The 72,089-nt window shown below is 37.3% G+C and overlaps 1 pseudogene across 1 annotated transcript; it reads right to left on the reverse strand.

Annotated features, from left to right (window-relative positions):
• Positions 1-22,502: 22,502 nt before the first annotated feature.
• On the reverse strand, positions 22,503-39,570 carry LOC308350923 (large ribosomal subunit protein uL16-like; annotated as a pseudogene). Its single transcript has 5 exons — positions 39,433-39,570; positions 38,920-39,003; positions 31,972-32,107; positions 30,921-31,103; positions 22,503-23,147 (listed from the first exon to the last, which is right to left on the reverse strand). The product of its transcript is annotated as a large ribosomal subunit protein uL16-like (transcript).
• Positions 39,571-72,089: the final 32,519 nt, after the last annotated feature.

The raw sequence follows: 72,089 nt of genomic DNA on the forward strand, positions 1-72,089 counted from the left end.
TTTTATTTTGTTTTTGTTTTTGTTTTTTTTTGCTTCTTGAGGTACACCTGTTTTGCTATAAACTCCTTTTAGAACCACTTTTGCTGTAACCCAAAGATTTTGGACCATTGCACTTTCATTTTCATTTGTCTCATTTTTTTATTTTTTATTTGATTTCTTGGTTAACCCATTCATCGTTTAGTAGCATGTTATTTAACTTCCTCGTATTTGTTGTCTTTTCAGATTTTTTCTTGTGATTGATTCCTAGTTTCATGGTGTTGTACTGAGAAAAGATGCATGGTTTGATATTCATCTTTTCAAATTTGCCAAGACTTGTTTGGTTACCTAATATGTGACCCATTCTGGAGAATGTTCCATGTGTACTTGAAAAGATTATGTATTCCATTGTTTGTAGAGAGAGTGTCCTGAATATATCTGTTACATCCATTTCTTCAATGTGTCATTCAAAGCCATTTTTTCCTTGTTGATATTCTGTCCGGATGATCTAGTCATTGATGTAAGTGGGGTCTTGACATCCTCTACAATTATTGTATTACTGTCCGTTTCTTCCTTTATGTCTGTTAATAGTTGCTATATATATTTAGGTGATCTTATGTTGGGTGCATAAATATTTGTCATATCCTTTTGTTTTTTTTTTAATCATTACGTAGTGTCCTTCTTTTTTCTCTTGTTACAGCCTTTGTTTTATAGTCTCTTTTGTTTAAGTATTGCTACTCCAGCTTTCTTTTCACTTACACTTACATGATAAATGTTTTTTCATCCCCTCATTTTCAATCTGCAGGGGTCTTTAAGTCTGAAGTAAATCTTTGCAGCAGATAGATGGATTTTGCTTTTTTATCCATTCAATTAGTCTGTCTTTTCATGGTAACATTTAATCCACCTAAATTCAAAGTTGTTATTGATGGGTATGTACTTGTTACCATTTTGTTATTTGTTTTACAATTGTTTTTGTAGTTCTTATCTGATCCTTTCTTCTTTTTTTGCTCTCTTCTCTGTGGTTTGATGACTTTCTTTAGTGATATGTTTGGATTCCTTTCTTTTTTTTGCATATTTATTACAGGTTTTTGATTTGTGGTTGTTATTATATAATTATGCATATAGCATTCCATATTAAGTTGATGGTCACTTAAGTTTGAACCCATTCTTAAAAGCACTGCATTTTTATTTCCTCCTTATGTTTTATGTATATGATGTCATACTTTATATCCTTTTATTTTTTTGGATTCCTTGACTGATTTTTGTAGATATAATAGATTTTATGGTTTTTGTACTTTAACCTTCATACTGGTTTTAGAAGTGATTATTCTACAACTTTTATCATGTTTGTATTTATCTTGCAATTTTTTTTCTTTTCTAATGTTACTACTGATTATGGCCTCTCCCTTCCCCATTCAATGAATTCCCTGTAACATTTCTTGTAAGCTAGTTTAGTGGCAGTGGTCCCTTTTAACTTTTGTTTTTCTGGGAAACTCTTTATCTCTCTTTCTATTCTGAATGATAGTCCTGCTGTGTGGAATATTCTTAGTTGCAGGTTTTCTTTCTTTTTTTTTTTTTTTTTTCCCTTTCAGCTCTTTGAATATGTCATATTATTTCCTCTGGCTTGCAAAATTTCTGTGGAAAATTCAGCTGATAGACTTACAGGGTTTCCCCTCATATGTTGTTATTATTATTATTATTTTTTCTTTTTTGCTGCATTTACAACTCTCTTTTTATCACTACTTTTTATCATTTTTATTGTTACATGTCTTGGTGTGGACCTCCTTGGGTTTATTTTTTGGAGGGCTCTCTGTGTGTCCTGAATGTAGATATCAGTTTCTTTTTACCATAATAGGGAAGTGTTCAGCAATTATTTCTTTTAATAAGTTTTCTGCCTCCTTTTCTCACTCTTCTTTTTCTGAGATCACTGTAATACCAATTATTATGCTTGATGATGTCACTGAATTCCCTTAACCTACTCTCATTTTTTTATTATTCTTTTTTCTTTTGCTCTTCATCTTGGTCGCTTTCCAATACTTTGTCTTCCAGTTCAGTGATCTGTTCTTCTGCCTCTTTGGTCTTATATTGATTCCCTCTAGTGTGTTGTTATTTCAGTTATTGAGTTCTTCATCTCTGATTGGTTCTTTTTCATATTTTCTATCTCTTTGTTGAAGATCTCATTGAGATACTCCACTCTTATCTCCAGTTCACTGAGTACTTTTATGACCATTGCTTTGAATTCATTATCAGGCATATTGCTTATCTCTGTTTCATTTAGTTCTTTTGCTGTAGTTTTGTCCTGTTCTTTCATTTGGGACACATTTCCTTGTCTCCTTCTTTTGTCTCTCTGTTTGTTTCTATGTATTAAGAAAGTCAGCCATGTCTCCTGATCTTAAAATAGTGCCTTATAAGGAGGAGGTGCTGTGGTTCCCTGTAGTGCAATGTCCTTTGTTCAGTCAAACCTGGGGCTTCGGGGGTGTCTCCTATATGGGTTGCATATGGTGGAGCCATATTTACCCTCAGTTCAGTCAGATGCAGTGGCCCAGTTTACCTGTTGTGGGCAGGGTTTGGTGCATGTGCTTTGAAGGGGCCAATCTGGGGGTGCCTTGGGCTTATAGTTGGGTATTGTCTATAGTTAGGCTGGATGCCTGCCCTCAGCCAGTTTTCTGGGGCTGTGGTCACTCTGAATTGCAGGGCGGTTTCTCTGAAAAGTACCCTGAGAGGCTTTTATTGGTGAGTAGGACCAGCAATCAAACCAGATACCTGCCCCAGTCCATCTGTTGAAGCTGCAGTGGCACCAAACTGCAGGGCACACTCCTTGCCTTGTCTCCTGAGAAGTTTTGTTGGTGGGAGAGGTTGGTAGTCAGATCAGATGTCTGCCTTTAAATCATCTGCTGGGTCTGCAGTTATAGGCATTTACCAGCTCTTCTGTTCTTGGAGAAGTTCTTAAAGAACCTTGCCCCTTCGGCACATGTTCTGAGATTAGTAAATAAATCTTCATCTATATCCTATGTGCTTTTTAAACTGCTGCTTCTATGCTGTATCTCAGCAGGGTTGTTTTTTATGCTGGGTCTTTAAGGTCAGGAACCGAGTTTCCCAACAGATTCCTGAGTATAGGGTACTTGGTGTGAGTCTGCTCCTCTCCTTTCTTCATGCTTGTGGTATCCCTCTTGTTTATAGTTAGTCTTGCCAGGAGTTTGGTTTCCGACCACATCTCTGTCTCTTACCCATTCCGAACTGGCCTCCTGTCTATGATTAACTATGGAAAGTCTCTTCTGCTAGTCTTCAGGTTGTTTTCTGTGTTAGTCACACCGATGTGGCTGTTATCTTGTTGTTTCCTTGGGATGAGTTGAACTTAGGACCCTCCTACTCTGCCATCTTTTTGGAAGTCTCTCCTGACTTAGATTTTAATCCAACTTGGCATGGCCTTAAAGCCTTGTTTCCACCTTGTGGTGCTATAGGTAATTTTTTAGCAAGAAATTAATGTATAAGGAAATTTCTACATTTGAATGCATTTTTGCATGTTTTACAGGTCAAATTTTTTACAATCCATTTGCAAATTTGTGAGTTTAGGATGTTCCATAACCAAAGAAAATAATCTTCAAAAACCATTACTTGGTCTATTGCTTCAAAGGTATTTAATACATCTCTGCAGAAAAGCAGAGGTTATTTTTTAATGAGAAAGGCTTGAATAATTTTTGATGTCTAAGAATAATATGATATAGATAGAAGATGGAAAAAGCCTAATTTTGCATAAGCAAGTTGATAAGATTTATGTAATTGTTGACATACACATTTACATATATTTTATCCCAATTTTCCTCTCAAATGTAGTTAAGTCTACTTGTAATATCTCTGACACCAGTAGCTTGACATGAAGGGTATCTCATTTCTGGATTTGGACAAATTGGGTTTTAATTGGATATCATGTTCTGCCTTCTAACTGTGGAGTAGTACAGGATTCATAATATTTCTTTTTTTGCATGTTGACTTCACATTTTTCTGAGTTTTCAGTATTGTATGTAATTTTCTGTTTAATTAAATGTAGTTGATAGGTCAGTTTAAAAAATTCTGACTTGTCCTAGATCACTCTGATTGTCAACAGCAGCAGAAGTTCTGACAATTAGCACTGATTACTGAATGCCTGACATCATGCTAAGAACTTTTTATACATTACTTCAATGTTGAACTGACTTTTATAGGCTGCAAAAGTGTTTACTGCCTTAAATGAGATCTTATATAAATCTGAAGTTAATTAATTCATTATTGAATGTTAGTTGTGTATCTTATGATATGGAATATTTTAATTCTTATTCAGTTAGAGATATTTTATAGTTTTCTATTTTCCTTGTGAATCAAATTCTCTAGTTATATATGGATCATTCTACTTCTATAACTTTTGTTTCAAAGTTCATTATATCTGATAATACAAACTTATTTTGGTTAGAATTTAACTTGCATATATTTTCTATCTTTCGCTTAAAAATTTTCTGCTTTCTTAAATTTTCAGTTTCTATTTTTTCAACTAGAATATAACTAAACATTCTTTGAATGCAGTAGATAATCTTTGTTTTTTAATTGAAGTGATTAATATATTAATACTGCTAATGTATATGGATTTTTATAAAATCTTGTTTTGTTCTATTTCTTCCTTTTCTCTTTTTCCCTTTTTGTTGGGGAGGGAGATAGCCAATTAATTTTTCTTCTCTCTTCTTTATCCTCATTACAGCTCCCTTACCCACTGCTTTCATGTTATTTTCCCCTTATTTCTTTATTTCTTTACCTATTGCTAACTTGTGAAGTAAGCCAAGATATTTACCTTTTCTAAGCAGAGCTTTGACACACTGAAAGTACCAACACAGATCACTACTTTCTCAATATATATATCATAAATATATCCAAAATATATGTCAAGTTCTTTAGGTTGATTCTATTTCCCCTCCCTACCTCACAAATTAGACATTATTACTATTTTTATATGGTCATGTTAGTTTGGGTTTACCTATCAATTTATCAAATCTTTTTACTTTTTCTCTTATATTCCAGACCTGTGCTTTGAATTATTTTCTTTCTACTTGAATAACATCCTTTAGAATTTCTTTTAGTGAAGTCTGTTGTAGATAAATTCACTTAGCTTTGTTTGTGTGAAAATGTCTTCATTTTTCTTCATTCTTGAAAAATAGTTTAGCTTGGCATAGAATTCCAGATGGAGAGTTATTTTCTCAGCACATGGAAGATATATATATTTTTCTAACTACCATCTTCTATTGCTAATGTTGTGAAGTCAGGATATCTTGACTGAAGTTCCTCCCATGGATTTTGGGACATGATGGCCCCTGCTATTTGGGCTGGTGGGACAGCAACAGGTGGGTTTTCACCTTCCTATGGTGAAAGGGCACTGGGACAAACCACTCTGCAAAGCACTTCCTTGGAATTTCATAGCCATAGGGTTTTAGGAAACTCCATTCACCTATGCAGCTGCTTCTTCACTCAATCAAGGGCATACCCCTTGCTTCAGTGTTGTGCTCTGAGCCCTGTATTGTTAGTTCTCAGGTTCTTTTCCAGACCAGGGCAGAGAAAATCCCATACCAAGCTTAACTATGAGAAATACTCAGAAAGTGTGAGGTCCTATCACACTTTTCACACCCAATCTGCCTTCTGGTCCCATATACTCAGGAAAGTAGGAAAGTTTGAAGGTTCAGAGAGGCTATTTCCAATTCAAGCTGCCAGTATTCTAAAATGCTGGACTCCAGTGCTGTTTCTAAGAATTGGAGGGAGGTTTCAGAAAGGCCTTATGATTTGTGCACCTGCTCACCAGTGGATAGCTGCTAATTCAAATAAAAGATCAAATTCCTTCATAGTGCTATTGTCAGTGAGCACTGGTTTATCTTCCCTGCTTTCCATTTGGAATGCACGGTTGCTCTTCTGTGGTGTGTGTGTGTGTGTGTGTGCGAAAGACAGACACACACAGATTATTCTACAGAAGAACATTTTCTCTGTTTCCAAAGTTTTATTATACGAGCATAAAAACCCTTTCGATGCCCCTCTTTAAGATAATGTAAAAATTATGTTAATATCTGTACAATATTTGCTGAGAGGCAGTGTAAAAAATGGGCTTTACGATCATTCAGAATCAGTTCTTTTTATTTGATTCTGTCTTTTATTAGTTGAGTGACATTAGGCAAGTTTCATTTACCACATGTCCTCATTTGTAAAATAGAAATAACAATAAACTACCTCTGAGAGTCTTTGTGAAGATTAAAAGAACAGACTTCCAGTTTCTGGTTGTGCGTGTAAGAAGCTTAAAAGTCACCACTATTATGTCTCAACAACAAGTAAAAAAGCTGCATTGACTTAAAAATCTACAACTGTTATTGGATCTAGGAAAGCACTGAGGACAGAGGGCAAAGCATGACTCCTAAGATTAGAGAGATGGGCAGGCAAACAGGGAGTCGTAGCTTACGTGAGCAGAAACCTCCACCGAGTCAGCACTGGGGTAGAAAAACCTGAACTACAACTGACAATTGATGGAGCTCAGTGAGAAGAAGTCTGAGAATTAAAGCAACTGGGGACCCAGTAATAAGAGGGGTCCTGCAATTTTGTGAGATTTATATCCAGGTGTTCAACCAGGTTCCCATATTAAGTACCAGAGAAAAATCGCCTTGTGCTTCCATCAGGGGGAGGGGAAAAGCAATTATTTTGAAATACACCAGAGCACTTTGTTCTTAACAAGGCCTGACCTCAGGGGATGCTAGTTAACTGGATGGAGACTGACCTGCTGCAGAATTATCAGAGCCTAACTGACTGGGGGAAAGGAAAGACCCAACTTAAGCCCACTCTAGCCATCCTCTTCTAGGGAAGGTGGGTGGAGGAAATAAAACTAAAAACACCCGTGAAGTTCACAGTGCAAAGACATAGGCTCACTAATCACTGAGAACTAATCACAGGATTATAGAACACTTTACCACCTACAGCTTAACACTACTTTATGAAAAGCCTATTTACAACAGTTCCTTTTGCCCAATACATCATGTCTGACTACCAAGAAAAATTCATAAGATATACCAAAAGGCAAAAAACTCAATTTAAGGAGTCAGAATAGAGTAAGCCTCAAAACCAGAAGTGGCAAAAAAGTTAGACTGAGACTTTAAAATAATTATTATTAATATGCTAAGGATTGTAATGGATAAAGTAGACAGTGTACAAGAATATGTAAGTGGAGGGATATAAATCCTAAGGAAAAAAGAAACACAAAAAATGCTGCAGATCAAAAACACTGTAGCAGAAATGAATGCCTTTGATAGGTTAATTAGTAGGTGGAACACAGCTTAGGAAAGAATCTCTGTGCTTGAGGATATCACAATAGAAACCTCCAAAACCTTACCCGCAGAGGAACAAAGATAAGAATTACATCCAATGTCCCTTAGAAACCATGCTGAGCAAGAAAAGAGAGGAGCGAAATAATTAAAGTGTTGAGAGAAAATAACCACCAACCTAGAATTCTCTACTCTGTGAAATCATCCTTGAAAAGTGAAGGAGAAATAAAGACCTTCTCAGACAAATAAAAATTGAGGGACTTTATTGCCAGTGGCTATGTCTTGCAAGATATGCTAAAGGAAATACTTTAGAGAGAAGGAAAATAATTTAGGCCAGAAACCTAGATCGACGTAAGTAAAAAGAATACCGGGAAGGAATAAATAAAGGTTAAATAAAAACTTTTGTTTTTCTCACTCATAACTGATATAACAGATAAAAGTTTATTCAATAATAGTAGCAACAGTGTATTTGATTATGTATGCTTATGTATATATCCTATGTATCATATGTATGCTTATGTACTCTTACAGATCAGTGAAACCTCTCTGGTGGTCTAGTGGTTAGGATTCGGTGCTTTCTCTTACAGATCAGTGAAATGAATGACAGCAAATATACAAGGGACAAAAGGGAGGAATTAGGATTCATTTGATATTATAAGGTATTAACATTACCCGTGAAACGAAAGCAGACTTGGATTAGCTGTAAATATATACTTTAAACTGTAGGGCAACCACTAAAAAAGTGAAAAAAAGAAGCTGAGGTATGCCAGGAAAAGAAAGAAAATGGAACCATATGTAATGCTCAATTAAAACTACAAAAGGAAGAAAAATAGGGCAAGAGAAAAACAGGAACAAAGAACAAAAGCAACAAATAGAAAGCAGTAACTAATGTGGTAGATATAAAACCAACTATATCAGTAATCACCTTTGTTTTTTAAAAAAACACTTTATTAAAATATATTTGACATATAACACAGTAAGATGTTCAACATGTTAATTTGATATGTTTATATGTTGTAATATGATTGCCATTATAGTGATAATTAGCACCTCTATAACATTATATAATTAAACTTTCAGTTTAGTGATTGGATAATTAAAATCTAGTTTCTCGGGGCACCTGGGTGGCTCAGTGGGGTAAGCTTCTGCCTTCGGCTCAGGTCATGATCCCAGAGTCCTGGAATCAAGTTCCGCATCGGGCTCTCTGCTCGGTGGGAAGCCTGCTTCCTCCTCTCTCTCTCTCTGCCTACTTGTGATCTCTCTCTGTCAAATAAATAAAATCTTAAAAAAAAAAAATCTAGTTTCTCATCAAGTTTGGTGATTATAATACAATATGGTTGTCTGTATTCTTATTCTGTGCATAAGATCTCTATGGCTTTTTACTGCTCAGTGTGTTTGTACCCTTAAACAGCAACTGTCCTATCCCCTACACCCCCTCCACTGTTAACTACCATTTTGGATTTTCTTAGATTCTACATTATAAGTGATATCATACATTACTTGGCTTTCTCTAACTGACTTATTTCACTTACAATGTGCTCAAGGCCCATCCATATTGTCATAAATGGTAGGATAGTCTTCTTGGTTATGGCTGAATAATATTCTATTCCTTCATCTGTTGATGGGCACTTATGTTGTCTCCATATCTTAGCTATTGTGAATAATGCTATAATAAACATGGAAGTACATACCCTTTTTCCATTTCCTTCAATATCATGTTTTCATTTCCTTTGGGTATATACCCAGAAGTGGACTTTCTAGATCATGTGGGGATCTATGTTTAATTTTATGAGGCACCTCCATATTTCCATAGTAGTTGACACAATTACACTCCCCAAAACAACATATGAAAAGTTTCCTTTTCTCCAAATACTTTCCAACACTTCCTGTTTTCATGATGGTAGCCATTTTAACAAATTGTGAGGCAATATCTTATTTTGGTTTTATTTGCATTTCCCTGATGATTACTGATGTTGAACATCTTCTCATGTCTATTTAGTTCTTCTGGCCATTAAAAAAAAATTTATTTATCTGAAAGAGAGAGTGCACACATGGAGGGAGGGGCTTAGGGAAAGAATCTCAAGCAGATTCCCCACTGAGTGCAGAGCCTGACACAGGACTCTATCTCATGACCCCAAGGTCATGACTTGAATCAATATTAAGAGTTGGATGCTCAACTGACTGAGCTACCCAGGAGCCCCTCTTCTGACCATTTTAAAATAGAATTGTTTTATTGTTATTGAGCTATGTGAGTTCTTTATATATTTTGGATATCAACCCCTCATCCAGTAATGCGATTTCTAAAAATTTTCTTCCATTCTGTCGGTTACCTTTTATTGAAGTTCATTTTGCTGTGCCAAAGCTTTTAAGTTTGATGCAGTACCATTTGTTTATTTTTTGTTTTTGTTATTTGTGATTTTTGTGTCCTACTAAAAAAATCATTGCCAAGACCAAGATTGATGAACTTTTTTGCTATGTATTCTTCAAAGAGTTTTATGATATAAAATCTTATGTTTAAGTTTCTGATCTAAGTTTTAAATTCTTATGTTTAATTTTTGTGAGTAGTGTAAGATAGGGGACCACTTTCTTTTCTTTCTTTCTTTCTTTTTTTTTTTTTTAAATTTTATTTACTTATTTGATCAAGAGAGTGAGTGCACAAGCAGGGGGAGGGAAGAGGGAGAAGCAGGCTTCCCACTGAGCAGGGAGCGCAATGCAGGGCTTAATCCCAGGACTCTGGGATCATGACCTGATCCAAAGGTAGTCTCTTAACAAATTGAGCCACCCAAACACTCCTATAGGGGGTCCATTTTCATTGTCCTGCTGTGTTTAGTTTTCTGAGTACCATTTGTTAAAGATACTATCTTTTTCCCGTTTGGTATGCTTGATTCCCTTGTTGAATATTAGTTGACTGTATATGTGAGGATATAATTCTGGGCTTCCCATTCTGTTCTACTGGTCTATCAGTCTATTTTTGTGCCAGTACTAAACTATTTTATTGCTATAGCTTTGTAGTATAGTTTGAATCAGTGGTGTGATATCTCTGATTTTGTTCTTTTTCCTCAGGATTGTTTTGGCTATCTGGAGTCTCTTGTGTTTCCATAAAAATTTTAAGAGTAGTGATAGTGAACATTCTTGCCTTCTTCCTGATCTTGGAGGAAATTTTTTCAGTTTTTCCCCATTAAGTATAATGTTAGTTGTTGGTTCGTTGTATATGACTTTTATTATGTTGGGGGATATTTCTTCTATATGCAATCTGTTGAGGGTTTTTATCATGAAAGTTTATTGTATTTTGTCAAATGTTTGTTCTATCATCTATTGAGATGGTCATGCGATTTTTATCTTTCATTTTATTAATGTGACAATACATTTATTGATTAGCTTAAGTTGCACCATCCTTGCATCCTAGGGATAAATGTCCCTTGATTATGGTGTATAATCCTATTAATGTGTTCTCGAGCTCAGTTTGCTAATATTGTGTTGAGAATTTTTGCATTTATATTCTTTTTTTATAATACTGATTCCTTTTATTTATTTATTTATTTTTAGATTAAATTAAAAATTTTTTTCAGTATTCCAAAATTCATTGTTTATACACCACACCCAATGCTCCATGCAACATGAACTCCATAATACCCACCTCCAGGCTCACCCAACCTCTCATCCCCCTCCCCTCCAAAACCCTCAGTTTGTTTCTTAGAGTCCACAGTCTCTCATGGTTCATCTCCCCCTCGATTTCCCCAAGCTCACTTCGCTCCATCTCCCAATGTCCTCCATATTATTCCTTATGCTCCACAAGTAAGTGAAACCATATGATAATTGACTTTCTCTGCTTCTCTTATTTCACTCAGCATAATCTCCTCCAGTCCTATCCATGTTGATATAAAAGTTGGGTATTCATCCTTTCTGATGGAGGCATAATACTCCATTGCATATATGGACCATATCTTCTTTATCCATCCATCTGTTGAAGGGCATCTTGGTTCTTTCCACAGTTTGATGACTGTGGTTATTGCTGCTATGAACATTGGGGTACAGATGGCTCTTCTTTTCACTACATCTGTATCTTTGGGGTAAATATACAGTAGTGCAATTGCAGGGTCACAGTGTAGCTCTGTTTTTAATTTCTTAAGGAATCTCCACACTGTTTTCCAAAGTGGCTGCACCAACTTGCATTCCCACCAACAGTGTAAGAGGGTTCCCCTTTCTCCACATCCTGTCCAACACTTGTTGTTTACTATCTCTTTCATTTTGGTCATTCTAACTGTGTAAGGTGATATCTCAATGTGGTTTTGATTTAAATCTCCCTGATGGCTAATGATGATGAACATTTTTTCAGGTGTCTGTTAACCATTTGTATGTCTTCTTTGGAGAAGTGTCTGTTCATGTCTTCTACCCATTTTTTGATGTGATTATCTGTTTTATGTGTGTTCAGTTTGAGGAGTTCTTTATAAATCTTGGATATCAGCCCTTTGTCTGTACTCTCATTTGCAAATATCTTCTCCCATTCCATGGGTTGCCTCTTTGTTTTGTTGACTGTTTCCTTGGCTGTGCAGAAGCTTTTGATCTTGATGAAGTCCCAAAAGTTCATTTTTGCTTTTGTTTCCTTTGCCTTTGGAGACATATCTTGAAAGAAGTTGCTGTGGCCGATGTCGAAGAAGTTACTGCCCATGTTCTCCTCTAAGATTTTGATGGATTCCTTCCTCATTTTGAGGTCTTTTATCCATTTTGAGTTTATCTTTTTGTATGGTGTAAGAGAATGGTCGAGTTTCATTCTTCTACACATAGCTGTCCAATTTTCCCAGCACCATTTATTGAAGAGAATGTCTGTTTTTCACTGTATATTTTTTCTTGCTTTGTCGAAGATTATTTGACCATAGAGTTGAGGGTCCATATCTGGGCTCTCTACTCTGTTCCACTGGTCTATGTGTCTGTTTGTGTGTCAGTACCATGCTGTCTTGGTGATCACAGCTTTGTAGCAAAGCTTGAAATCAGGCAACAAGATGCCCCCAATTTTGTTTTTCTTTTTCAACATTTCCTTAGCAATTGGGTCTTCTTGTTCCATACAAATTTTAGGATTGTTTGTTCCAGCTCTTTGAAAAATGCCGATGGAATTTTGATCAGGATGGCATTGAAAGTATAGATTGCTCTAGGCAGTATAGACATTTTAACAATGTTTATTCTTCCAATCCATGAGGAATGCTTTTCCATCTTTTTTGTCTTCTTCGATTTCTTTCATGAGTGTTCTGTAGTTCCTCGAGTACAGATCCTTTACCTCTTTGGTTAGGTTTATTCCCAAGTATCTTATGTTTCTTGGTGCTATAGTAAATGGAATCAACTCTCTAATGTCCCTTTCTATATTTTCATTGTTAGTGTATAAGAAAGCAACTGATTTCTGTACATTGATTTTGTATTCTGCCACGTTACTGAATTGCTGTGTGAGTTCTAGTAGTTTAGAGGTGGAGTCTTTTGGGTTTTCCATATAAAGTATGTCATCTGCGAAGAGAGAGAGTTTGACTTCTTCATTGCCAATTTGAATACCTTTTATTTCTTTGTTGTCTGATTGCTGTTTCTAGGACTTCTAATACTATGTTGAACAAGAGTGGTGAGAGTGGACATTCTTGTAATGTTCCTGTTCTCAGCGGGAAGGCTGTGAGCTTTTCCCCATTGAGGATGATATTCACTGTGGGTTTTTTATAGATAGATTTTATGAAGTTGAGGAATGTTCCATCTATCACTATGCTTTGAATTGTTTTAATCAGGAACAGATGCTGTATCTTGTCAAATGCTTTTTCTGCATCAGTTGAGAGAACCATGGGGTTCTTCTCTCTTCTCTTATTGATTTGTTCTATCACATTGATTGATTTGCTAATGTTGAACCATCCTTGAAACCCAGGGATAAATCCCACCTGGTCAACATGGATAATCTTTTTAATGTACTGTTGGATCCTATTAGCTAGGATCTTGTTGAGAATCTTGGCATCCATATTCATCAGGGATTTTGGTCTGAAATTCTCCTTTTTGGTGGGGTCTTTACCTGGTTTGGGAATCAGGGTAATGCTGGCTTCATAAAAAGAGTCTGGAAGTTTTCCTTCTGTTTCTATCTTTTGAAACAGCTTCAGGAGAATAGGTATTATTTCTTCTTTGAAAGTTTGGTAGAATTCCCCAGGGAATCCGTCAGGTCCTGGGCTCTTGTTTTTTGGGAGGTTCAATCTCGTTACTGGATATTGGTCTATTCAGGTTGTCAATTTCTTCCTGATTCAGTTTTGGAAGTTTATAGGTTTCCCAGAATGCATCCATTTTGTCTAGGTTGCTGAACTTATTGGCATATAATTGTGATAATAATTTCTGATGATTGTTCTTATTTCTTTGGTGTCAGTCATGATCTCTCCCTTTTCATTCATAACTTTATTACTTTGGGCCTTCTTTCTTTTCTTTTGGATTAGTTTGGCTGATGGTTTATCGATCTTATTGATTCTTTTAAAAAACTAGCTTTTGGCTTCAATGATGTGTTCTACTATATCTCTAGTTTCTATCTCATTGATCTCTGCTCTCATCTTGATTATTTCGCTTCTTGTGTGTGACATTGGCTCAATTTGTTGTTGATTCCCTTGTTCTTGAAGGTGTAAAGAGATTTGGTGAATTCTGGATTTTTCAATTTTTTTGAGGGAGACTTGGATGGCTATGTATTTCCCCTTAGGCCCACCTTTGCCGTATCTCATAGGCTTTTGACCAAAGTGTCTTCATTCTGATTGGTTTCCATGAATTGTTTAAGTTCTTCTTTGACTTTCTGGTTGATCCAAACATTCTTTTTTTTTTTTTTTTTTAGATTTTATTTATTTATTTGACACAGAGAAAGAGAGATCACAAATAGGTAGAGAGGCAGGCAGAGGGAGAAGCAGGCTCCCTGTCAAGCAGAGAGCCTGATGTGGGGCTTGATCCCAGGACCCTGAGATCATGACCTGAGCCGAAGCCAGAGGCTTAACCCACTGAGCCATCCAGGCACCCCAACATTCTTAAGCAAGGTAGTCTTTAGCTTCCAGCTGTTTGAATTCCTTCCAAACTTTTTCTTGTGGTTGAGTTCCAGTTTCAAAGCATTGGGGTCTGAGAATGTGCAGGTAATAATCTCAGTCTTTTGTTATTGATTGAGTGCTGATTTGTGACCCAGTATGTGGTCTATTCTGGAGAAAGTTCCATGTGCACTCGAGAAGAATGAGTATTCTGTTGTTTTAGGGTGGAATGTTCTGTATATCTATGAGGTCCATCTGGTCCAATGTGTCATTCTATGCTCTTGTTTCTTTGTTGATTTTCTGCTTGGATGATCTGTCTATTACTGAGAGTGGTGTGTTAAGATCCCCTATTATTAATGTATTCAGATCAATATGACTCTTTATCTTGATTAACAGTTGTCTTATGTAGTTGGCTGCTTCCAAATTGGGGGCATAGTTACAATTGTTAGATCTACTTGGTGGACAGACCCTGGAAGAATAATGTAGTGTCCTTCTTTATCTCTAACTGCAGTCTTTAGATTAAAATCTAATTTATCTGATATGATAATGCCTGCCCCAGCTTTCTTTTGAGGCCCATTGGGATGAAAGATGCTTCTCCATCCCTTCACTTTCAGTCTGGGTATATCCTTAGGTTCCAAATGGGCCTCTTGTAGACAACTTATGGATGGGTCCTGTCATTTTAACCAATGTGCAACCCTGTGCCATTTTTTTGAGAGTGTTTAGACTGTTGACATTGAGAGTGATTATTGAAAGATAAGTTTTTATTGACATCATGTTGCCTGTGAAGTCCTTGTTCCTATAGATTGTCTCTGTAGATTTCTGTTTTATGTCATTCTTTTGTAGAGCCCCCTTAGTACTTTTTGTAGTGCTGGCTTGGTGGTCAAATACTCTTTTAAGCTTTGCTGGTCTTGGAAACTCTTTATCTCTCCATCCATTCTGAATGTCACCCTTGCTGGATTCAGTATTCTCAGCTACATGTTCTTCTCATTCAGTGCCCTGAATATGTCTTGCCAGCCCTTTCTGGCTTGCCAGGTTTCTGTGGACAGGCCTGACGTCATTCTGATGGATCTTCCTCTGTGTGTAAGGAATCTCTTCCTCCTAGCTGCTATCAAAAGCTCTTGTCTAAAATTATGATTTGTCAGTCTCACAGCCAAGTGCCTCAAGGTCTTTCTAGATTCGTTGATCTTGGATGCTGTTCTTTCTACCTCTGGGACAGGAATGCTGGTTCCATTCCCCAGATTGGGAAAATCTTCATCAAGAATTTGTTCAACTATATCTTCTAGTCTTTCTCCACCCCCTGAGGGATTCCCAATAATTCTGATGGTGGAACATTTCATGGCATCGTTTGTTTTCTAATTCTGTTTTCATGGCTTCTAAGCTGTTTGTTCCATGCCTTCTCCTGATCCTTTTTCTCTATCATTTTGTCCTCTAGATCACTAATTATATCTTCTGCCTCAGTTACCATAGCTGTTAAAGTATTTAGATTAGATCGGAGCTCATTGATAGCATTTTTAACTTCTACCCTGGTGGCTCTCATTTCTGCCCTTAGAGCTTCTTTGTTTCTAATCATTTTCTCCAACCTAGCCAGTGCCTGGATAATTGTTACCCTGGATTCCCTTTCTGACATATTGTTTATGCCCATATCCAATAGTTCTGATGGAGAGGGCACAGTCTCTGAATTTTTCCTCTGTTGGGTGCTCCTCCTCCTAGTCATTTAGGTGAGAGGTGGTTGAAGGGATGTGTAGTTGAATATGTCAACTGTGATTCAAGTAAGTTACACCCTGGAATGCTTCTGAGCAATCAGTAGTCTCCACCAAAAAGAAAGAAAAAAGAAAAATAGAAAGAGAGAAACAGAGAGGGAGAGAAAATATATATAATACACTTTTGTTACAATTATTAAGTGTGGTAAAACTAAAACTTCCTGAGAAGAAAATTATTCTACAAGTCGTAAATATTTTTAAAATGAATCTATTCAATTTCTGCCATCCTATTTATAGATAGCCCTTCTTAAATACATTTGTGAAGAAAGTAGTGATGTTCATACTTCAGTCAAATTATTTTAACCCAATTAATTATATTTAAAATTTAACGAATTTTATCATATGTTCAAAAGAAAATATCGTAAGGCCTACAAAAGACATTTATTTATTTTCTATCCTCCTTTGTGTGAAACAGCTTGGGTTTATGAAGAGTAAAGTCTGGTAGTTCAGCAAAGTGAAATTGTCCTTTTTATCTGCTGACTATCCCCAGTGCAGCGTTCTTTACGTTGCTTGCATTTGTTAAACCAGGACCTGAGGAGACTTACCTCTTAAATAACAAGGGGAGAACAGAGGTCTAGTGACTCTAGTATTATCCTGACATCAGCACTCCAGGGATTCTGTCTTCAACTAGCTGTTTTGTTTAATCATTTAACTGTTCTCATCCTGCTCTTTGTGTATAAAAAGAAAACAATATTTTCCCCATGCCTTATAAATGTTCCAGGGCTTAATTATTGCTTGCAAACTTCTCTGAGCTTTCTGAAAAAGAGTAGACATAATTATTCGATCTTACAGATAGACACTGCTTAGGGCTTTTTCTGAATGCAGAATGAAAAATAATACAAATTCATCGGAGTGAAGTGTGAGAGGTTTTGTAATGCTGATTGCATATCACTGGGGAACAAATTAAGCCCATCAAATGCCTCGAATATCAATCTCAAATCACATTGCACTTGAAACAGGGGCCTGCCTAGTGTTTTATTTACAAGATGATCACTTTCCTCTCCAAATGAATTAGCTCTTCCACAATGTGTCGATTGGTGGAGTGGGAGTTTAGCAGGCTGGGAATTGTGTACTTCTTGACAACAGAAGACTTGTTGATGCCTAACTTTTGTGGATAGGTTTTAAAACTGTTAAATGAAATATCACCATGGAATATCGATTATTCATTATTCTTGAAAATCAGGTTAAGCCCAGGATTGTATGTTCAGATTTATAGGGGAACTTGGAAACATTCTGATGCATTGGAAACGTTACCTTTAGAATATATTAAGAGCTATGATTTTTTTTTTTTTGAAATATGGAGACTGTTTTGGGGAAGAGATACATCTAAAAATACGTATTTCCAGGGCTGTCAAATGTCTTTGCATTTTTTTGAAATATAAAGTCAGCAAGATAAAACTGACAGAAAGACATATAAGCTAATGAGGAAATATGCAAAGGATCTAAATAGTTAATTCAGAGAAGAGTAATCCAAGTGACCAGTAAATATATAATAGTGGCTAAGTTTTCTAGTGGTCAGCATAATCTAAATTAACGTTAATAAAGAGCTGTTATTTATTTATTGCCGCACACTAGAATGGCAAAGAAATAACAGAAGATTATGTCTCCTGCTGGAGCAGATATGGTGGGGGAAGCAGAGGCCTTCCATATATGTATCACTATCAGAAAAGCAAATATTACAGCACAACCCAAGAAAGCAATGTGAGCACATTTATTAAATCATCTTCCATTTCTTGGGGTCCTTGTCAATGTAAGTTCAAGTAGGCAAGGATATATAAGAAATAAATCGAAGACCCATCATTAGGTGAAAAGTGGAACACATTTTGGTGAATTCAGATTGAGGAAAGAAGGGCTAATTTTCCACCAAAATTTATTTCCTCCCTCTTCTGTATTGATCAAATCATAGCTGAGATGTGGTTGCCTGGCCAGGGGCTTCCAGGGTCCTCTTGCCGCAGGGGTGGTCTTTGTAAATCAGGTATTGTCAAGGAAATGTGAATAGAAGTCCTGAGTGCCATTCCAGGGCTGACTGTTTCGCCTCCTACCTGTGCTTCTTGCTACTTGTTTCCAGTTCAGAGTGGGACTAGCAATGGCTTCGGCGAAGTTGGCAACTTGGAAACTATGTATTCAGGATAATATCAGCCTGAATAACTGTACGGAACAAAGCTGCCAGGGGACAGGGAACAACTGGCTGGAATCATTAGATGGAAGAGAAACTTTAAGGGTTTTTTTCCCTTTGTTTTTGTTTTTGTCTTTGATATTTTTTAGGTTGCTTTATTGCAGCAGTTTAGCATTTAATGAACACCATGCCATGCGATATTATATAACCTTTGGTAAGAAGGAGTTAGATCTATACCAGCTGAGCCAGCCAGCTGAGCAGGGGGGATTTCACTGTGTACAAAAAAGTTTCCATATGATCCAGTTTTTTGTAAAATAAATGCAAAAGCCTATAACCCAGTAGGACACACAAAGAAAGCTGGAGGTTGAACTAACAGTTAAACAACCAACCAACAAACCAAGTTAAAGTCACCTAGGCAGGAACTGTCAAGTGCTGTATAATATAGAATCTGAAAATAATAGATTACAAGGATAATTCTTTTTTCAAATTCTATGACTTTCTTACTTGACTTCTGAGTCCATTATGTTCTTCTATGCTATGTTTCAAATGTTTACTTAGTGTCATTACCTAGATATTCTGTAAGTACTTCATATATAGAAAGAAGATGATTCTCTTCCCAGAGAACAGCAATTAATAGACATGTGAAGCAAGCATTTTAGAGCACCTACAAAGTGGCAAGCTTTTGTGATGTATGCTGGGTGATACAAAAACTAAAAAAAAAGCCCCTATCTCTCAAGAATACATAGTCAGATGATGGAGCTCCTGGGGAGCACAGTCTGTTAAGTGACCAGCTCTTGGTTTTGACTCAGGTCTTGATCTCAGGGTCTGGATCTCAGGGTCGTGAGATTGAGCCCCACGTCAGGCTCTGAGCTCAGTGCAGCTTAGGACTGTCTCTCTCTCTCTCTCTCTTCCTCTGCACCCCCTCCCCCCAATAAATAAATAAATGTAAGAATCCACAGTCAGGTGAAAGAGGAAACATAAAGAGATAATTTCAGTAAAATTTAATGAATGCTTTGATATGGATATATATACAGAAAAATGTAGGAGATTTTGAAGAAGCATCCCTGTACTTTATTTCAGAAGCTAGGCTAATTTTTAGTGATAAGTTTCATTGAGCCTGGTATAAAAACACAAATCTTTGTGTTTTATACATTGTCTTACTACCTTAAGAATATTTATCATGTGTTCTTATTGTTAACTTACTTGTTGGGAGGTAAGTATGTTCACTACTCCATTTCCAGGCAAAGCACCAGGCACACAGTTTACTGGGGAATGAGGAAAAGTGATGACATAAACATGGGTCTTGTCCTGATAAAATTTCAAATTTTAATGTTGTGGGCCCTGCTCCTGGGCTTCTGGGGAAGCTATACTTGAACTTTAGCAAGGTCAGAATGCCTCAGCAAAACCTCAAAGCATGGGCTCTGTTTCTTCCCCAAGCACAAAGTGTACATCTGCTTTGTTAAAGAAAATAACCAAAAAGGAGCATTCTGAACACAAAGATAAGAAAAAGAAAGAAATTTCCCTGGTTTCTAATAAGATTAAAGTCATACAGTCCTGCCTATAGTAGAAACTTCAGATAAGGTCTGCAAATTTCTGAAATGTTCTTTGTCAATAATTTGTAAATTTTTATGTAAAAAAATATGTATAACCCTACATTAAATGTCCCCTTACTGGAACATTCTCATCTTTGTGAAGATCAAATATCAGGTAAATATTCTAACTTGGGCTTCAATAAAACTCTTCCATTTTTTTTTAGAAATTCTAGAAGGTTTGTTCATTTTGCATTGACATCCTCAAGGAACTCAAGGGCCTGTGGGAAGTGGAGCTGCATAAGAAAAGGTGTGGAAAAAAAAAAGCGTTCAGAGAATATTCTTTTCTGCTGTAATAAATATTCATCAGGAGTGAAATAAAGTTCAGCTGGCTCCTAGTCCAGAGCTGCTTTGTGATGTTTCATGTAGTACAACTGGGTCTCAGAGCTTCTCTGACCAGCACAGATTCTTTGTTTTCTTTTTTCAAAAGGTATTTATTTGAGAGAGAGTGACCACGTGCAAGCTGGGGGAGTGTCAGAGGGAGAGAAACTTAAGCAGACTCCGTGTTGAGTGCAGAGCTTGAAGCAGGGCTTGATTTCACAACCCTGAGATCATGACCTGAGCTGAAATCCAGTTGGATGCTTAACCGAGCCACCCGGGAACCCCCAACACTGATTCTTCGTATTCGAGTGTGTCTTGAGTTGATGGGAGCTGCAGGATCCTGAGGGCAGGATCCAGGCCCAGGACAGCTAATAACTGAATGGTGTGGGAAGAATCTACTTTGTAGTACAGACTAATTCCTTTAAGATGTGCATGGCTCAAACACATAGGACAAAAACACCCACAAAAATTACTGTAAACTTATTGACACTCTTATTACCTTCTGCTCATATTTCTTGGGTACTGACTTGCAACTTTTCACTTTCAAATACTTTGGAGACTATTCTAACAGAGGCAAAGCTTGATGGATGATTTCCTTAAGTGCTTAGTGAAATTTTGCTGGAACTCATATACCATCTTTCTCTTCTGAATAATGATCCCAGAGAGAAATACTCTTAGACTTATAGAGCTATAAACACTCAAAGTGGGAGGTATTTAAAGGTCATTCAATTTAACCACTCACACAATACTTCAGGTCAAGTTTCTGTGATGACATTTCAGGTCTTCTACAGACTGGCCCCAACCAACTCTCCACACAGGTCTCACATTGTTCCTACATTTGCTCTTAGGAAGGCCAGACAGTTAAATGTTCATTTTAAAGTAATTTCTGGCATGTTTATATGCTTATGTTACTATCATCTCATTAGCATAACCATATGACTAGTGAACAAAGAATTTAATTTGGGTTTATATTATTATGTGAAAATTTCACTTTCAAATATAAGTAAGCATGATATAAAAAAACTCCTTAAATGCTTTATATGTTGGAATTCTCATGAGCCACTTGGGAATATAGGTGTAAATTTATTACTATAAGAGAGAAATATAAAAATTGATGATTGTGAATGTTGCTAACTTTTTGTGCAAACATTGAATATTAAAATAATATTATAAATGATATTAGTTGATATTTAAATAATGCGATAATTAGGGAAGAGGCTTGATTATTATGAAAACACTGAATGAGTATATTAGCTAATTTTAGAAAGAATGTTATACCCTATCGGTTCCCCAAATGTGTACTGAAATGAAATTATAAGGCAGGAAAATGGAAAATAGATTGCAATAGATTGCAATGCAATTGTACTCTTTTTTGAATTGATTGTTTGGTCTAGTTGTTAGGTCAGTGATTGATAGAGGAATATTAAAGTCACTGACCAGGGCACCTGAGTGGCTCAGTGGGTTAAGCCTCTGCCTTCGGCTCAGGCCCTGATCTCAGGGTCCTGGGATCAAGCCCTGCATCGGGCTCTCTGCTCAGCAGGGAGCCTGCTTCCTCCTCTCTCTCTCTCTGCCTGCCTCTCTGCCTACTTGTGATCTCTGTCTGTCAAATAAATAAATAAAATCTTAAAAAAAAAAAAATAAAGTCTCTGACCATGAGTGTGGATCTTCTTCTCCCTGGAATTTTGTTAATTTTTGTTTCACTTACTTTGGTGCTCTATTTTAGTTTCTTATAAATTAAGCATTGTTGTTTTCTTGATAAATTAAGCTATTTTACCATTATGAAAGGCCTTTACTTACCTTGGGAAATTTTCTTTGTATTGAAGTCTCTTTTGATACTTATCAAGTCATACTGCTTTTCTTTGGTTAATGTTTTTATGGTATATATTTTTCCATCAGTTTTCTTTTAAACCACTTGTATCTTCATATTTAAAGTATGTTTCCTGTAGATAATACATACTTGGATTTTAAAAAAAATCAATTCTGAAAATCTTTGCCTTCCTAATTAGAATGTTTATGATATTAAAATATAATACACCTATTGATAGAGCTGGGCTTAAGTCTATCGCCGTGTATAAGTTTCTATTTATTGCTCTCTTATTTTTCCTCCTCTCATTTTTTATCTATCTTAATCAGTCATCCCTCTGAGACTGTTTCATATGCTCCATGCTTATGGCCCATGTTGGTATTTTTCATATCATAGACCAGTCCCTGAAACACTGGTCAACTAAGCCCCAATGTTGGAAGAAAGGCATTTTTGTCCTTATGGTCCTATCAAAATTTAAATTTATCTAAGCTATATTCTGTGACAATGGTGAGCTTTTTTGCAGCCCTTTTTCACTAGTAGTACCCTTATTATTTTTTGACAGAAGTAGGCTTTTTTGGTGGGCTTGAATAAGGAGGGGGCAGTGCTGAGGTTCCTATGAGGGCAGAGCATGCCATTTGTCCAGGGGGACATGATTAGGGATATATTTTGCATTTGACCCCACAACCATTTGGATGAGCTGCTTTTCAGCCACCATGTCTTAAAATTCATGTGCATTAAACTGAGTAAAACTCCAATTCTTGGAAATGTGGATTTTCTGGCCATCAGGGAACTTGAGCTTGGCCCTGTGTAGGGCCTCAATCACATGCTTCTTGTTCTGCAGCTTGGTACGGATAACTTGGCCAATGTGGACCCTGGCCATTGTGCCCTGGGCTTACCAAAGGCACCAGGCATACCTGTCTGGAGCCCCTTAGCCCTAGCATCGGACATGTTGATACAGATGATGTGGAAGGGCTGGAGCTGCACTCAGATGTGAAAACCATCTCTGCTATGCTTTTCTCCATATACTTGTTGGCACAAAAACAGGCAGAGTCCAGGGCTTTAGAGGAGAGCTGCTCATACTCATTTGATCCCATTTGGCCACATAGTGGGATCTCATCCTCTTTGTCCTTCTGCCCCAGGTCAAAGATGCAGATCTTGGCTTCAGGGACACCTCTGCAGAAGCAAGAGTTTGGATATGGCTTGTTCTTACAATATTGGTAACAGCAGGCAGGGCGGTGGCCGATGGTGACACCAGGATCTCCAGTAGCACACAGAAGGAAAAGAGTAGGATCCCTATTTTAAGCAATGGTTTGGGCTTTGGAATCCTACTGTGTGGGAGGACTTTCAGTTCTGATACCCTTCAGGAGTTAAATTTCATTGACTATTTCCATATATGGAGACCAGAATGCTATGTCTTTAGTCTAACTTACTGCTTTATAATTTTGTTATTTTTAAAATTCAGAGAGGGATTAATTTTGTTTTTGAGAATGGCTATTTATTTATTTATTTTTAATGAACATATAATATATTATCAGTTTCAGAGATACAGGTCTGTGATCCATTAGTCTTATATAATACCCAGTGCTCATTATATCATATGCCTTCCTTAATGTCCATCACCTAGTTACCCCATCCTTCCACCCATCTCACCTCTAGCAACTTTCAGTTTGTTTCCTATGATTAAGAGTCTCTTATGGTTTTTCTCCCCCTCTGATTTTGTCTTTTTTAATTTTTTCCTCCCTTCCCCTGTGATCCTCTGTTTTGTTTCTTAAATTTCACATAGCAGTGAGATCATATGATAACTGTCTTTCTCTGATTGACTAATTTCGCTTAGCATAATACCCTCTAGTTCCAACCACATCATTCAAATGACAAGATTTCATTTTTTTGATGGCTAAGTAATATTCCATTACACACACACACACACACACACACACCCCACATCTTCTTTAGCCATTCATCTGTTGATGGACATCTGAACTCTTTCCATAGTTTGGCTATTGTGGACATTGCCCTTGTAAACATTGGGGTGCAGGTGCCCCTTTAGATCACTACATTTGTATCTTTGGGATAAATACTCAGTAGTGCAATCTCTGGGTCATAGGGTAGCTATACTTTCAACTTTTTGAGGAACCTCCATACTGTTTCCAGAGTGGCTGTACCAGTTTCCATTCCCACCAACAGTGTAGGAGGGTTCCCTTTTCTCTGCAATCTGGCCAACATCTGTTGTTTCCTGACTTGTTAATTTTATTGAGAATGGCTACATCTTTATAATGTTTCTTTTTGAATTTTATCAATGGGGGTAGGCTGAGTATGTGTATTAAGTTGGTGTGTGTGTGTGTGTGTATGTGTAGGTCAAAGAGAGGATTTACCATACAATCTTGAATGGAAGTCTTGTTTCTTTATAAGATAGGAATAGTAATGTCTCATTTATAAAATAATTACAAGCCTTAAATGATATAAGCCACATAGAAGGCTTGGTAAGTTGCCTAGCCAGATAAAGAGACTCAGCAAATATCATAGAACATTTTACTACAAAATACAGTCACTCAGTTATTGCAAAACAATAGACAAGAACATGAGGAGGTAAAAATTGCATCAGGCTCTGAGAACTGCCTTTGGAATATATGTGTTTGAGACAATCTCTGAGTATAGAGAGTGTGAGATAGGGTTCTTGCTTTGGCCCATTGACATTGTTTGAAGAAATATTAATCTCCTGGATAGCCATTGAGTGAGAGGTAGTGGGAGGGGACAATTCTCTATGGTTTTTTGTGTTTCTGCATGTCTTACACTGTGAATTACTAGATGCCCCTTTTTCTGATCTATCTTTTCAAAGATGTTTATATAGTGAACAGCTATACAAATTGCTATCTAATATCAGCTCAATTTAGAGAGAGAATTTATGGATTCTCTGTGATTAATTTTTCAAGTACTTTACACTTAAAAGGGAACTCTATGGCTCTGGGCTTTCACAAGTCCCACCAGATGATAGAGATAAAACAATATCCTTAGGGAATGCTGCCTGGACATAGATAGCCCAGATGCCTCTGCCTTTTAGCCTGGGTGGCAAACTTCTTGCCAGTATCATCCATCAGAACATTATAGTTTCTTTCCAGCATGTTCTTCAGTAGGAGCAAATCTGTAGAGCCCACCAAAACACATTATTTTTCCAAAGTGGGCATACTGGTTCCCCCAGATTTCTCTTATAGTTCCCTTGACTCCCTGAAACTCCTGTGCACGGCAGCTAGTCTTTAAGGGTTTCAGTGGCCACAAGGGTTCTCTCATCAACATCCATTCCATGCCTCCTTTACTGTGGAAGATCTGTGTGATTTGGTTGGGATCAGACCAAGCTACTTCTCTTCTCCGAAACACACAGTAGAGATTTCTGAGTTAGAGAGGAGTCACAATGAGATTTCAAAACAATTAAAACATTGTAAATCTTGGTCAATGTCAATTTGTTTTCCTACTGCAGCCACAGATTATCAGATCTCTTTGATTTGGTATCTCTAAAGACTCAGAATTTGAAGAAAGGCCATCTTTCTCTCTCTTCTATACATTTTATTGTGATGAAGACTCTCAGAATTGCCTTTGTGTGCAGCTGTCTCTTATTTGAAAAGTTTTCCTGATATTGATATTATTTTTCTATCTCTTGTTCAGCAATAATTTCATAGGAACATTAGTTGTCAATTCTCCATTCTCACTCTCTTTGACACCCCTCCATCCAACATTGACTTCTTGGCAATGACAGGTACCATGAAGAGCCCTGGCAGAGAGGTGATATATTACTTCTCTTTTGCTCTCACCTTACTCACAACAGTCATTGAATTTGTTTTGGATGAAACTAGAGCTGGCTCTGCGAGCAATTAAGTTGTCTTAACCAAACAAATGCAGTGACTGGAATTTCTACACGGCACAACGTTTCACGTTTATTGCATCTGGGGTTTGAGAAAAATCACACTTTAAAATGTTATGAAATGAGTTTTACAGAACAGGCAGAAATTCAATGTTGTATAGAAAATCATATAGGGTAGACTACTGAGAAATAAAAAATAAATAAGTGTAAGAGAAAATTATATGGTGGAATAGGGAAGGAGAAATAGAAACAAGAGCAAATAAGGCCTTTTAGGAATGATAAGAAAGGAGACGATATCAAAATAACAACTATTTTCTAAACACAGATTCTCCTTAGGAAAGCAATTTGGACACTAAGAACAGTCAGAATTCTGCATTCCAATTATAAAAAAGTATTTTATTTTAATTTCTCCAGGGTACATTTTGTTACCTTACAATAATATCTTAGAAACATCATTTTAGGAGGAATTTGATCTTGATTTATAGTTTTATATTTCATGACAAATCCCTTCAAAGATGTTAATGTGCTGGTGCTGTTTAGCCTGAAAGGGTGTCTCTCAAAGCTGATAGGTTACACTCAGGAAACTGAGGATCAGAGAAGTTGGCGACAAACTAGGAGATAAATCAACTTAACCACTCTATATGTTCTGACCCTGATACTAAATGATAACTGGTTTACTTAAGAGACAACTCTGTAGTCATTTTTGTCAATTTTCTGAATGATGACACACACATAAATTGCACCTGTTCTTATTTATTGATACTGGCAGAAGAATAAATGTCAGTTTGTACCAAAAAAATATCCAAACAAGTCTCCCTTGATTTCCCTCTGAAGATCCCCCAAAGATCTTATTACATAATGATTATAAATACATATTTCAAGTTTGATGACCTTGAAGGAATTCTTGGTAAGATTAGCAAGGGAAAGGAGGGTTGCCCAACAAATAGACATTATGAGGAGATTTATAGGCACTTAGGGAAGAGGATTCTTGACATTTTTCAGACAAATGGTTATATAGAACCAAGAAACAGCAAAACTGCAGGTAGTAAATAATATGTTCAAAATTTAACATTCCAAAAAGGAGAGAAGGAACATTGTGAATAGGTCACAAAAGGAGGAGTAAGACTGGAGGAAAATTAAATTGCTGTAGAATATAAAGAGATTGGGGGCTGTTGGACTGCAATCTCCATCCTTACTCAGTATGGATATTTTATGGCCCTGGGGCTTGTTTTATATTTTTAAAGAGCTGTTTCCTCTCTCCTGAAAGTACTTATTTCAGAGAATTAGAATTTAAATCATCATTGAAATAACAATAAGATCGGAGCTTTAACAAAGTCTGACTGATGATGTAATAATCCTGAGTTGATCCTAGGTAAGCATTAACCCCTGAGAGATGGCAGTAAATAGGAAGGTTATGCAAATTCAGTGTAGGGCAGGGCTGCAGAATCATGTAGCAGGTCCAGGAAAAGGATTTACAGCCAGAATATTCAGGTGGAGTGAAAGCTCTGCTATTTACTTACTGCAATATATTCACTTTAGAAAAGAACATTGGCATACCTGAGTCCTCGTGGCATTGTGCATAAGTGTGATAACATTGTGCCTCTCATACTTCTCAAGATTACTGATAAAATCAATTTTTCATCCCCACCAGGACTACAGTTCATTGGTCCTCATACTTTTTTTTTTTTTTTAAACCATCTCTCATTCCTCTACTCTCCTTTCTTCCTTCCTTTTTCCCAACAGAGTCTGTGACCTGTTGTTATAATGACTCCCTTTTAAATGTTTTCAGCAACTTTGTTCCTCTTGCTTCTTCCAATTTGTTTGGCAAAACCACTACCCTAGTTAAATCTACCCCTACATACTTTGCACCTGCATTCATAAAAACTGAATGTAGCTGGAAAAACATAAAATCATGAGACGTGATTTCGCTCTCAATTAATGACCACTAATTTCAAATAGGCCTTTATTGCTTCTATGACGATCATATTAAAAGCAAATATTTATTATGATAATTATATTGGATATTAATTTTATTTCCTGTTTTTCTTTTTTAGTATTAAGATCACATTAAATCATATAATGTTAACTTCAAAAAGTAATTTTCTTTCATTTTCTACTGTCTTTAAGAGTTTCTCCATGATGGGAATCATTTGTTCTTTAATGTTTGGTAGAACTTATCTGTAAACTATGCGGGTTGATTGAAAAGAGTGTGTGTGTGTGTGTGTGTGTGTGCGCACGTGTGCATGTATGTAGACTTTGATTCAATTCAAATTTAAAAATTATTATATAAATGGTTTCAAATTTTTAATTTTTTTGAATTCATAAATTTGTTTCATAAGTGATATATTTCTAGGAAACAATGAATTTTAGTTGTATGTTCAATTCGTGCATGGTATTCTTATTTTTTAAAATACAATCAATCAGTAATATGTCCCTTATTTCATTTCTAATATTATTTAATTTTGCTTTCTCTCCTATTTTTCATGATGTTTTTCCAAATTTAAGTATTTTTTTTTTAAATTTTATTTATTTATTTGACAGAGATCACAAGTAGGCAGAGAGGCAGGCAGAGAGAGGAAGGAAAGCAGGCTCCCTGCTGAGCAGAAAGCCCGATGCAGGGCTCGATCCCGGGACCCTGGGATCCTGACCTGAGCTGAAGGCAGTGGCTTAACCCACTGAGCCACCCAGGTGCCCCCCAAATTTAAGTATTTTAGGTGTCTATACTAATATTGCTCTCTAATATTTCAAAAAATATTTCTTTCAAAAATTAAACTTGGTTTTTATCTTTCTTATTTCCTTCCTTGAGTATTTTTTTATTTTCTTTTTATAATTTAAAGTTAGTGTTTGGCTCTCTAATTTTCCATCTTTAATTATTGTTTTCTTTTTTTTTTTTTAAGGTTTTATTTATTTATTTGATAGAGAGAGATCACAAGTAGGCAGAAAAGCAGGCAGAGAGAGAGGGGTAAGCAGGCTTCCCTGCTAAGCAGAGAGCCTGATGTGGGACTGGATCCCAGGACCCCGGGATCATGACCTAAGCCAAAGGCAGAGGTTTTAACCCACTGAGCCACCCAGGTGCCTTCATTTTTGTTTTCTAATAGACACAATTAAGGTTATAAATATTACTCTAAGAATGACTTTGGCTGTATACCACTATATTTAATATGTATCATATTTAGTACCATTTAATTACAAGTATTTTAAGATTTATATGTTGATTTAACATTTAATCCATGAATTTTTAAGTGATGCATTAAGTTAATTTCTCTGCGCATGGATTCTTAAAAGTTACTTCTTTTCAAAATTATTTTCTAACTTAATTGCATCTTTATCAGAGAACATGGACTGTTTGATACTAATTCTTTGATATATGTTGAGATGAATTTGATCACTTAACATGGGGTGATTTCTGAAATATTCATGTGCTTGAAAGAAAATAATCTCTCTGTTGGGAATCTGATTTATTTATCTTGTTCATTTTTTGGTCAGCTTTTTGTATCAGTTACTGAGAAAAATATGTAAAAATCTCCCATTTTGAAAATGAATTTATCAATATTTTTATGTTCTTCTGTTAATAGTGGTTTATAAAAATTTTAAAAGATTTTATTTACTTACTTGAGAGAGAGAAAGAGAGAGCATGAACAGGGGAGAAGTAGAGGGAAAGGGACAAATAAGACTCCATGCTGAGTGTGGATTCTGATGGGGGGCTTGATCTTACAACCCTGAGATCAGGACCTGAGCTCAAATCAAGAGTCAATGCCTAACTGACTGAGCCACCCTGGCACCCCAATAGTAGTTTATAAATTTTGAACATATGTTATTAAATGCATTATCTTGTTAATTGCTCTTATTATCATTATGTCATGTCCTCTTTAAGAATGCTTTTTTTGGGTATAATTTATTTTCTCTGATATTAATAAAGACTTCCCCTTGGGTGAACATTGGAGACACTACTAGTTACTGACTTTCTTTTTTCAGCCATTTATTTTTACTAACCAAACTTCGATTCTGTTCAGTGACAATAAGTACAGATAAAACACCCTATGTCTTAGCCTCTCTTGGTTGCCATATGCCATATTAGATTAAATCACATGCTATGTTTATTTTTCTACATAAGCATAGTAATTTTTGGCAATTTGATGTGATCAAGCCCAATAATTTTGTCCAAGAAGATTTGTAAATGCAAGTCAGCAGGTGGAATTTTTGTGAAGACTATTTTACAAGAACTCTATTTTGCTGCCCTGGTTTTTCAACCTCCTGTCCTTCGCCCTTTTCCTTCATTTCTTCTTTTGTGGCCTTTGGCCCACTGGCATTATAGTGATGATATTATATCTGAAAGATTGAAAATGCATCTTAAACAGGGCAGGGTGGAAGGATGGAAAAATTCTTGATAAGTCCTTCACCAGTTGCACCAACACTGCATACCCCTGGATAAGTCATTACATGAGAAAAACCAGCCCCTAGTTAGTCCAGCTCCTACTCCTCTCTCACTTTAATCACTGCTTTTGATGATAATGACCCACAGTTAAGTAAGTAGCTCCAAATAAATAGAGCTGGTTTATTGTGCACAGATGCACTCCCTTGCCTTCTATTCATCTGCCCTTCAGATTGAGGGATGAGGGGACTCATTCTTGAATTCTAATAAATTGTGATACTGTTAGAAAAATACATACTTGAGAAAAATAATAAGATGGATCTTTGTTTTTTGTTTGTTTGTTTCTTTGTTTCTCTATCCAGAACCAGGGGAGGGTTTTACATATATTGGCTAGTATGGAGGAAGGACCCCAGTGGCAGCTGCCTGGGTTCCAAGCCATTGACCATTTAAGTCAGGAGATACTAGAAAAAATATTTCTTTCTGTTCTTGTTCTTGTTCTTGTTCTTGTTCTTGTTCTTGTTCTTCTTCTTCTTTTTTTTTTTTCATTTACTTTCAGCAGCACTTCTGCCTTTGGGAGAAGAGTTTTGTATCGTAGCAAACCTAGTCTGGAGAATGACAGATGCGTTTGGGGATTTATGTGCTGAAGTATTCATGCAGCTGGCTCTGGTTCTGAATTTTAGGGCCAATGGCATAATAATGGCCCCTCTCTTTTAAGTTCCCACCATATGCTAGATAGGGTGCTAAGCAGTCGACATGTATTAACTCATTTAGTTCTTAGAGCAATAGGTCAATTTTACTGTTCCCACCTTCATTTCTCAGATGAAGCAACTGGGACAGTGAGAAGTTGAATAATTTGTCCAACGTCACCTGGTTAGGATGGACTTGAGCTGCGATGGAACTCTGACGGCTGGACTCCAGAGCCTGTGCGATCGGGTGATCAGCCATGAGTTCTTGGCTGCTTCTCCTGACCCTTGTGTAGAGTTGTCTCCCTGAAATTTTGAACCACACCAGGAAAGAAGCGGTGGTGAGAAGTGAAAAGCAAAGCAAACAAACACAGGCTGTTCGGGAGGAAAAGCCATTACTAAAGAAGCTCCCAGGAGACAAATGCTAGACTTTCCCCACCGCAATGCTCAGATTTTATCCAGAAATAAAATCATCCATTTTTGCTACTCTGGGGTCCTTTGGTTGTAGGTAGAGCTGTGTGAAAGTTTCCTCTCCCACTGCCATCCTTCCAAAAACAAATCTGAGACCTTTCTCCGAGGTTTGGTCCCACTTTGGCTTCCATGGAGCAGCTTGCTGGAGTAGAAAGTGTGTTCTCCGAAGTCAGAGAAGCTTGGGTTTGTGTTCCTCTTCAGCTACTTACTAACCTATGTGATCTCCATGACCCACACACGTCACTTAATCACTCCGAGCCTTCATCTCCTTATTCATCACACTGGAACGTTAATTGTGAACACATGGCCTCGTTCATTCAGGCAACAAGTACGTATTGATTGCCTGCTTTGTGCTGGTCACTGGTAGGTAATGTTTTGTCACAAGCAGGTCATAATTCATATTTAGTCTTAGGCACCATGAACTTATAATTCAGTGGAGAAGCTAGACTCCTGTGGTAAGTGCTCAGACTATTTCGCATACAGATTGGTCTGGCGAGGAGTGTGGAACATTCGCGTGGGAAGGCACTTAGCAAATGTCGGTGCTTGTTCATTGCTTCCAGTCCTTCCCTTATTCTAAAGGAGACTACTGCTGTCATCCCTTCCGTACATAAGTATGGTTTTATTTCAGAAAGCTTCCTCTTGCCTAGGATGTCTTTTTTCCTTTAATATGTAATGTGAGTCTGAGGTTATGTTGTTTAACCACCTTGCAAAGCCCAATGAGGTGATTTGCGCCATGAGTCGTTTGCACCTTGGGCACCCTTCTTCTCAGTCTTCATGTAATATTTAACAATTAACTTTACATCTTCTCCGGAAAAACAATTTGAGAATTCAAGAGAAAACTGTAACAAGAAAATCTCAAAATTTGGAGGAAGTGAAATAAAAATCAGTTTTGGGCTTTTTGCCTTATTATTTGCATATTATACTTAGAGAACTACTTATTATGGTTTTTGTTGACTGCCTCCCAATTACCCCACTCCAATTATAAACATGAAAAATGTGAGAATTTTAGATTAGTTTCTCCCAGAGTTGATATTAGAGTCTGGCACTTCTGGATTCTTGCCTTGTGTTCTGTTGCCAACTCAAACTCCCTAGGAATATGGGCAAACACATATTGCTTCACGTGTTTGTTTTTAATCCATAAGGAAGTAGGCTAAAATTCAGGAGGTTTCACACAGAGTTCCGGAAGAAGATTTTATAAAATACTTGCATTTTTTTTTTCCTCCTGTCTTTCTTTAGGTGTGTCTTGAATCTGTAAACCACCAGACTTTGAGGTTAGGTGGGGTTCAGTAGATCTATTTTTAAAATTTATGAAGGGGGAGAGTTAAATTCTCTTAGCTCAAACAACAAGAGGTGAACATGACTTGAAGATGTAGGTGTGTAGGTTTAATTGGGTGGGGGGATAGAGGGAACTGTGAGGTTTGCATTAAAATTGCAAATAATTTTTTCCAGACTGTTAAGCAGGATGACTGGAAAACATCTTACCTCTAAATTGACAAGCACTACTTCAGATCAGTTTATATTAGCAGGTGTCTTTAAATATTTTGGCTCTAGAAGCATTTTATATGGGAACATCTACACTTATCAGCTACTAACCTTGAAGCCACGAGAGCCTTTCTCATAGCTTTTTTCCCCTGTAAGCCAGTAGTGGCTCAAAATATACAAACCTGCAGAGTGGTGAGACTGGGGGTTAGTGGTTGTAAGGAGACGTCTGTAACGAGTCTTCAAAACTATACAAAAAAACACAGCCTTTTGTGACTTGGAAGTATTTCACAGTAACTAGAATAATTTAATCTTGAATTTTTAGTACAGATAGTCTGTTTAGAAGATGACATAGCAATGGCAGAAGCTATTTCTACAACTCAGTTTGTGAAATATCTTTAAGGAAATACCCTATTAATACTCTGTAGGTGGGTGATTGCATATCCAGAGAATTTCATTCTGCAATAAAACCTTTATCAAGATTTAATATCCATGAAAGCAGAAAGGCAGAGGTATTTGGGATCTTTGCATTAAATCATAATTAAAACCCATGTAAGTTTACCCACAAATATTTAGGATTTTATTTAATTGAACCCAAGGTGAAAAATAAAACTAATGAATGGTAAAGTTCGTTATACAACTTCCAGTTAATGTCATAGTCCAAAGATTGCTCAGAAAACCTAGGAAGATTTAAACATACACATATACATATATGTAATATATACATGTTTGTATTATTTTGTTTTCTCATATAAGGTATGGATGCATAGGTATAGGCATGTGTGTGTGTGTATGTGACACATTATATTACTTTCAGAGTCAGATTCATTTTAACAAAAAATAGACACTTTTTTTCAGTGACGATTCCAACTTAATTCTTTGAACTTGGATTATAGAATCTCATATTCTGTTCTCCTGTAAGTTCGATTTTATCCTTTAGAGTCCAAAAGTGGGAATATAATATAAAAGCTTTAAGCTTCCTTGCTTGCCTCAGAAAATTGCACAGAGATAGTCCCAGTAATCAAACCCATAAAGTATGACTTGTTTTATGAGCGAAGATGTCCAAAAAGCTTAAGAGTAACCTTTGAATTTCTGTGGAAAATTATTAAGCCTTCTTTGATGTCTCGCTCTATCCTCAGCTGCACATGCCTGATAGTGAAGTTAACAAAAAGTAACAAATCTCAGCCCAGAGAATGCACAAAATAAAGGAAAGTGGTTGAATGCTCTGAGGCTGAACACATAAGAGCATCAGGTCCAAGGAGAAGGAGTTAGAAACTAGACATGTCCATTAAGGACCCTGGTATCTTCTCCGTCCCACGCTCCACCCCACCTTCCCCAAGAGGAAGAGACTGCAGGCTCTCTGCTGTTCAGGATATATTTTAAAACTTTTTATGGCGTGTGAAATGGCCCTTTTTTTCTAAATAGACTATGAATATCATTATTTCTAAAGGTGAATCTGAGTACATAAGCTTGAGTACAAAACTGAAGATAAAGACTCAACAAACTCAAACTGAAAGAACTGAGAATGTGAATATATAGAGCCTTGAAGAAAAATTCAAAGTAACACAAAATTGCTGGGGACCAATATCTATGGAATGCTAATCATGTACATTTGAAAGATTGTTCTCAGCTATTAATATCCTTAGAATGTTAGTTCAGTCTTTCTTACACTTATGTAATGGGAAGATCTCCCTTAAACAAAAAGGCGTAGCCTCCATGTTGACTTAAATAGTATTTATTTTGCTCTTACTTAATTATGCATAAGTATAAACCAGCTGTGAACTTCTACCTATGGCTCATATTTGAGTTTGACTTTGAAAACCAAAGCTATAACAAATTAAATAAAATACAACTATTAAATAATAAAATTCAAAAAATATTACTTTAATTTGGTAGATGAAGTTGATTTTCTGAATGTAATGGCACACTAAAATGTTCTGGGGAAGGTTCTTCTGAATTCCACATGTACATGTTCTCTGCTCTGAGCATTTTACTAAAAAATCATATCCCTAGAGAGCTCTCAATATCAATTGTTCTTCATTTGCCATGAATATATATTTTTACACATTAATTTTCTTCAATTATTTTTTCTGTGTTTTAATAATTACAGTAACCCAAAATAATGCCAAATAAATATATGCATAGATACCAAAATTGTGTGGCTGTATTTGGTTTTTAAAATGTTATTTAAATAATACAGAATAGCACTGTCTGATAGAATTTTCTACAACAGTGGAAATGTCCTATATCTGCACTGTCTAATATGATAGCCAGCAGCCATACATGGCTAATGAGCACTTGAAATATGACCAGTGTGACTAAAGAACTGAATTTTAATTTTTTAAAGGGTTTATTCATTTATTTATTTTGAGAGAGAGAGAGCACAAGTGGGAGCAGCAAGAGGAGAAGGAGAGAGAATCTCAAGTAGACTCCGTGCTCAGCACTGATCCCAATGTGGGGCTTGATCTCACGACCCTGAGATCATGACTCGAGCCGAAAACAAGAGTCAGGGGCTCAACCAACTGTGCCACTCAGGTGCTCAAACTGAATTTTAATTTCGTTTCACTGAAATGAATTGAGATTTAAATTTAATTAATTATGACTACTGGCTATCATATCGGTAAGTGAATACCTAAAATACATTTATGTTAATTTTTAAAATTATTATCAAAATGGAAAATAAATGTTATAATCATATAAAGAACTTTCAGATGCTTTAGAATACACCCACTCTAGTTTGAGCATGAACTGCTATGGGTAGTTATTTGATCAGTCTTGGACATAAATATACCCAGCTGTGTACGTCTTCACAACTTGATGAACCCAAGTTAGAATCTTTGGAAATCTTGATTCAAGAATAATGGGACACCTGGTTGGCTCAGGATGTTGAGTGTCTGCCTTTGGCTCAAGTCATGATCCCAGGGCACTGGGATCCAGCCGCACATTGGGCTTGCTGTTCAAGCAGGAGCCTGCTTCCCCCTCTGTCTCTCCCCCAGTTTGTACTCTCTCTCTCAAATAAATAAAATCTTTAAAAGAAAGAATAAATCTGGTATATAAAAGGATTCACCAGAACAATGAATTGGGGTTCTCAAGGAAAATAATTTTAAGCAGAGAAACTTGGAAAAATAGCTACATCTCTAACTAGCACATGCAGGACCATGAAGTGACAAACCAGTGTGGTCTACACTACAAGAGCAAATGGGTTAAAAAGTACAATGTGTGGTATTCGAAAATGACCTCAAGCTTTTTGTTTGAGTTTTATTGAGATATAATGGACATATGACATTGTGTAGGCTTAATGTAGACAAAGTGATGATTTGATACATATATATGTATTGTGAAATGATTACACAATAATGCCAGTTAACACACCAGTCACCATCTCACATAATTACTGTTTCTTTTTTGTAGGGAGAACATTTAAGATTTACTGTCTTAGCAGCTTTCAAGTATATAACTGTTAACTATGTGTACTGTGCTGTACGTTAGAGCATTTTTTGGAGTCAGTTTCTTTTTTGCAGTGGGGACATCCTTTTCAGGTTTCTCCTACCTTCAATTTGGCCACAAAGTATCCAGCCTCTGGCAGGAAGTCTGGCCAGCTCCTGTCAGGCCACTATGGTCAGTCTCTTCTGGGAGGATTGAGAATTCAGCTGGAGGATTAACAAGGCTTATTCTTGCCTAGGCATGCCACAGGTAACAAAGGACTTCTCACTTACTGAGGGCTTAATATGTACAAGATACGATGAGGAGGATGTACGGCAGTGTATAAATAATACCTTCTCAAAAAGATTTACAATTTAGTAGGGAGATATGATGTACACAATCTTTTATAGCTTAAGAACAAAGAAATAAAATGCTTAGATCCGAATATATGATAAGATGAGTGGAGCCCAGGATGGCGAAAATATTGGGGTGGCCTGGAAATTTCAGGTAAGCTTCATATATTTAAGTCTCAAAAAATATATCTTAAATGTTATTTGATTCTGTATATCCTTACCCTTTTAAGTTGCTTTTGAGATGACTGATATAGGCTTAGGCATTTATGAATAGCCAATAGTGATAAGATGTGAAGGAATAAAAGTAAAAGAAATAGGAGAAACACCAAAAACAAAAAACTATGAGAAAATATAAACACAGAAGGAAGAGAGTTGGGAGTTTCTATAAATGTGTGCACTGTCAGCATCCTTGCAGGTGGTGGAAGAACAGTTTTCTCTTATCTGTTAATGTCAAGGTAGGAATACATGCCCAGAAATCAAGCGTATCTGGAAAGAACAAAAGGTAATAATCAGAAACAAAACAAAGAGGGTGTGAGGACCTATTTAGCCAGAGCGACTCCATCTTGGTTAAAAAGCCATTTTGTTGTTTGTGCAGTAAAACTTAAATTGACCCTGCCTCCCAGAGAAACTTACTTAAAAGAAAGTCTGGGAAACCAGTAAAATACGGTCGGCCAGTTCCTGATAACAGAGCCCAGAATACAAGGACGAGTCAGGCCAGGTGGAGACATCCAATCAGTAGAGCACACATACTGTCCCCTTAACCACCAAAGAATGTAAACCCCACCTTTTGGGCGCCAAACTTGAGGGCCAATTCTGACCAGAGTAATAGGTTAGTTCAAACAGCTACTAAAGGGTAAATTGTAATTCAGTTGGCCACCTGCGTGTGGCCTAACATGACTATGCAATGTTACAATCTCATTGGCCACCTATGTGTGGCCAGGATTTTGCTCTATAAAAGTTAGTCTGTGAGACTGGGAGGGGTCGCTCTCTTCGGAGGCGGCTCTGGCCGGTCAGTCTGACTTCTAATGCTTGGCATAGAATAGAGCTTTGCATAATTTTCACCTTGTCTCAGTCTCATTCCCCTGGCCGATCAGTCTAACTTCTAATACTTGTCGTAAAATAAAGCTTTAAATAACTTTCACTTTGTCTCAGTCTCATTTTGTTTAATAACGGACCTAACAGAAGGAAAGAAAGTGCTCACATTGTAAGTCAATGGAATGTAAATCAATAGTCTGAATGTCCACACTGAGAAAAGAATGATATTTCCTACTGAAATTTGAGTTTTCATATTATTGTTAGAGCCACAGTGTTTAGTGCTAAATGTTTATAAAAATAGTTTCAAGGTAGACGCATGAAGAAAGTTGCCAAATCTATGAACCATTTGGACCGTTGGTCTTTGTGTGTCCCTAACAATGGCGCCAAACAATGGCCCCTGGGGTGGTCAGCTACGTGTTCTCTACACGGTTGTCTTCAGCAGTGCTTGGACATCTCTGATTCCCTTTATGGATCGGACATCCCTGCATATACCCAAAAACTTACTGGACAGATCATGTTCTGGGTCATAAAATCTCTTGGGAGTAATGAAAACTGTATGAGAGAGGGCCTGAAAAACAAATGCTCAACATGTTCTACCTATTGAGAGGAATGAAGGGGTGGGGAATGAGCCTCTTCCATGCCAAATATTTTGATAATTTGAACATTCAAAGAATACAATGGAAGAGAGACTCAAGACATTAGCAGCAAAGCTAAAACATGAACAAGTTAAACCAACAGGTTTCTTGGTTTGTTTTTAGAGATTTCGTTATTTATTAGAGAGAGAGCATGAGCAGGAGGGGCAGAGGGAGAGAGAATCTCAGACTCTGCAGCTCAGCGCGGAGCCTGACACAGGGCTTGATTTCTTAATCCTGAGATCAGGACCTGAGCGGAAACAGTCCGATGCTTAACCCACGGCGCCATCCAGGTACCCTTAAACTAAGAACAAATTAATGCACGCATTCCACTGCAAACCATTTGAGCAGGAACTGGGTCTATTTCTCTTTTAAAACAATCCACTAAAATATAGATCTGATGCCTGTAAAGAAATAAAGGAAGGGCTGAGTAGGAAGAGACTCCAGCTGAAGTCTAATTCTGAGAGAGTTCCAGCCAGACTGAGGAGAAGCTCTTTTTATTTATTTATTTTTTTTAAAAAAGATTTTATTTGTCAGAGAGAGAGAGAGAGCACACAAGTAGGCAGAACAGCAGGCAGAGGGAGAGGGAGAAGCAGGCTCCCCACTGAGCAGGGCGCCTGATGTGGGGCTTGGTCCCAGGATCCTGGGATCACGACCTGAGCTGAAGGCAGCCGTTTAATCGACTGAGCCACCCAGGCATCCCTTGCAGAAGCTCTTGACCCAGAGTACCTGCGATGGGTACCCATGTCCTGTTCTAACTCCCACTATGCTGTCATCAGCCGGGAGCTGCCGGGTGTGCCTGCTGCCAGGGATCTAAAGGTGAAACAGTTGAAGCCTGTCAGTCAACTTTGCTCCTTACCAGAGGTCCTCTTGAAGGGGTTGTGAGCTGGGTAGCTCCAGGGACAACAGAGGCCCTTGGCTCAACACAAAATTTTCTTTTAAGGTCTTTATTCTGAACTGGGAAATGAGATTCTCTCCATGTGGGATTTGAGAAGTCTGATCTTTACCAGGGTTTTTTTAAACTCCCTTCCACCCCACACCTATTCTAATTGCTTTTAACTCACGGCACATTCTTCTGGACTTCATATACAGGTACTAGAGACAGACTCTTGAGGCCGCTTTTAATAGAGAAAACACCTTTCTGTAAATTGCTCTAAAGTGTTACTAGTGTCTCTCTGTAGGCAATATAATGGAGTTTGGGAGTTGAAAGACTCAAGGCATGTCCTTCTGAAATGATCTCACCTGTAAGTATATACCACAGCAAGAATCCCTAGAACCAGCAGGGTGGTTCTCGCTGTCAAGATTTTGACCCTGGGATGAGAAATTCAGGCTTGCCATGTTCGGAGTACCACCTTGGCTGGGGATGAGATATTTAGCCATTGCTGCTCCATGGTTTGTTTGCTGTCCTAAGGGAAGTAGCATATGTAGCAACATATCATCGATTTTGGACAACCAGAGTGGTTAAAAGAAGCTATTTGGATTATTATGGAGAAAGCTGTTGGCAGGTGTGTGTCTTGAATAAATGAACAAGTTGATAATTACACACCTGGAACCCAAAGAGCAACAACGTGGGTGGTGACTTGCTGGAGTGGAGATGGATCGTGACCGTAGTTTGGGATGAGTCTATGAATGGTTCCTACCTCCTCGTCCTGAATTCCTTGGCAAAAGGGATTTAGCCCACAAAGCATGGATGGTACTGCTCTAAATTATACTAGTAATCTCTTCCAACTCTGCACAGATTTGTGTCCAGATTATGTTTTCTACCACTGTAGATTGTTTTCTTGCATGGCATTTACTGTTTGGCATGAGAGGATGGAGCCGTGATCCTGATTCATTCTCAGAGGAATGGTTTTAGAAAGAATTCCGTAGAATAAAACAGTTGGGATAAGATGCTCCTCTTCATTCCAAAGCATTAGCTCATTAACTAAATATTACTGAGGAAATACTATGTGCCCGAATATATGGAAGGTGTAGACTCAAAGATAAGTAAGATGGGCTTTTAAAAACACAACATGTGGGCACCTGGGTGGCTTAGAGGGTTAAGCCTCTACCTTTGGTTCAGGTTATGGTCCCAGGGTTCTGGGATCGAGCCCCACATCAGGCTCTCTGCTCGGCGGGGTGCCTGCTCCCCCCTCCCCCTGCCTGCCTCTCTGCCTACTTGTGATCTCTGACTGTCAAATAAATAAATAAAACCTTAAAAAATAAGCTCTTAAAAAACACAACATGGAGCAAAAATTCAGACAGTTAACTATCAACTAGGGTGGTAAGTGAGGGGTTCCTATTTCTTGCAGTGAATCTGGACCGACACAGAACCCAAGGTGATCATGTCTCACTGGTGCTTAACATTTTTAGTCTCTTCCTATTTTTCAGGAAAAATGGCAAATTTCTTTGCCTAGAAATGTTAGTTAACATTTATTGAGCATTTGCCATGTGAAGGGTACTATTCCAAGCTTATATAGATGATTCACTTGAACATCACAAAATCCCGACGTAGGTACTTTACAGATAAAGAAAATGAGGCATAAAGAGATTAAATATCTTTCCCAATGTAAAACAGTCAGTAAATGGTGGAGTTAGGAAACAATCTAAGCAGTTGAACCTCAAAGCTGTAATTGAACCCATTCATCTACGCTGCAAAACGGTCACAGCCTTGTCAAGGATTAGAATTAGACCCATCTCTATCCTGCTTCCCATCGTCAATTCCTCTAGACATAGCAGCTTCCCGTCATGTTATTTCACACATTAGTGCTTTTGCACAAACTATTCCTTCCCTCAACTTTAATTCATCAATGATTTACTTAGCTCTTGCTTTATGCCACGGCCATTCAGGATACCGAGGATTGCCGTACCTATTAAAATGACAAATGCAGTCTTTCCCTTTATTTAGGTTATAGACCACAGGGACTTGAGAGCAAATAAAGAGAAGCTACTGCCTAGAATGATAGGTGGAAGTAAATAAATAGGAAATTACAGTTGTAGTGTTATCATGAGAATTGAAAAGTGTCCAGGAAGCACCCGTGGGGGAGGTACGATTTGAACTTGAAGAATTAGGGAGGTTGAAGGTCTAAACAGGTAGCCCCGTGCCTGGCAATTCTGGCCTCTTCCCTACCTTGCTAATTCCTAAGCATCTATCAAGGCTCAATTTCTTCTTTGAGAGTCCTGTCTTCTCCCCATTTTGATTAAGAAGATTTTTATTAACATCTTGGCAATTTGAACAGAAAACGCTTCATTATCTGGCACTGCTATTGTTAGTTATTGCCTGCTTTTTCTCCCACTAAACTGAAATAGCCTCGAGGGCAGAAATTATTACTTGCTTAGTTGTGTATCCATTATATCAACTATGGTGCTGGCTTAGCATACACCCACTACAAATATTTGTTAATGAGTGAGGAAATGGTTGAGAGCGAAGCAAGAAATAAAAGGGCATCAATTCAAAGGGGGTCTCCTATATAATACTAATGATAGAATTTTTTTCTAGATGATCAGAGATCCTTAGGATTGTCAATAAAGATGATTTTGTGTTTTATTCTTATTATGTATGCTTTTGCATCCTTGGGTCAAACCGGTCTGCTGGGTTGGTTAGAACTTCCCATCGATGGCGAAAGTAGTGAGTTTCATCTTTGTATGGACCAGTTTGCTTTCATTTATACCTGTAACCCGAGGTTGCCTCATGCACACTGGCCACTTAATTTGCAGATACATGTTTATAGAGAACCAAAGAAGGGGGCTCCTGGCTGGCTCAGTCAGTAGACCATGTGACTCTTCATCTCAGGGTAGTGAGTTCAAAACCTACACTGGGCACTGAGTTTGCTTAAAAAAATAAATAAATAAAGAGGACCTGATGAGAGAGTGTATGTTTAGATCATCTCCAGTCAATTTCCATCCGTGCAACAACTGTCACAGACATAACACTACCACTTGAAAGTCAAGTGGTAGACAAGCCTTCAGGGTTAACATAATGTGACAATGCATGTCAGTATAATAGTAGACTTAGAAAATTGACTTCAAGTAATATACCACCATTCCTCAATTGTCAGAACAATTTTGTGACTTAGTTTTTTTTATAAAATTATTTTCTTTGACTGCCCCCACTTATGTAATTAGTTATACTGAATTACAAAAGTCTTCCTTATAATTTAAGCCTTACCTGAGCGATTTAACAGTAGAGCATACTACTTATCTTCATAAACTCAGACTAGAGCCACAAAACTGTTTTCTTCTGAAAACAGTTGATCTTGAAGTACTTATAGACTCAAATATTTAGATAAGTCACTCTGTACCAGGTTTGTAACAGAGTATATCTTTAAAGTCAGAAAATTAGGATATTTTAACGTGGTAAGAATAACAAAGGTATGTAGGGTTACTTACTGGGGAAAAAAAAACACATCATGACTATGATTAAAATGATTTTTGTGGATGCTTTATAGAATAATGTCAGTAAAATCGGGACTAAAAGCTGAAGACTTTCCATCTGGTGGCTGTTAAATATCATGAGTGTTATTTTAGGAGTAACCTCTGGAGGACAAGATTCTCCCTAGAAATACTGTGCTTTAGATTTTAAAGAATAGGGTATGCAACTTTCATTGTCAAAAGCAGCCTAATCATTTATTGGACGTTCTTAGTTCATTAGGTTATAGTGATCCTGAGGCCATTTTTGGTGACACATATAAAGTTTATAAATATAAATTTATCCCTGTACCATATGTCTGATAAGCAGGTTGAAAAGTTTCAGTCAGAAATGTGACATATGGTTCACTCTCTGTGCATAAAACGCAGTTGACTCTCAGGCTCCTGGTGAAGGGTACTTTAAATTGCCCAGTAAGTAGATACTACTCAAGGTCACAAGTATTTGAGCATACTTATCCAAAAATTAACATCCCTCTGAATTTAGGGTGATTTCAGTATTGATGGAGAATAAAAGGAGGAGGAAATAGCTAACTAGTTTTAACCAAGCATCCCTGCCCTTCTTCACTGTATTTGTGCTCTGAAAAATAACAGTACTGGGAGAGATTTTATTCCTTTTATAATTTATTTGGGGAAAAAACCATTAATAACTAAGAGGCAATAAGTGATTCACATATACTTATGTTCATCTGTCTTTTCCCCCTATTTATCAGATGCAACATACACTTTTTCTTCCATTAAGATACCAGAGAAGGAAAAGAAAAATCTCTCTAATGAGATATGATCAGCTTCCAAATAAAAGATTTTCAAGATTGTGAAGATAGAACCTTTCATGTTTCCTCTTAAATGGTGTTGTCATGAACTCTGAAGTACAGGGTCAGAACAAACAGTGAATCTCATTGGAGGGATAAGGGAGAAAGTAGGTTTCGAGCCCCAGCATTCCAGCCCGAGGGGACACTGTCCTCACCCATTTCAGTGGACACTAAGGATCTGCCATGGAAATCTAGTGCTTGGAGAAACAACTTGAAGACACTTGTCTTAGATCATTGCTGAGGCACTTTTTCTTACCAACTTATGAGACGATGCAGTACTAGATGCTTAAAAGCAAGTAGGGAAAGGGGTGTTGTTTGTTGGTGGGTAGTGGTACTGATAGTGACTGTGCTTTGGGGAAATATTCAGCAATGAAGGAGTCTGGTTGATAGAAAATTTCCAATGGCAGGTGGTAGAAAACCCCCTGAATTATGAGAATCTACTGCAATAATACTGTATTCTGTCTAATCCAAACGGTGCATGTCACTAATACAAGCTGTCTTTACCCCCTTAAACATGGGTCCTATTAAGTAACAAGAGAGATTTATTTGTCCCCATGAAAGTTGTTTTGTTTTGTTCTGTTTTAGTTGAAACCCACTAAGTTGTCTACCACATGAGGTAAAAGAAAATTGGAATGGGGTCACATAAGTTAAGTCCTTTGCAATTATTATTTGATGTTTCCTTTAGAAATTACCTTATTGGGGTGCGTGGGTGGTTCAGTAGGTTAAGTGTCTGCTTTCGGCTCAGGTCATGATCTGGGGGTTCTGGGATTGAGCTCCACTTTGGGCAGCTCAGTGGGGGACCTATTTCTCTCTAATCTCTCTGCCCCTCTACCCTGCTCTGTGCTCTCTCTCTGTCAAATAAATAAATAAAATCATTTTTTTTAAAAAGTTACTGTATTAATGTTTACCCAAAATCCATTTGAATATCACCATTTGACGTAAATTATAAAGGAATAAGTAAAGTGTACCGTAGGCATTTATTCTGAGTAATTTTAAGTTACAACTCTTGGAAATTTCTATTTCTAGAAATACATTCTTAGTTCTTTTCTAGTTAACTATCCTTGCAGGACTCTATTTGGTATTTTCTGTTGTCTAATGAATTGAGAAGATAGTTGGTTTCCACATGTCAAATGTTATTGGAGAATCTGACACAATGGAAGGAAGACCCTCAGATTTCCACTGTTTGATGCTTTCACAGAACAAAAAATTAAAAATTAGTCATGTCACTTAAAAAAATGCATTCTGTACAATTTTTTTTATAAGAGAAAAATTTAGCTTCTGGGCTTTGTTTCTATTTATAAAATATTAATGTGTCCTGACATTGAAAAATGAAATGAGATTAAATGACTGTTGTGTCTGGGGTAACAGTACTCCAGATGTTAGAGCTGAGTTGGGAAGATGAGGACTGGGAGATAAGTTCTCCTACAGCAGCAAGAGAGGTTTCTCATCTTTCAGAGACATTTGTAACCCTAAAGCCTTCCCTTAGTAATACAGTAAAGCCTGAACTAATGGGATGCCTTAGATTTCCTGTAATTAAACAAATCAGCTGAGTGCAGGACTAAATTTCCAGCTCTTTGCAGAAATCTCCCCTTTGTAATTTAAGGGGCATATGATCCTTTCCATGTACTTGACAAGGTATATATGCTGTGCTTTTTCTCTTCCTTAGTAACCCCTCACTTTCTCAAGTCCATCAGGGACACTGGAATGCTAATGGTTCTCTAGGCTTAGGTTGTTAGTCTCCAGCTTTGGTTCTCGCTCTTTGGATAATTTCTTCTGGCTTTCCTGATGCTGCCAAGGAAGCAGGAGAGGATGGCATTGCCAGGGCAATAAAATCCTCTTCTCCTTCATTAATATCTGGCCAGAGAGAGAGAGAAAAGGAGAGAGAGAGAGAGAGAGAGAGAGAGAGATAGCTCAGGGCTCACAGGTTTGCAGCACAATGGGGGTGGGGGAGCCCTACAGTTGGAATAGGCTCCAGGATGAATCTACACCACCATGAATTCTGACAGAATGCATTTTAGCTGGAATCTATACCCTTCTTCTATCCTTTAGATATTAATAGTTAATATGATTCATGAATTAAAGAGAGAATATTTCTTGAAATTTTTTACTTATTAATGCATTCATTTGATACTTTTTGAATGATCAAATATACTCTGGCTAATTTATTCTACTTCTTTGAGACGTTGTCCTGTACTATGTGAGATACAATGACAGTCTGGCCATGGTGTCTAGATCAGGGATTGGGTTTTCTATCACCTAACACCCTGCTCACAACTTATTCAGATCTGCTTTAGAACACTCTAGCCCCTCCTGACAATTACTTGTTGGCTGACTGACCTACCAAACAGACAGTCTATAAAGAGTCATATATAGGGTAGTTCTAAATGGTAAAAGAAATGAAAGCACAAGTGACTGAGGAGAGAGAGTAACCTGAAACTCTGGGACTCTGACGAATTTCTGTAGGGTTATTGTTTTGTCTTAGTTACAGCTCCTCAGCCTCCTCAATCCCCCTCAATCCATGAAAACACCTTGAATTGGTCTGACATAAAAATATCTGCCTCTTTGTCTGTGTTGCAAATGGAACTTCCAGAGTCACCGTGTTTGCTTTTCATTGTCCTTTAATCCAAATTGTGAACCTGTTGGGTCTCTATATAATGTTTACATAAAATCAGCCATTTGTGGGATCCACAGTTAACTTCAGTAGCTGCTGGCTACTTTATCAGCTTGCTGGCTGTGTTTGCTCACTCTAAAAACTAAACTGGCACCGATGGAGCTAAAGTAAAACAATAACAAGAAACGAAAGCGTAGAAACCCATAAGCAGCTTAAGACAACACTGATAATATACTGTTAATAAAGTATTTTCCCAAATCACAAGTTTTCCTAGTTATCTTTGCAGGTGTTCTGGCAGAAAGTCTGCAGCCAGACTTCTTATTAGAATACTAATTCCAGTTTTTTAGTAAATCTGACACAATGCTTAACTTAAAAGATCAAATTTTAATACCTTATATAGTGGGCTATAAGTAAACAACTTTCTCCTATGTAAAAAATGAAAGTCTCTATATAATTGTTTATCATTGTCCAAAAGAGCTGAATAATACATTTTGGGTTCATTTGTGGTTCATCCAACCGGCTCCTCATGTGTCAGATGGGGACTGTCCATCCTTCTTTGAGAATTAAATATGTCTTATCAATGTCTATGTCTCTGTCTTTGGCTATGTTTATGCCTACAACTGTAGCTTAGACAACAACCAGGGAATACCAGGATTGCAAGCTTGTTAAGAATCTGAGTTTTGACTAACTGTCCCCTGATATTAAAAGGAGACGATAAAATACAGAGGGAATGCGTGAGTAGGAACGTGCCATCCAGTTAACAGAGGAAAAGTACATATTTCCCTGAGCAAGGTGACTCTGAACTGCTATCGTGTATTGAAATAAATATCACAAGAGTTCACCTTTACTGTATTGAAGTATTTTCAAGACTCCTTCATTTTCCTTTCTGAGAGATCTCCCACTCTATTTCATTTCTGCAATTAAGGCCATTGTTTCCAGCCTGTCAGGGAGACTTCGTCTCTTTTTCATATTCTTCCTTTTGTCATTTTGCACACGCTGTTGGTGCATCACGGCTGCACTTTTAATAATATTACATGATAATAATTCCTTAATTCTGTGTTTCTCCACAGGGATAGGCACAGTCCTGGAAGCACACAAAAGAATGTGAAATATACTCGACGGCTACTGCACTCTCATCACTCATTCACGAGGTCACTCATTCATATCCCATGGGAAACACCCTGGGCCTTGGGCACTCTTGTGGTTACAGTCTTCTCAGGAACAAAGGAATCATGTGGAGTATTTCAACACGTGGGGGTCCAGTTCAGGAAACTGGTAACATAGGTGTTGGAAAGCTGAAAGGGCTAAAAGAATGGAGATCAGACACTATAGGAAGCTGTTCATCGCTGTAAATCTGGGAAAACAACAGCGAGGAGATGCTGTTATGACAGTTTAGAAATGAGGGAGAGGGGCCAATTCCTTGAGAGCTCAGAGGGCTTTAGGAGTTCCCACGGCTCCACGAGCTTTCTCATCTCAGCGTCCAGGACAGTGCAGGAGGGACCTCGGTTTCTGAGACTGGGTGGAGGTATGGATGTGTGAGTGGGGCCAGGCAACTGCTGCTGCGGCCTGGCTAGTGTTGGGACCACCGAGGCCATGACTTGTGGCTTGTTTTGGGAGTACTGTCTACCTGGGTGGAGGGAATTTTCTAGAGCACTTTTCACTTGGCTCTTTCTACCATAACAGGTCTTGCCTCATTCCATTTGGCCAGTTTCCAACTATGCCTATTGAAATCACATATTCAGGAACTGGAGAACTGACACACATGGTTTTGTAGTGTTGGGGTTAATGTAGAGCATGAAATCAGCCGTAATGTAACACAGAGGCCCCTGAGCACAGGGAAGTTTTCTGAGAAGGATATAGGCCTTGGGAATGCCCAAGCCTGCAGGACCATTCTGCCAATGGAATGCCTCAGGAAGTTGCCTTCCCAGAAGCTTTCTTAGCCCAAACAGCGGCCTGTGATCTAAGAGCCTTACGCATTGTCCCTTGGGCTATGCTCAGCAGCACTCATAGAATCCGCAGGTTAGCATTTCATATCCTTCCTGTAAACAGATCCTCTTAGTTTTACCAAGACCCCTAGTCACACATCACAGGCTTCAGAAACAGTGATAAGGGTTTGTGATTATCCTTGAAGGACCAGTAAAAGCGGGAACAAAGAAGAGCAAAGAGTGTCTGCCTCTGAGCGTTGACCCCCTTGCCCTCTCTCTTTCACAGCAAAATTTGGAATAGTCTTTCATCCATTGGGACAGGGAATGCTGGCCATTTCCAGAATCGTAGAATTACTTTGTTCATCATCAGACTTGAGCCAAAACTGTTTTCATCACCTGACCCCAATAAGCCTTCTCAGCTTGTGGACCTCCGTAATGTTTTAGGTACTTTTGAATTAATAGTAACTCAGAACCATTATCTAATAATCCCCAAAAGAGTCTTTTCTTTTGTGGAGAGTGACTGTGAGTAATAGTTTTAGATCCTTTCGGGGCAAACTTAGAGTGATATTTACAGCATATTTTCGGGCAGCGTTGTAGGATCCTACTTCAAGGGGATACCATTATGTTGGGTAACTGAGCAAGAAACTGTGAACCTATATTATAGTGCCCACTAGAACTTGACCTTAAGTTATTGAGATCAAGTAGTACTTTAGTAAGATACTCACTGATTTTCTTTTCAGAGATCATTTGGTAATGATCAAGTAGTCATTATCAAAATTCAAAGGACTCGATTGCTGCTTTGATTCTAGTTCCTATGATGCTAATTTGCCTATCTTGCCACTGGAGTTAAAGACTGACCTAAGCTTGGTCCTGCTGAAATTCCACTATTGCTGTAGTGATAAGAATCTGGTTACAAGGACAGCATCTCCTCCACCATTCTAGCTTTCTGAGAACAGCCACCACAGAGTTTTCTAACTGATATAGTACCTACTTCCTAATGCTTTAGTTAAGGGAGTGTCCGATGGTCCCCCTTTGGGACACATAGTGAGATACGATTTTTCAGGTTGTGCATACTAACATTACTTCGACACTGATCTTCCAAAACCTCTTATTCCTTTTATATTAAATCTGGGAGTGATAACTCAACATCATTAAGTAGCTCACTGCTGAGTCTATATTTCCATCAAATGATCAAGTAAGCAGATAACTTCTCAGTGTAACACATTAAGTCCAGAGCCCCTGGAAAGTAGAATATATACATATACATGTATAAAAATTAATCAACAAAAATATTTTAGAGGCATAGTATATATGTATAATTGCATTCTAGCAGTTTTAAACCAAGGAGGACTAACATAGGAGCAGTTTGCTGAATAGATTCAGTTGTTCCAGTACCATTTGGTGAAAAGACTATTTTGTTGAGGCAAATTTTGAATCTTTCGAAGTTTAGGAGTATAAGTTCTATCTTTTTGGTTATATCTGATTACATTTGTAGGATTCGAAGCACTAAATGATGGGTGATGGGTGGACTCTTGAGGGATTATTTTTTTCAAGCTAATTACCTCTGGTGAGGCCATAGCAGAATCTTCAAGCAATGGAAAACTGGTCTGGGGAAGAAGGGGAAGAAGTCCTGCTTTTACTGGCAAGGATACTATACATATCATTTTAAAATATCAGGGAAATTTCAGGATTCAAATTCAAATTTCCCAAATGTATTAGTTTTGCTCTTCAGCCATATTTGCCCTATAGCTACATGAAAAAGAGATTTCTTTTTTATAAGTTGAGATTTTAAAATGACTGACATTAAGAAAAAATTCAACCGAGTAAATCTGAAGATCTAACTGACTTTATTAATTTATGAATCAAGCAGTGTCTCACTTAGCAAACAGAGGGGAGCTCTGAGGAGTTGTACAAAGTAGGAGGTTATTATAGGATGGAGGGTGGGCTAAGAAAGTTATTAGTAAAAGAAAAGAATTGTTCCAGGCAAGGTTGCTTTCCCTTGAGGTAAGAGTAGAGGGTTTTAATGAAAATTCCTTTGGGGGATGAGGAGGGCCCATGTGGCAGATGCATTGGTGCAGATAGGAAAATCCCTGACTGACTGGTAAAGACTATGTCTCTCAAGGACTTTGAAAAGTATTAAGCCCCAGTTTGGGGACTTGGCCTACATGATGCCATTTGGGCCTGTGGTTTTCCTTTTGGCACTGAATTCATCATTTATTTTTCATAACACTCAGAAACAATCAGATAACCTCCCAGTTCTTGTGGTTATCATTCCTGTTGTAATAGAGAAGTGCAGTAGCCAGTCGGGCTACAAGTCTTGCTTTTAGTAGCTACTTCTTTCTAAGTAAACATGTGATAATTTAAGTGAGCAGGTTGTCATTGCATGTCACAAATTACCAGTGTTTTAATTTACTTGGATAAAGAGGCCTTCAATTTAAGCTAAAAAAAGAAAACAAGCAATCTAATTTAAGAATCTTAGCTTGTTCCTAAGTGCGTATCAGTCAAAGCCTAGTGAGGGACTAGTCAGAGGGAAGGAAAAACTACACAGTCTGTTTCAGGAGAGGGGATTTAACACATGGGATTTATTACACGGATATTGAAGGGCTAGAAAATCAAAAAGAAGACGAAACTAGTAAGTGCAAAAGCAACTGCTGTCTCAAAGCCTATAGAAACAGAAGGGAGGGCACGGGCTTATCAGAGGAGGGGCTGCAGCTGTACTAACTGGAACCGTGGATGTGGGGACCACAACTTCAGGAGCCGGGACCGTGAAGGAGGTGCCACCGTGTGGCAGCTTGGATTTGCAGTGTTTCCCTTTTTTCTCTTTTCCAATATCTCTCCTAAGCTTCACATCGACAGAAGCCAACTGGAAGCCAGCTGCAAAGGGTGTCTGGGAATTTGCAGATGCCAAGGCTTAGTACTTCAGAGTACAGTATGATCTAGTGGAGTGGACACACAGCTAAAAGACAATGAGCAAATAACCAACACAGATGCTTATGCTTTCTGGACTTCAGTTTCCTTATATAGCCAGCTGTAATTCATCCTTTAAGACTCTACTCATTCAAGGGCACCTGGGTGGCTCAGTGGGTTAAGCCTCTGCCTTCGGGTCAGGTCATGATCTCAGGGTCCTGGGATCGAGCCCCACATTGGGCTCTCTGCTCCGTGGAGAGCCTGCTTTGTCCTCTCTCTCTGTCTGCCTCTCTGCCTACTTGTGATCTCTGTCTGTCAAATAAATAAATAAAATCTTAAAAAAAAAAAGACTCTACTCATTCAAATGTTAATTTCCTCTTGATCTTTTTCCCAGTTTCCCCTACTCTGGAGTAAGTAGCCATCCCTCCTCTTTGCTCCCACTGAAACTGTTACTGATGATTCTTATACTACTTACTTCAGTGACCCCACTTGCAAAACTTTTGCTTTCTTCTCTCATGATTTCATGTTCTGCTTGCCCAGAAGTCTTGGTTCTAAAGGGATGGTACATTTCTACCAGGACACACAATGGTTTCATTGAACTCAAAGTTAAGACTGCCCCCTGTCCACTTTGGTCTCCTCATGCCTCTGCACCAACCACCAAAGTAGGGAGTTACTGTGCTGGTTGGGGTGAGTAATACTGACTACCAAGGGAAGTTTGACTCCACACTGGACCGGGGAAGAAAATATCTGGAATGAGATCTTTTAGGTAACCTCTGTATTTCCATGCCCATGATTAAGGTCAATGGAAAACTAAAACAACCCAATTTAGGCAGGATAACTAATGGCTCAGATCTTTCAGAAGTGAATGTCTGGGTCACCTTATAAGGTGAAAAACTATGGGCAATTGAGATGCTTGCTGAACGCAAAGGGAATACAGCACGGGTAGTGGGAAAAGGTAGGTATAAATATCAGCTACAGCCATACATAGCCAAATACAGCTACAGTTATAGAAGTGAGGACTGTAATTGTCATTAAACTAGAATTGACCTTATTGGTGCCTCTGGTTTTCAGACTTTAGACTTGGACTGAATCGTACTACCAGCTTTCCTTGGTCTCCAGGTTGCAGATGGTAAATTGTGGGATTTCACCCTCCATAATAACATGAGCCAATTCCTCATCATAACTCTCTTCACACACATACACACACATGTTTAAGATGTTCTTATCAGAATTTTTATGTGTGTGTGTGTATATATAAGTGTGTGTGTATATATATATACACGTGTGTGTGTGCGTGTGTGTGTGTGTGTGTATATATATATATATATTTATCTTCTATTAATTTTGTTTCTCTGGAGAACCCCAGCTAATACAGATTCTAAAAAGAATGTATAGTTTTGCAGTATTTTAATACTGGAAATTTTAAAACTCACATTGTGAGTACTGGGTGAAGAATTATACAGACTTAACAAAATGGGGTAAGGGGTTTCAACAATTAAGTTGTACTTGCTTTGGTCTGCATCAATTCTATTAGTCCTTGTTCATGCCCTCTTAATTTTGCTTCTGCATCTCTAGACCTGAAATCCCAGGGGACATTAATCTACTTTTCTCAGACATATGCACACTCTGTCTACCACCAGATCGCAGGTTGTCTGGAATTGTTTTCCATTCTTTACCTATTCAGGAGTTTTATCTCTTTAATTTATTTGAAAGCTTCTCAAGAACAAAGATTTTGTCTAATGATTTTTTTCTTTGTCCTACATGGTACCTAATGCAATGTTGAGGATATATTTGGTACCCTGTATTTGTTGGATAAATCATTGATAACTACACTTGATACCTTCTCTGTCTACAATGAAAATCTACTTCTTAGTCTGTTTTAGAAGAATTGTAAGCAAAGTTGGAAGTAAAATTTAGAAGAATTGTACGTGGGCTGGATGCAAAGCGTTTCCTCAGCAACTCCCTTTTTCACTTAAGGCAAATCAGAATGGCTTCTTGCCCATTTTAAAGTAGAGACCCCTTAATTTTTATATTTCCAGATTTAGATAAAGTAAGAAAAAACTGTAATCAAAGATGTCCGTGGGTGTTTGCATTCAGTTTGAGTAAATGTTTTACATTCGGACATTTCATTTGTGGTGTATTTTGGATATGTATTTGGATCTCTAGTTACCACAACATACATTGAATTGTAAAGAGATGAAGAGTTTCAATGTAACAGATGGTAAATTAAGCTCTAAAATAAAATAGATGGATGCTAATGCTAGGCATTGCTTTTATTAGGGCTGTTAGAATTTCTATACCCAGTAAATCTTTGTCAATGTTAAAACTCAATGGCAAAGAAACATGCTTTGGATGGTGCTTGTAAGTATGATTTTAATATAGTTTGGTTTTAATTTTTAAAAATAACTTTACCTTAAAAATGCCCATGATAAAACAATTCAAATTATATAAAAGGCAATAAAGAAAATAAAAATGTCCTTTAAGTGCATAATTCAGGAACTACTGTTATTAATATTTTGGTTATTATCCTTTTAGGTACATCTCTCTGTTCATGTATACATATAAGTATATACATAAATTTTACATGAAGCCCTACATGATGTTTACACCTATTTTTGACTCAATGCACTATTGCTGATCATATCTTATGTTAAAAGAATAGAGGAACCTCTTGTATCTAATATTTCATTTATTTACCATATGATTAATGGTAGTCTTAGAGGTCATTTTTATTTCTTTCTTAGTCTAAACAATGCTGTAGACAGCATTTTTATTCAAATATAATTTTTCACTTTGTTCTAACCTTAGTTGAGCTTATTCATTCATTCATTCCACCCATATTTATCAGCTCCAACAGTGTGTCAGTCCCTGAGATGCTGTACTGTTTCATATGCCATATGCTGGGAGACAACTCCCCATGGGTCTCTCTCTCTCTCTCTCTCTCTCTCTCACGTTTCTGGATGTCTTGCAAGCAGAAACATTGGCTGTCCTTTTTCTGGACTCCCTTTCCAAGGATGTTTGTGTGGTGAAGAGCCTTTGAAGATAGAAAGAGTGTCTCTCACTGGAGCGAAATGTAGGTCGTGTAATAGAGATGCTTTTCTCAGGAACAAAGATCAAACAGGTTTGCCATCCATTATACAAGGTTCAAGTTGCCTAAGCTTGAATTCCTCTTCTGTAATGCAGCTTAATGTGTGGACAGGCAGACCTAACTCTCCTTATATTAACTTTTGGAAATGGGGGTTGGGAGTTTAGAAAATGCTGACATGCTGGCTATTGCTCACACTATCAGTAATAAAGTCCTTTGTCTCTGACCAGGAGGCCAGCATCAGTGAATTTGTGGCACGCTTTCTTGTTAGGATGCAAGTAAAATAAAATCTCAGACACTTCCAAGTTTTGTAGCATTTTGTACTTTCCTGAATTTTATCTATTCAATGATTTTATTAGGCACTGAGAAAAACACAAGTTAACTAATCTCAAGAAATAATTTTAGGTAAGGTAACAAATATATCTTTTAGATTTACTTTAAGAAATATGTATAATGTGTATAAAACAGTATATTAAGAAATTGATCAAGTACACTTACCCTATGGTAGAAAAAATAAAAAGTTCTCAACATTTCCTTTAATCAATTTCTTATATTAATGCTTGAAACCCTACCTAATTTATTCAGTTTTAAATATTCTTCTGTAGACAACAAGCTCATGAATGCTTTAGAGATAATATACTTTATTTAGTGCAATTTTAAACTAAATATTATGAATGAGATTTCCAAACTATGTCACTAAGGTTTAATGAGGTATAATTACAGGTCCTAAGACATTTGTATAAAAAGCAAAAGCTTACTGTACACCATTAAAGTGTTTTATGTATGATGATGACTGACACTACCCATTATGGAATTTGAATAAGCTTAATTGTCCAAGAAAAATAATTGAAAATAATCCTTTAGATGTCAAAATATAGCAATTTATCATATGACTCTGTCAGTTGTTATTTAATATCCTTCCTGGTTATAGACATGCTTTTTTGGTAGCTCATTAGTTATGTCACCAGGAAAACAATATTTTTAGCACTGTTCAGGATGAAACCTTTATTTTCAATGTGTTGAAATATAAAGTGCACAAGAACATTGGCATTAAACCAAAGCAGTATTATCAGCATGACCTGAGTGCTCTGACAATTAAAGGGTAGAACAGAAAATAGACATGAGTAATGATAATTTTTCAGTTTGTTTCTGAATATTTCTATGAGGTTTAACAATATTTTGGGAAATGAATTACTATTCCATGTGTCATTCAACTGAGGATAGACTAATAACAGTTGTAGTTTTAAAAAGTTGATTGTATCTTACATCAAACAGCAAATGAGAGCCTTCGGGTCCAAGGAAAGGAAATTGGGAGGAACATGACGAACACGTGGATTAGATTAGCCCAGATCAATACATGTTTCTGTGTAGTTGAAAGTGAGAAGCAAACTTGGCCCCAAGATTTAACAGGCAAAACAAAGGTGGAAATAAAATAATTTATAAAATTAAGGATATCCATAAATTAAGGCCAGTCAATTTATTAGAGAAACATCACTTTTCTTATTCCTGACATGTGCAGAATTATGTCTGAGTGAGCTGCTTATTTAAATAGTCCAAAGACATGAAGAAAAAGTTCTACTTGTTACAGATGTTGCTTAAGGGGCTGCTGTATCAGAATGTGATACACATTCTCAAGTCTTGGATGTTAATATTGATGTTTAATGTTAATTTGGAAGAGATGAAAGAGTAGGTGGGCTGCCTCTCTTTTAGAACATCATCTGTAAATATGTCTGGCAATGAAATTTTGACAAGGGTTAAATAGCTGTAACTCAGTTACATTTTCTTGCAAGAACCTGGGATCTAGATATCTGTCAAATCTTTAAATGAGTTGACTATATGTTTTGGCAGCCAGCTGACAAAGGGCAGGCTAAAAGTGTTCTTAAAAAAATTAAGGAGGCTAAGGAGACACTTGCCCATATAAATGATGTCTTACTTCCTCATAGAAGAGGCTGAAAGTATACATATAGGCAGATCCTATAACCTATATATCTGTAAAGATATCGTAGGAGAACAATAGCACCTAAAACACTCTGTGACGGTATACTTTTGAGTTATAATAATAGATTTCTACTTTAAGGTTACAGGTTGCTTTTTCTTAGTGTCTGGTTCATTTGGATGAAGGGATGAGCTTGAATAGTTTACTATAGATGGTTATGGGATACTCTCTCTACTTTGTACTCAATGGGGATGAAGATTTTAGAAAAGACTTTTCCATCTACACAGAGGTCATTTTCCTGTTTTTCCTTTTGGGTATTTTTGCTTTTGCTTTATGACTACTACTTGAAACGTGATAGATTTATTTGTAAGGCATCCTCTTCATCTGCAAAGAAAAATTTTTTACTGCCTCAGGAGCTCAGTTGCCTTTTACTTTTTCTACTTAAATCCTTTTTTGTTCTCTATCACCACTTAGTCTTGCATTGTACTTTATGCTGTTTTTACTGCTGTTTGGATTAGGAAAAGCCCCTAGGAGCCTGTTGCTGCACTTTCCTCTGAGCTTGGACTTGTACATTACTCTTAGGGCACCAGGGAGATAAAGTTAGAGCATCTTTCTCTTTCTCTTCCAAATTCTGTTCCAAGATTGAATGAATATTAACATTTAATTTTCTGGGATTTCCAGAGCCAAGAAAGTAACTATTACTTTAGAGCCTAAAAAAACAAATTCCATAAATGTAAATATTTTTAATATTAATAGTCATATTATAATGAACATATACATTTATTCTAAGTCAATTAAGATAGTATAAATTACAATTACATCTAAGCACAAATAATATAGCTTATAATTGGACTTTGGAATCCTTTACTACTTTATAAGAATCTTTAATTTCTTAGGTCTTTTGAGTCTCCTGCTAACTTTAACCATTTAGCAGATGGAGAAGATGAGGACTCAGTATCTCATTTCTATTCCATGCTTATGAGTCATTCTCTGTCCACTGATGGTTTTGGCATGAGGAAAGTGAGGATACTATTTGCATTCCTTCCCTTTTCTACATGACCTATAAGGAGGAGTGTTGATTTGGATTTAATTCACTTCCAGGATACTTTTTATGCCAAAATTGTTTAAAAAAGATTAAATTTTAGAGTTATAATAAGCTTTCATAAGATAATCATCCTCTTTCTTCCACACTGATTTATGCTTGAGTGTCAAATTGGAATGGGTGATTTCAGAGAATAAAGTTTAGGTTTTGCAGGCCAAAATAGGCAAACAGACAAACCTAAGGGTCTGCTTTGGTTTGATGCTCTTTATACTTAGGGAAAACAAGCTTTCTATATAGTCAGCAAAACGCTAAAGTTTTCAAATAAAGTATGAGTTATACATTCTTTTGACAGTAACATATTGTTTTTGTTTTGTTTTGTTTTTGTTTTTGCTTTGTTGTTGTTGTTGTTTTGTTTTGTTTTGCTTTGCTTACCATATATCTCCATTAAAGTTTTTGGAGAAAAGAAGAATGAGATGGTCAAGGTAGAGTTTCAATATTTCTGGATCTTTTACATAGTACCATCTTAATAACATGCCTTAATCCATTATCATGAATTTTCTTAGGTGATTAAAGGGTTTGCTCTTTCTCTGAGCGAACTGCTTATTTAGTTATACCTGAATTGAGGTAAGAAAATGGTTATTAATAGATCTGATTACTCACATTGATTATATTGGTAAAATTTATTCATTTATTTATTTTAGAGAGAGAGTGTGTGTGCAAGTGGGCGGGGAGGGGCAGACAAAGAGGGAGAGAGAATCTCAAGCAGACTCCACTGTCAGTGTGGAGCCTGATGTGGGACTGTATTTCATGACCTAAGCCAAAACTAAGAGTCCGGCACTTAAATGACTGAGCTACCCAGGCGCCCCTGGTAAAATTTTCTAAATAATAACAAATTAAAAACTGTAAAAGGAGATTGATTTATTTAGTTTACTGCATTAAGAAAAATTCCTCACATCCAAGGATCAGAGTGTCTCAGCAGGTGGTTTTGCCTCAGATTTTTATTATATTTTTTATTTTTTTACTTTTTAATTTTTTTATAAACATATAATGTATTATTAGCTCCAGGGGTACAGGTCTGTGAATCGCCAGGTTTACACACTTCACAGCACTCACCATAGCACATACCCTCCCCAATGTCCATAACCCCTCCACCCTCTCCCTCCCCCCTCCCCCCAGCAACCATTAGTTTGTTTTGTGAGATTAAGAGTCTCTTATGGTTTGTCCCAATCCCAACTTGTTTCATTTATTCTTTTCCTACCCCCAAACTCCCCACATTGCATCTCTACTTCCTCATATCAGGAAGATCATATGATAATTGTCTTTCTCTGATTGACTTATTTCGCTTAGCATAATACCCTCTAGTTCCATCCACGTCATCGCAAATGGCAAGATTTCATTTCTTTTGATGGCTGCATAGTATTCCATTGTATATATATACCACATCTTCTTAATCCTAGATGTCCATCAACAGATGAATGAGTAAGGAAGATGCCTCAGATTTTTATAGGGAAGTTTTCTGCAAACAAGTTGCAGATGAGTTGATTTACATTTGGTATTGTTCTGCAAGAAAGGGAAGTCTTAGTCAGTTATCTGAAGGGAAATGTTTTTCCCTAGTGGTTAGCTAGCCTTAATCTTAGCTAACCAATCATAAGACAAAGTAGGGGAAGTTGGATGGTCGGAGTTAGGCCTTGTCAGCAGGTTCAAGCAAAAATAGAGAAGACTGTTAATCTTTGTCTGTCCCCCTCTTCGTGTTTGAGACAAACATTATCTGTTTTAGAATAATCTCAGGATTTTTGTAATTTCTGCTGGGTTTTGGATCAATGTTTGGGGATATGGCCTATATAATTAGCAGTTTCTTGTTTGCTCTGTTCCTGGAGCAGTTGAAGCTGAACCATCTGTTGTGCTCTAAGTTGCCTGCAAGGATTCTTGTGATAAGGTATTTAATTATAGAATACCTATTAGAAGAAAGAAAATTGACTTATAGTGAGTTGGCAACCATTTTTACTAGAAAATTTTTGTGGACAGTTCCTTCAATGCTAGGATAAGGACTGTGGTGGTACTTAGCTTCCTTTTTGAAAAATATTTTGTTTATTTGTCAGAAAGAAAGAAAGAGTGAGAGAGCACAAGTAGGGGGGGCGACAGGCAGAGGGAGAAACAGGCTACCTGCTGAGCAAGGAGCTCAATGCAAGACTTGATCCCAGGGCTCTGAGGTCATGACCTGAGCTGAGGGCAGACACTTAACTGATTGAGCCATCCTGGTGTCCCTGCACTTAGTTTCCTTTTTAAGGGTATCTTCAAATTCAGAGTTCATGTTTTGGTGTCTGCCTTGATGTATTTAGGTGGGTAGTTAATAGTGGATTATTGAGATTGATGATGGGGCTTTGAAGAAAACAAAGGAGAATATAAATAACTTAATAAAGGGATCAAGTTAGGGATCTGAAAAGGACTGACAAGATTAGTTAGGTAACATGAGCCTGACCAGTTTCCGGAGAAATACTCAATTACCAAGAGACTCAATTTCCTCAAATGAAATAGGTGCCTTTGGGGGCTCTCCAGGTGGAATGGAAATAAGTTTGCCATAGGTCATCTTTGACTCTAAAGAGAATAGGCCGATTGGGACTTTTCCATATGTAAAGTTTTAGTGCCCCTAGATGGCAGTAAAACATGGTAGAGCTGTTTTCTGTAAGGTTGGATTTTCTGTGAGAAAGTAATGACTTTTACAAGTATGGTTATATCAGAGTTAGAAGCATAAAAACCATATCAACAGAAATTGGAACTGAGAAAATGGCCATCTGTGAAATTGTGAGAGAAGTGGGTTTGACTTTATCTAAAAGCAGTCCAGATTGGATCTGGATTTCCATCTAACATATATAACATATGAGAAGAATTTCCTAGCATTGCATGTGTCAAAATAGCTAAATTAATAGCTGTGGAGGTTTTAAAGGCAGGAAGTGGAATTTGGGAAAATATGGTTGAGCCAAGAAGGAAGGGGCAAAGAAACAAATAACTATAAGATTATAAGACTGAGTAATCAATTCCACAAATATCATCCAAAAGTTTTGAAGGTATTGAATATTTACAGGTAAATGAAGAATGGAGAAAAAGGAAGTGGTAGGTTGTGCCAAAAGGAAAAAGAGAGACATGGCTTAAGGAAGTATTCAAGTACATGGGTGATTGAAAAATAAAGGAGTCTCCAAAGAAGATATTTAAATGGCCAACAAGCACATGACAAGATGTTCAACATTATTAGTCATTAAGGAAATGCAAATTAAAGCCACAATGAGTACCACTTTATATCCTCTAGTATGGCTATAATTAAAAAAAGATGGGCAAAAATAACTATTAGGAAAAAATGTGGAGGAATTGGAACTTTCATACATTGCTGGTGGGTATGTAAAATTATACATCTACTTTGGAAAACCATTTGGCAGACCTTCAAAATGTTCAACATAGAATTACCATGTGACTTAGCAATGGCACTCCTAGGTATACATCCAAGATATTTGAAACATGTTCACACAAAAACTTATAAATGAATTTTCATAGAAACATCATTCATAATATCACAGCCCCAAAGTGGAAACAACCCAAATGCCCATAACTAACAAAGGATAAACAAAATATGGTATATCCATGCAAGGGAATATTATTCATTCACAAAAAGGAATGGAATACCAATTCATGCTACAACATGAATGGTCCTTGAAAACATGATGCCAATTGAAAGATGCCAGAAACAAAAGGCCACATATTGTATAATTCCATTTACATGAAATGTTCAGAGTAGGAAAATCCATGGAGATAGAAAGTAGATTAGTAGTTTCCAGAGGGTTGGGGCAGGGTATGAGAGTGAAAATGGAGAGTGACTGCTGACTAAATGTAGTTTCTTTTAAAGGTGATGAAAATATTTTGGAATTAGACCATTGTGATTGTTGTACAACTTTGTGATTCTACTAAAACCATTGCATTATACATTTTAAGAAGATGAATTTTATAGTGGACTACGTCTCATTAATAGGAGGATGATGAGGAGATAAAAGAGGAATAAGGAGAATATTAAACAGGGGAGTCCTAAGGAATCTTGTTCCAGTGCCTTGGGCGGAAGCTGACCATTTTGTGATGTCATCTGTTTGGTCCTGATTTCTTGGGAAAGCAGTGTACTTCACGTTGTCATCTTCCGGAAGGTTTTGAAAGAACTTCAGTTTAAGGTCTTTCATTGGTGTAGATTTCCATTTGTAATAAAGCTTGTATTTTAAAAATTATGAAACATGAGCCCAAGGTGGTAGTCCTTGTAGTTCTGCATTTATTTTGGTGGTTGGGAGGACAGATTGTGTCTCTTCCACCTGGACTCAAGACTGGTCTTTTTGTGGTGTCTTTCAGAAGAAAAGGTGTCTGACCTGAAGATCATGTCTTCAGTATTTGGAGAAAGGCAATTTGTTCTGTTGGTGATAAATATGAGTGCATTTAGTGATACTTTGTAAGTACTTAAAACTATCATATTGAAACATTAGAGTCTCCTAAAGTCCAGCAGGAATAAGAGACCCTCACTGGCCTGCTGTAATTATTTCATAAGGAGATAGTTAAATTTTACTTGGAGGGGTAGGGAGATTGAAGAATTATTAGGGCTAAAGTTAAGATTTTGGATGAAGGCAGGTTGGGTTCCTCAGGAAGTTTGATACTTTAGGTTTTAGAGTTCTATGCCCATTATATTTTTCTAAAGGTTTGAGAGTTGTAAGAATAGTGCAGTTTTTGTGAAGTAGAAGAACTCTGAATATCTTTTTTTTTTAAAGGTTTTGTTTATTTATTTCAGAGAGAGAGCAAGAGAAGAGGAAAGGGTAAAGGGCCTGAGTACAGAGGTGGACACAGGGCTTGATCCCAGGACCCTGAGGTCATGATGTGAGCTGAAGTCATATGCTTAACTGACTAAGCCACCTAGGTCCTCCAAGATCTCTGAATATCTTGAATAAACTTACTAGGGAAGGGATCTTTTCTATTGAGAGAAGAACAAAAGTATTCCCCAAGTGGGAAAAATTCTTTCTAGGAGCAACTTAGCTACAGTAGTGTCAGTAGCCTCTTTGTAGGGAAAAAATCTTCTAACTATGGGAAAACATGCAGACTGTAGTTAGGACATGTACAAAATTATATGACTTTGGGGATTGAGTAACATTCATTTGCCAGTGAAAAAGGGACTATAAGGGGCTGACTCTCATCCTTACCTTACTTTTAATTTTTTACCAGGATTGTTTTCCTAGCTGTTAGGAAAAATCAGGTTTGCCTGCACAATATAAGAGTTGGTGTCCACACCAGTATCTGGGGAAGAGATCTTTAAGATTTTCTTTACTGTAGGATTTGCTGAGGCTGTTGGCTAACTTTTGGGCAAGACCAAGGAAAGACAAGTGGCCATCTCTAAAGCTCATTTGAGAAAATAAGATATCCAGCTTATTTCTAATAGATATTCATCCTCAGGTACTGGGAGTTGTCCAATACATTCTCTAAGTAGAAGTTTCTGCTCTAAAGGAGGTTGATGAAGGGAAAATATGCAGATGGTTGAAGGAAAATTTTCTTGTGAAGCATCTGTTGTAGCATATATGTCAGTCAAATCCTTTTCTTTACTGTTGAGAGTCTGACTACTAGTGTGAGCTTCAGTTGTGAGAATAGTTAATTCCTTGGATAGTACTAAGATTTCTAATAGGTTAGCTATTTCACTTCCATTTCCGGTGGGTGTCTTTACAGCTTTCTTGACCGCTCTTTGTTTCTATACCATATCTAAATCATGTCCAACATCAAAAGCATGTCTTCTACATGTATAAATGTTAGCTTTCTTATCTTGTGCTACTATGCAAGACTGGTACAGGCTTTGAGTTTAACAATTTGGCTGAGTTAACCTCAGGTAAGAGTTTCAATTTGATGGGTTGTTGAAAATCTATGGTAGTATATCCTATTTGAAATTTCCCATTTCTAAGTCTGAGCTAAGTACATGTATAAAGAAGATGACATCAAGGTCTTTGAGAGGAGTTTCTGTGAAGTTTGGAAGAGGAGGAATTATAGACTAAATGATGGTGATGAAGCTATGAGCTTGTTCCTCAAGAGGGAAAGAAGACTAGTTTCACTGAGGTTTAGATTGTGATGGATAATGATGTGAGAGGGAGAAAACAGTAGGATTTCATAGGATATGAGCTGGAGTCAGAAAAATGTAGAAGGGAGGGGAGTGGGGGAATGGGTGAGCCACGTGATGGGTATTAAGGAGGGCATGGATTGCATGCAGCACTGAGTGTTATATGCAAACAGTGAATCATGGAACACTACATCAAAAACTAATGATGTACTGTATGGTGACTAATGTAACATAATAAAATAAGTAAATAAGTAAACAAAATCTTCAAAAAAGTATTGAGTGTTCTTAGTAAGTGGCAGGGTTTGAATTGCATGGAGTACATATAGATTGAGTGAATAACTCAGCACTAAGTCAGCAATGACATTAATTAATTTTGAAGCAGTGGCATATTTGTACAGACAAACAGAAAAGCCTGAACTGTAGTATCTAAAGTGTGGCTAAAATGCCCAATAGGTCTTTGTCTTTCATTGGGTTTTTTGGTGAAGACCATTAAGGCACGTTTTCCTCTTTGGGCATAAAAGGTAAAAGGGCAATGAGTAATTGGGAAACCCAGCCATGAAGGAAGAGGATAGAGAGGATGTGAGGTTTTGATATTCAGATATGGAAGGGGAGTCCCAATCGAGATGTTCAGAGATGGACTCTTAGTTTTGGTGTATAAAGGGAAGGCAATAGTGGAAAAGTCAGGAGTCCAATTCCAGCAGTAGCCAATTAATCCTATAAACCCTTGAGTTGTATTTTAATCTTGATGATAGGGAAATTGATGATGGTGTTAATTCATTTATGTGATAAATATTCCCATCAGGAGAGATACCATGTCCTAGGTAATACACTTGAGGAATGCATAATTGCATTTATCTTTAGAGCCCTTATGTCCCTTGTGGGCAAGAACTTGGGAGTAAATATTGGATGTTGACAAGCAAGCTGTCAAAATTAGGTGAGCAGAGAAGGTCATCTACAAACTGGATCAGAGCTTCAGAATAAGGCTAAATGTCTCAGGTTTGCATTTAGGTTTCAAAACAACTAAGTCCGGTAAACACCCAAGGCATAAAATGTACTATTTTTATTTTCATAGAACCCCAAAAAAGATATGAGTTGGGGTGAAGAGTTATGCTGAAAAAAAAAATCAGAATATAAGGCAGTGACTATAAATGAACAGTATTGGTTTGAATAGAAGCCAGAATGGTGTTAGGATTAGGAACTAGAAAACCATGGATCTCTTTCATTTACTGTTTTTTTTTTTTTAAAGATTTTATTTATTTATTTGACAGAGAGAGACACAGCAAGAGAGGGAACACAAGCAGGAGGAGTGGGAGAGGGAGAAGCAGGCTTCCTACAGAGCAGGGAGCCCAATATAGGGCTGGACGCCAGGACCCTGGGATCACGACCTGAGTCGAAGGCAAAGGCTTAAGGACGGAGCCACCCAGGCATCCCTATTCATTGCTTTTAAGTCTTGAACTAGCTGCCAATAGCCTTCTTTACTTGGAGGGTGGGAATATTTCAGGGACCGAATGTGGGGATTGAGTCCTTAAATTGACTAGTAAATTCTTCTTTATTCTTATGAAGGTCCAGAAAGTAACAACAGCATATAGACCTGAGTGTGACTAAAGTTTCAAGAGTATTGGCTTAGGGGGCAATGCAGGTCATTAACTTTCAGGAAAGGTTGGAAAGGGCTGCAGGTTAAAGTGGGAAATTAGGGAGCAAGGTTTTGTCACAGAAGCTGGGGGGATAATGAAGAGGAGTAGGGACTGAAGGAAAAGGACAATGTAATTCACGGAGTAATGAGTAGTGGGTGGAAGAAGACCTGAGGTGCTGCCCATGGAAAGGTCTGGGTGAAGAAGCAGTTTGGGAAGTTTTGCAGGAGGAATGGATTGGTGAGGAGATAAGCATCCTTAAGGGATTGTGCAGTTTGAGATACTGTCTCATTTTTTAGCCTTGTTGTATCAAACAAAATAAACTGCCACTGGTGAGAAGACATGATAGAGCCAAGATTCAAGGGCATCTCACAGGTGAACAAGTTTAGAGAGCTCTCAGGTGTCCCAGTAACGCCACTGGAGTTCTAAACTGTCCTTAGTAAAATCCAACCATTTTTAAAAGTAAAGAATTGAATTGTTACTTGTAGTGGTGAACATCCAATTAGCAGAGGTTTTGGAAAGGTATAAGAAGAGGATTGAGAATTTCCTCTAGTACAAAAGTGGAACAGAAACTGGCAATAAAACAAATCTAAATAATGCTTAAAAAATAAAATTCAAACTTTTACTCTTCTGCCATGGACAAATATCTGAAGCACAGGGATCAGAATCTGTACTCAGTATCGGACCCCTGAATTGCCAGTCAGGGAAGGAACATAACAGGCTCAAGAAGCCTCAGCACCTGGGTGGTGGAGATGAAGTCTAGTCCAATACAAGTCATGCGACCAAATCATTGAAGACAAAAACTGGATAAGAAAGGAGATTGGCTTTATTCGGGCTGTTAAAATAACAGAACACACCCCATATCAGAGTGGCTAAGCAGTGTCTTATAACTCTTTTAGGGAGAGTTAAGCCAGTTACAAATAGGATGATTTACAACTGGGGTTGTTTTACAAGAAAGTAAAGTCTCTGTTATCTGAACAGGAAATATTTTTCTATGGGGTTAGCTAGTTCCATGGGGAGAGACAGTTCTAATCTTAAGTAATCAATTATGAGACAATAAACAGGAAGTTAGAGAATCTATCAATAATGTTTTGGATGGAATTTGTTTCTTAAAACTTAGGGAAAGAAATGCCATCCTCGTTTCTTTTACCTGAAACAAATCACGAAATCTGTTTTTGAATTCTTATTCTTGGGTAATGGGAAATTCTATCTCACTGAAATTTTAAAGATCTTCCTCCCTTTTTTCTGATGCTCTACCATTGTGGTTGTCTGGAAATTGAAGGAAGTTCCTGGTCCTTAGTCTGCAATTTTTACATAGGTAAATTTACATAGGTACCAGAATTTACATAGGTACCAGAATTTCTTTATCTTATGTAATACCACTCTCCAGCCTGGTCCTTTACCTTCCTCAGAGCTAACTTGAAGGTTTCCTTCCAAGAGCTCTTTTCCAGGATTATAATTTTTTAAATGAGAGAACACTCTCAAGGTCTTGTGTTTATGGGACAACTCTCACCAGTATCCCACGTTGATCTCTCATCTCGACAGATAAGGTATGCCTTACTCTCTGGAAGTCTAGTACCTTCTTTCCTCATTGTTCTGGAGAAGCTCAACACTTTCCTCCAAATTTGAGTCATTTCCCGCCCTCCCCCCCATATCTTTGGACTAATTTCTGTACAAACACCTTTTGATGAGCCACCAACTCTCAAATAAGCTCTGATTGTGGGAACTGAGGGGGAAGGTATTTGTTTCACATGAATTTGATTCTATAACATAATGCTCATTAGGTCCTTGGGATAGGGAGCCTAGATTCTGGACACATGATGTGGCCACTTATTTAGAATGGTGAAGGTCGAAGGTCAAATCCATTCACTGTTTGACTCTTTATAGCAGGGAGAATAAAATACAAACTATTGCCCAAATAAATCATCCTCTGAATTCTCCCCAAGTAAATTTTTACACTTCAAAAATAGTCTTCCAAATGAATTGTCTCTTTATAAATGTGGCATAGGTACTTGTTCATCTGCTTTCCCTAAGCAGTTATTCTTGTAAGTAAAGCAGTGTCTCAGATATGCTTTATATTCTTTCTGAGTATTCTAAAAATTGGGTTTATGAGATTACCTACAAAAATAAAGTGAAATAAGTTCTTTGCACTTGTTTTTCTATTTTAATTCCAGAATAGTTAACATATAGTATTATATTAGTTTCATGTGTAAAATACAGTGATTCAACAATTCCGTACATCACCCGTTGCTCCTCACATCAAGTGTACTCCTTAATCCCCATCATCTGTCTCACTCATCCTGCTACCAACCTCCTCTCTGGTAACCATCAGTTTGTTCTCTACAGTCAAGAGTCTGTTTCTTGATTTGACTCTTTTTCCCCCCCTTTCCTCATTTGTTTTGTGTCTTAAATTCCACATATGAGTAAAATAATATGGTATTTGTCTTTCTCTGACTGATTTATTTTTCTTGGCATTACATGCTCTAGATCTATCCATGCTGTTGTTGCAAATGGCAAGATTTCATTCTTTATGGTTGAATACTCCACTCTGTGTGTGTGTGTATGTGTGTGTGTGTGTTATATCTTCTTTATCCGTTCATCTATCAATGGAAAATTGGGCTGCTTCCATAATTTGACTATTGTAAATAATGCTGCTATAAACATTGAGGTGCATGAATCCCTTTGAATTAGTGTTTTTGTATTTTGGAGGTAAATACCCAGTTGTGTGATTACTGTATCATAGGGTAGTTCTACTTTTAACTTTCTGGGGAAACTCCATACTTTTTTTCACAGCGGATGCACCAGTTTGCCTTCCCACCAATAGTGCAAGAGGGTTCCTTTTTCTCTACACCCTTGCCAACACTTGTTTCTTTTTTGATTTTAGCCATTTTGACAGGTTTGGGGTGATATCTCATTGTGGTTTTGATTTGAATTCCCTGGTGATGAACGAAGTTGAACATCTTTTCGTGATTGTGTTTTGAGAGATCTTTTTCATAATCCTGGACTTAAAAACAGTAAGAAAATTAATTCAGATGCTGTGTATAGCTATGATCTTTTCCTCCTTGTCCAAGCTCTTCAGCCCCTGTTTGTATTTAGGAATCTCATTTCTTATATTCTTGGGATCTGACATGGGCTGTCTTGCCACGGATCCTTTAACTGATGGAGAGGAAGAGCCTTTATCTCAAACTGGCACTTTTCTAAATTGAGTGAGTCTTTAGGCCCTTCCCTTTCTATTTCCTGGGTCAAACTTAGGAGTGAGGCTGTGCCAAAAAGCCTAATTTCTTGTAGGACCAGGTCAAATTTGTTCTTTCATCCCTCTCTGTTTTATTAATAGTCACCAAATACATCTTAGCTTTTTTTAGGGTTCTCTTTATGAGTACACAAAACCATAGAGATATTTTAGCTTTTATAAACATATAGTGGTTGTAGTTATCTCTTCTGTTTTACTTTTGCACCTGAGCAATGCTCTTTACTTTCATTTTGTGTTCATGTCTCCTCTTCTGATTCGTGTGTGTGTGTGTGTGTGTGTGTGTGTGTGTGTGTTTCAGGCCCACTATCAATAGCAGATTAAGAGACAATATTACTTGTTGAGGTACCAGGATTGCCTCTTTTCTGTAGTGAGCTCTTAGGGGATCTACAGAAGGGTGTTCAGAGCAGCCATGGTTTTTCACTGCCTTGCTCAGTTGCCATCTGCTGTAGCTGGCAAAATCTGGACCATTGTTCTTGAACACAGCATCCCTTCTTCCCCTGGCTACGTGCTTCTAATGTTTTGTGGCCAGAGGTCTCTGCATCAGTTTTTAGCTTCAGTTAAATGCAGATAATTTTTTATTTCCATTTAAGGAGGTATTCAGGAAACAGACCTGTACTGCTTTCTGGTTTTCGATATGGCCAAAGCTGGTCTTAAAGTGCTCAGATAATTCAGCCAGGCTCAATGAGGGCTGAAATACCCTTAAAGACTGGGTCACTAAAGCAATCTGCTTCTAAAGGTTAGCAGCTGCCTGTCCCTGTGTAAGGGTTACTGCTGTAGCACCTGAGTAATGGGCTCTCTTCAAGATTCAAATATCTCTTCTAGAACTGGCTTTCCATACCCCCCAAATACCACCATTTTCCAGGAATTCGTTGTTTCTGTCATAGGCAGAAACCATTTTTGTAGCACACTCTCTTAGAACATTAGACTTTAACTGAATTTATAATCAGGCTTAGGATGTCATGGTGTTCCCACATCCATGACATCTGCTAGTGACCTCTTCAAGACAAAGTTCTCTCTTAGAAATTCAGAGCCTGAACAAAGGACCTTAAAAATAGTCTTCAATGATATGTGTGCTCTCTTTTCCTTTTGAACACTGTGTCCTTAAAATATATCTACCTCAAAGTGTTAGTAAACATTCATAAAATTTTTGATTAAACTGAATCTTAGCATGGCCTTCTTATGGTTGTTTCTTATTATTGTTATTCTTAAAGTTAAAAGTTATTTACTATCATTTCTCATCTGTTTGAATTATTTTTTGAACTTAGTCTTGGCAATGGGTTAAAAACTAAGTTCAAATTATTGTTGTTATGGTTAGTCCATAGTTTGGCCATAACCTACAGGAATATTTTTTAGTAATATTTTTATTTAATTTTTTTTTTTTTAGTAATATCTGGAGTGAGGTCTCAGTCAGTAGCAAGTATAAAATTCTCCACAATCTTTGAGGGCAAGAGATAGAGAAAATAGTCCATAGTGTGGCCATAATCCACAGGAATATTTTTAGTAATATTTTTATTTAATATTTATTTTTAGTAATATCTGGAGTGAGGTCTCAGTCTGTAGCAAGTATAAAATTCTCTACAATCTTTGAGGGCAAGAGAGAGAGAAAATAGTTTTTCTCTTCTAAATTAATTTAAATTTGGCCCTGAGACCCCATTTGCTAACATGGTAAAAAAATTTAATCTAAAATTTATTTTTGGACATGCTTTCTCACTACCTATATTTCATAACATTCTGGAATTTAGAGACACATAGCAGAGTGTTTATAAAGCAAATTAGAAATTTCTCATTCCTTGGTGGTATTTGTTGTTATTTTGCTCCATCTGTTGTGTGATGCCATTGTTGAGACTGGTCCTTTATCATCATCTGGACACTGATCGCTTAAGTGTGTTTAAAGACACTTCCTTAAAGCAGTCTTCTCCATTCCCTGATAATTGGGCTGTATAGAACTTCATTCATTCTTAGGACTTTGGTGCTTAATTACCAGCAGTATCTAACATCTGAAGCCTAATGTTGGTGACTAAATATAAGAACATATGTCTCTACTATTTGTGGAAATGTGCAGATGTCTCCTAATCACCATTTTCTCAGGGGCTATTTCTTCTTTTCTTTTCAACTCTCAGAATCAGGTTCTTTGTCCTTCTTCTGAATAAGACTCTAGTTCTCAAACAATAGAGCAGACTTTTTTCTGGATGACTGGCAAATTCTAACTATGTAATGCAAAAGCCATTCTCTAAAGGAGAAAACCTTGACTGATTATAAGAAGGGGAAAATATATCTTACTCTCTTTTACCTTTTTCAACGACAAGAAATAAACCTTAATAATTCAGTAAGTTTTCAAACCACAATATAAACCCATTGAATGCATTTTCTTGAAGCCTGGTAACATAGTCACTCTTCTCATCATTGCACCCTCAAATTGCCAGGTACATTTGTAGGCATTAGTAAATGCATCGAATGTTGAATTTTCATTTTGGCTGCTTTTATGTTCTGTGTAGGCAATTCCATTGTTAAGAAACGTAGGAGCTATAGCTATAGATTTCCCCTTGTTGATTATGCTCATTTATTTTGGATACATTAGCAATAAAATAGAGATCCTTTCTTTTGTAGAACTTATATTCTGTTGGGCAATGGGGGGAAATAGAGATAATAAAATAGAAATAAATAAGTAAATAAGTAAGTATATAGTATGACAGATGGTGATAAGTGCTATGGAGAAAACCAAGGCAGAGAAGAGAGAGAAAATGTAGAGAAGGCACTTGAAATCTACAATGCAGTGCACAGGGAAACTCTCATTATTCAAAGGATGATATTTGAACAAATATGTGGAGTAAGTGGGAGAATTAAGCATGTATGAAAGTCCTACAGAGCAAAAGAAAGGCTGTGCCGTAAAGCAAAAGCTTACCTGCCTATACAAGAAATAGCTTTGCGGACTGTTCGGTGTGGATTGACTGGAGGGGGACAGTGATAAGAGACACAGTAGAGGGGTAAGGAGGGTGGGATTATGTAGGGTCTTGCAGATCACTGTAAGGAGTCAGGCCTTTTATCCCAGTGAAATGGTGAGCCATCATATGGTTTTGAGCAAAGGTAAGACATGAAAGTTTTAGTAGCATCACTATAGTTGTTCTGTAGAGATTAGATGACTGAAAGTTAGAAGCAGGGCAGAAGCATGTGATCAGTTGGGAGGCATTTGAAATAATCCCTAGTAACTGGTGATGGTGGCTTGCACCCGGGGTGTATCCAGGCAGGTGGTGAAATCCTGTATCTGTTTTGGAAGTAGAGCCAACAGAAACCTACACTTTAATGATTTAATTCATGTTTATGGGTTCATATTCTCTTTGCCCTGTGTTTTGCATTCTTAATCGGTACTTCCAATGTATTTCTCAAAGAAAGTATAGGAAAGAAAATGACTGATTGAGCTGGGCTTGCGAATGGGCTGTTAAGAATGCCTGTTTTAGAGAGTTATAGGACACCCGAGCTGATAATGGTTTTATTCAGGAAGAATAGAAAGTTAAGTCTCAGTAAATTCTTCCTTTGCTGTACCATTTAGATTCCGCTTTGAGTTTTACAGCACCACAATATAAGTATTAGTGGTGGATGGGTACTTGTGGAGCTGCAACACAGCATGAATTCTTCCTGACACCTATTGGGTTATATACTGCAATATCCATAAAAGAGCTCCAACTAGTCCAGTCATTTCTCTTGAGAATGAGAAAACACCTACTCCTCTTAAAATAATAATAAAGAACAGTGGGATACAAAGTCCCATTAGGAAGATCACATGCAGGACTTTGCTTTACTAATTTGCAGAAGAGAAAACATGCTTCAGTGAAATTTGTCAGAGCAATGCCACATGGGGCTCTATCATGAGAAATTAATAGACAATCAAAGAAAACCAGAAGGCTCCTATTTTTTGTAGATTCAGAGCTAGGCACTCATTTATTTTTGTAGTTTTCTCTTAATAGTCCAGTAGTTTCTGCCACGCAGCAATTTCATTAAAGCTTTGATCATACTAGTAATATAAACTCAAGCTTTCTGCAGAGGCTTCATTGCCCTAAAGAGTCAGTAATTGGCCAAATGGCTTTTAGAGTTTTGCTTGGATTCATCACAGTACAAGTAAAAATTAATTACCCCCACAGTTTCTGCAATGCCGTAATACAAGGGTGTCAAAACTTGTCTTTCTA

Source organism: Martes martes, assembly GCF_963455335.1.
Source record: "Martes martes genome assembly, chromosome: 10".
NCBI classification, from domain to species: domain Eukaryota; kingdom Metazoa; phylum Chordata; class Mammalia; order Carnivora; family Mustelidae; genus Martes; species Martes martes.